The 72,089-nt window shown below is 37.1% G+C and overlaps 1 long non-coding RNA gene across 2 annotated transcripts; it reads left to right on the top strand.

Annotated features, from left to right (window-relative positions):
* The first annotated feature begins 11,043 nt into the window (after positions 1 to 11,043).
* LOC121645506 lies at positions 11,044 to 51,619 on the top strand. 2 transcript variants are annotated; one of them, XR_006011444.1, is made up of 8 exons: positions 11,044 to 11,117; positions 12,228 to 12,356; positions 12,504 to 12,616; positions 12,699 to 13,007; positions 13,118 to 13,194; positions 13,524 to 13,591; positions 13,669 to 13,761; positions 48,808 to 51,619. It is a non-coding gene; the product is annotated as an uncharacterized LOC121645506 (long non-coding RNA). The 2 variants fall into 2 exon arrangements; XR_006011445.1 differs by lacking the exon at positions 48,808 to 51,619 and adding an exon at positions 19,930 to 20,003.
* Positions 51,620 to 72,089: the final 20,470 nt, after the last annotated feature.

Below are 72,089 nucleotides of genomic sequence, written 5' to 3' on the forward strand. Positions count from 1 at the left end.
ACAGGGGGGTGTTAAGCTGGGTTTATACTCCCGTGGCGTCTGCGTAAGGTTGATTACGGCGTCACCACCGTATGCTCCGTATAGGTCTGCGGAGGCCTGACATGCACCTCTTCCAGACTTGACATGCACCCCTGCTTCTCACTGAATATGTGCAGCAACTGCGGAAGAAAAACTGCAACATGATGCCAAAACCCTACAGTCGAGTGCGAGAGCACATTTCAGATGCTGCTCGAGTATAAATCCTGCTTTACATGTCAGGGTTATGTTCATGTGAATGGCAGAACCCAAAGTTTCCCAACAGAATTCAGGGGCAAAGAAAAGGCTTTCTAGGCATGGTAATGGACTCTGTCCACATAAGGCTGGCCATACCTCTGACCAAACAATAACAAAGTCCTACAGAGAGCTTCTCATGGACTCATCCCAGGGCTGCATTGAGCAACCCATATTTTATCAATCAGTCAGAACTTATTTGTATGGAACCTTTGTAGAAACTGCATAAATTACAAAAAGAGAAAAGTATTAGTAAATCCATCAATTTTCTGCTGCTTATCCGAGGTCAGATCATGGAGACAAGAGGGGGAAGACCCCGGCATCCCTCTCCCCAGCGACACTCTCTTGCTCCTCCTCAAGGATTCCAAGTGTTCCCTGGCCAGAAAGGAAATAAAATCCCTTCAGTGGCTCCTGGATCTGCCTCAGGGTCTCCTCCCAGTAGGATATACCCAGAAAACCTCCAAGGAGTGGTAACCAAGAGGAATCCTAATCAGATGAAACCACCTCAGCTGAATCCCTTTAATAAGAATGAACAAGAACTCTGTGTGAGTTTCTTACCCAGTCTCTCCGTCTGAGCCTGGGCACCTTTTGAAGGAAGTTAATTTCTGCTACTTGTGTCCGGGGTTTGTGACCATAAGTGAGGCATGAAACATACAGACCAATAAATTGAGAGTGTCACCTTTTTGGCCCAGATCTACCACTTTTCACCGTAGTCAAAGCTGTAAATGTAAATAAAAATGAACAAACAAGCCATATGCCCTACAGTTCTATACTATGTAGGAAAAACAAGCAAAACAAAACAATAATGAAACATCAGTTTCACCATTGCCACCCCCATGAACATTTTCTGGCTCTACTACTAGTAGAACTAGCAGAACACTAGCTAAAGCACCACACTGCCTGCCAGCCTGCTCCCAGGGGTGTAATGTCTTCCCCAGATAAGCAGCATGCCTTTCCTTCCATATGATGTAAAGGAAAAGGTGATTCATCAGTCCAAGCTACTTCCATTGCTCTGTGGTCTGTTTCTACTGCACACGTGTTTGAGTCACAATGGACACCCTGACCAGTCTGCTGTATCGTGGTTTTTCAGCCATTTGAGCTACAGTTGCTCTTACATTGACTCAAACAACATGTCAGCCTTTGTTACCCACGTGCATCAGTGGGCTGCCCATGACTGTCTACAGTTCACCAGGTTTCCCTCTTTGGACCACTTTTGGTTGGTCTTATCCCTTGCAGACCATCAACATCCTGCTAGAGCTGCAGCTATGGAGATGCAGTGACCCAGCCATCTAGCCATCACAATTTACCCCGTCAAATTCACTCACATCATTAAAACTACCCTTTTTATGCTTTTGATGCATCAACTTCAAGGACAGACTGTTCACTTGCACCCTGATATATTCCACTCACTGCCAAATGTCATTGTAATGAGATAATCATTGTTTTTCACTTTAAATGTCAGTAGTCATAATGTAATGGCTGATCAGTGAATGTGATCAGTGTTTTGCCAAAGAGTCGATAGTGATACATTCTCTTTAAGTCTCTTTTCACTAATACTATGTAGCTCTTTTCATTTTGGTCTCTTCTCTTCGCCCACACATCTGCTTTTTTATTCAGCTCATGTAGAGCTTGCTGCTTGCCCTGAATTTTAAAAAAGCAGAAGGGATATTACCTCAGAGAGTTTGCCTTTTAAGTTGGTAAAACTTTGAATTCTTCTACATGTTAGAAATTAGACACCACTGTCTGCATGCAGCTCCAAAAATAATGCGTTATATTATAATTTTGTCATTCAGATTATGATGACTCCAAAACTAGAAAAAAAGACAATCATCCCATTATTGTCACAGTGATCTTGGAGGGTAGACTCTAAATTCAACGCAGTGACTGTACTGTGATGGCTGATGACGCACCTCACTGCTGGTAGAGTCATCTGAGATGATGAGAGGATGATGGATGTGGATTTGGTCTGTCACTCATCTTCATTACATCTGTGATTCGGTGACAGCGTCTGCTTCCTCCTTCTTTTTGTTCTAGTGCTCTTCATCTTCCACAGCTCAGCTGCTCATCCAACCACAATGTATTGCATGTGCATGTGCTTTGTGTGCACTCTGAGCCTATGAGAGAGATTTTCTTTTCAGTTTTCTTGCATTTTTTAGAGTCTAGACATGGGACAATGTTGCTCCCTCTAATGTAAGATTGATCACTTTTGTTTAAAGTGAAGCTGTAGCTTTTGAAACTTAAAAGCAGTTTTGTTCGAAGGAAAACAGAAGAAAATGGTGCTGTGATGTCAAATGTTCATTTCATTTAAAAAATGAAATGATCAAAGATCCAAATCTACTTCGTCTGCCTTCGTTTTCTTATCTAACAGAACTCGTAATTAAAGTTCCCACAGGCTGAGTCTCCTGCTGTTCATTTAAATCTGTGTTTTGTTGTTGGCTGATAACTCGCTGCTGAGAAAGCTGATAAAATCAACATTTTAGTCCATTAGCTGTCTTTGACATTTTTTTTTTTTTACTCAAAAGACTTTGGTGTGGTATCTCATTTATTCTTTTATTGTACAATGTAGAACTTTTTCAAAAAGCCCCCCCATATGTTTGTCTCTTGCAGGTCATTGTAAGTTGATCAGTCTTTGATCAGCCTAGTTGGAGGCTGTAGTCCAGGGCTACTCAGTTCAGTAATCCAATAGGTTTTCCATGTATCCCTGCTCCAACACACCTGTCTCAAATCAATGAGTCATTGGACGTCATAGCCAGTTTGATCTACTCAATTGGATTCAGCAGGAATCATTGAAATACACCAAAATGGCCTCCAAAGTGGCCAGTGTGCTGATATCCAGTCACAGGCATGTAATGCAGGATACCGTAAAGCAACATACAGCTGTCACATGAAGCCCCGGGCTAAAAATAAATCGTGAAGTGTGATTTCTCAGCCTGAGACACTGCAAGGCAACGATGGCTCCAGGCATGTGCACCATGAATATTAATGTGTCATCAAACTGAGTCATAGGATCGAGTCTGAAAGTTTTGTACTGTTACTTTAAGTCTTAAAAGAAAAAAAATAAATAAATAAATAAATATATATATATATATATATATAAATAATAGATGTATATGGGTACAATCCGGTGTATCTGAGCTCTGCAGAGCAGTGTGATTCTTTTTTTTTTCTTTGTCTTACTTTGTATGCTATATCGCAATGATTGAACCATAGAACAGGAATTCAAAGAGAAGCTTTGAAACCACATCAGTCAGGAGTATGATTTTTCAAAAGCAAATGAACTGCCTTTATTTCCAGCTGGAAGGCATCCGTTACATTGATGTTTGCCTGATTTTTATTTTGACGAAACCCTTGGGTCAGCATTCTGTTTCTGTTAAGATGTTACTTGTAAATATGCTTTTGTTCTTGAAGCCATTGCATGAAATTAAATCAGACCACTTGAGAATATATTTTGTGCTACTGCTCAAAAGTGTTCAGCCACCTTTTATTTCTGTGTATTTTGCTTGCAAGGAGCCAGACTTTGTTCTAATCTTTTAAAGTGGTCATGAGCGACACTTCTCTAGGATTGTTGAAGGTCTTTCCAAGTTTGTCTTTCAGTTCATGAAGCCAATTATTGTGACGTTCAAACACAAAAAGGCAGCCAAATCAAGGGATGAGCCAGTGTTGTGTCAACATACCGATTAATTAATTAATTAATTTTCTGTACACAGAATGCTCTTGGGAAACTTGTTTATGGCAGCCTGCCACATAAACAGTATAACTGCATCATTAGATAAATAATATTTGAAAGTAATGTCCTAAATATGAGAGGAGAAAAGATCTGGCTAAGATGTGACAGAGGAACATCAGAAATGTTCTCTTTGCATGGTTGGTTGTCAAAGCCTCATTCTTATGAAGGAAAAGGCTGAAGTAATTTTTTGGAGGAAGAAGGTCATCTGCCAGTCAGAAGGTTGGTTAGCTTCCCCACAACGAACAGTACCAGTCAAAAGTTTGGACTCATTTTCCTGTTTCCTAGATCTAATGGGAAAGTGCGTCCAAACTTTTGACTGGTACTGTATGTTTAAGTGTCCTTGAGTAAGACACTGAATGAGATGTTTCTTTCAACATGTGAATGTCCGTGTGTGAATGGATGAATGTAGCTTGTAGTTTAAAACCACTATGAGAGGTCAGCAAGGCTAAAAGAAAACCCCACTGTGTTAATACGGTCCCTTTATCATTTTTGTTACTTAGACCTGGACTGAAAATGAGTGGTAGCAGGTCTCACTGAGCAATGAATTCTTCCTGGAGCCTTGACTTCAACAGCAGCGTGGGATCATCTTGACAGAGAATGAGTAAAAGGTATCCAACATCCAAAGAAGAGCTTTGGAAAGTCCTTCAAGAGGCCAGGGGAACTAAAAAATTACAAAATAAGAAATTACAAGAAAGCTTGTCTAAGAGGGTTCAGACTGCTGAATAATAGTGGCCATACCAAATACTGATTTTAAAGTGTTGCATATTTCAAAAAATCAATGCACCTTTTTCCTGGGTTCCTGGCAATATATAAATAAATCACAGGCTTCTTCATACTTTTGTAAAGAAGTGGACATCTCAACTAGCAGCAACAACCAATCCTTCTTATTATCTAAACATTATCTAAAGAAAAGCCAAAATATGCTCTTAGTTCCACCTCCTTTCTCTGTCTATCATCCTCACTTCTGATTCATTAGAAAAAGAATGAGGATTTAATATTCCACTCAGGTTCCACTGATTTCTGTAATGTACAGATTTTTAATTGTCATTCCTCTCACTCAGCTGTTGTTGTCATAATTGTCCCCATGATGGTGATAATTGTATTTCATGCTTGGTTAGGGTGAGGTTAAGGGTTTTGCACAATTCTTATTGGGTCAATAATTTCATCTTAGTCTGGGTTCCACAAGGGGAGCCTAAGATTGGCTGAAAGAACATGTACAACAAAACTTCTGTCTTTTTATTAGTTTTGCCTGCATGTATTTTGTGCAATACCATAGATTACAGTGATCTCTTGTGTGCTTGCTCAAGAAGTAAAACATTAATTCACTGATTGCATAGGAACACACAAGTAGATGATTGTTATGTAATGGTACTAGAGACCACTTTTATTGTGATCTCTGAACATCCTTTCTTTGATCATGCAGTAATTAGATTGTCAGCTCATGGCAGAAAGGGAATATGACTTTTGGGACTACACCAACATCATCAAATTATTCACATCTTTCTGAATGTGCCAGGAACATGTGTGTCTGTGTTTGTGTGCAAAGATGTATACAGCTTTAGTGGACAGATGCTGTGTAAACGCAACCACATGGTAAATACAGTGCTGGTTAAGCTCACCCAGGGTTGGTTTATTACAGTAGTTTAACATGATTTTCACTATTTATATACATGCTCTTTTAATTTACAACCTTATATGTTTTTAACTGATTGATTCATTGATAGTCAATGTCAACTTTATTTACAGAGCACTTTATTTAAAAGCAGCAAGGCTGAGAAAAAGTGCTCTAAAGTCTAATAAAAGTAAGAACTATAACTATTACCCTGCACTAGTAAGTGAAAAATGACAGAAAGTGGGGAAAAAGAAAATAATATTTGCAAAACCATTCAGTTTCAGATGTAACTTAAATAATGCTGAGATGAAATTATGAAATACTTTTGCGCTGTCTCAGACAGTGCTTTGAATTCAGAAGTTGTCCAGTGGAAAGCACTATTTGTCCATGTGAACCACAAAATCCAACATGGCTGCACCACACAAAAATCCTGATACTGATAGCAGTAAAGTAGTAGTTATTATCACTTCTTTAACTTTTTGTCCCAGTAAATCAGTTGCATTCATATTACCCTCTATCAGTAATGAAATTGTGTTCCTCTTTAAAATACACAATATCAGCTTACAACACTAATAATAAGTAGCTTCGTCATGAGCAAATCCTACAGGTTTTCCACCTTGTAACTGGAACACAGTTTTCTCAGATGTGACTTTATCCTAAGCATAAACTTTCAGGATAAATGGAAAACTGTAAAAGTCGGTGTCTTAATGTGTGACCTTAACTCGGAAAGTTAGACCTGACCCTTTCTGAGTTTTGGTGGTTAGGCCTTTAAACTTGGTTGTATGGGATGATTTAAAGTGACCAGAGGTAGTTTAAAAGTTACAGAAGATGTTGAAAAGAGACTCTGGCTTATCAGGGCAGAATATTCACCAACTAAAGTAAGAAGAAGAGCTCACTATAGATGAAGAACAACTAGATTTCACTAATTTGTTTGATGTTGAGAGTCAGAGAAATCCATACAGTAATGGCATATTGAGTGGGTTTTAATCACTTCAGAACAACCAGCAGTCCATGTGGATGATGCCTCTTTTAGCCTCTTGCTTAATCACTTGGTGCAACCTCTCATTTAGTATTTCTTTAATCTTTCTGAGGGGGAAGAAAAATAAATAATGCATAAATTTCTGGATTTATTGTCCATATTCTAAGACCATTACACCAGTTAATTTATTTCTTCGATATTATAAAGGTACAGCTCCCTTTAAGATCACACACAGCTGCATCACTCCAGAAATTCGTGTTGTGAGTTGCTTCTTAACTGGCTGTAAGTGATTCTTTCATTTTGTTTTATTTATTTAGTTTTTATTTTTAACCTTTGCACTTGCATTGCATCTTTATTCCACTTCTTATTTCACACTAAAACCAAAAAACACTTTCCTTCCTGCTCTTTTTAGTTTCCTCTGATCTACAGGAGGCAGTAATGCACCAGGATTTACGGCACTCTGCAGAGCCCCTCTACAGATGGGGAGATGGTGTGGCAGTGATAAGGTGAAAAGGTAGTGGAGTAAGATTGCACTGTGGGTGCCAATAGGTTAAAGCTTGTGTTTGTGTGATGAGGCATGTGATGTTTTTCTATGAGGAGGGAAGGGAGACAGAGTTGGTCCCAGTGTTAATCCCCTGTCAGCCTCTGGGTTTTGTATCTCTTTGTAGGACCTGTCTAGTTCAATAAAACTGGATGTTTGGAAACACAGTAGCTTTTAAATTTAGAGTAAGGAGAACCTCAGAGGGCTAGACAGTTATTGGCTGTTTATTCTCTGGCTCTGAACGTTGATAGAGATGCACTTTGACACGGGTCCATCTCAGAAAATTTCACCTTTCTCTCACCTTTCAGTCTCCTGTTGTGCATATTTCTCTTCACAGCCTTACCCCCTCACTAACTGTAAAATAATTGACACCTTATGTAGCCTCTTTTGGACCTCGTCAAGGTTCTACAACGTGTTTGACAATGTGTTTTTTATTTTTACTCGTCTACATCACGTTTTTATCATATGTGATCTCTATATAGGATGGATTTTTCTCTGCAGTCATAAATAGATGACGAGCATGTCTGTGGAAAAGATGCTGCTTAAATTTTCTCTTTTATTTGCTGCTAGTTTGGTGTTTTGGTAACATCAGCAAGGGCAGTCCTGTTGTCAAAATAACACATGATGGAAGGCAAAAAAACAAACAGCATATTTCATTAATCGATTTTGGACACAGTGCTATGAAATCGTATTTTTATTTATTTCTTTATATTTTGCTTTCAATCAGCCAGACTTTCTTGTGCTTTTGTTAAGTGATCTTGGACAATAGTTCTGATGTTTTGAAGGTCTTTTAAGGTGTTTCTTTAGACATTGGCTGCTTTTTCACTTATTTTCAATCCAGTCCTTCTACCTGATCATTTCTTGTGTTGTTGTTGTTGTTGTTTCGTTCATTTGGTGAATTTACTTAGTATCCCTGAAACACGTATCACTCAAGACTGAAAAAAGGCCTGGCTCAAGGGATGAGCAAGTCTTATGTACACACGTAATGGGCAATTTTGAAAATGCCCATTTTAAATTGGATTTTCAGGTCATTGTTACTAGCAGCCTGTCACAAAGATACAGAATTTGTCAACTTTTTTTCAAATAGCAATAAATAAAAAAAAAGAAAAACTCCAAATGTCAGCTTGCTGTCCTTACAATTTTGAGTTAACTGGGCAAATAGATGGCAATAGAAATGATAGCCTCACATAAACAAACAAGTTGCTTGCATTTATTTGATTATTAAATGCACAATCTACACTAGATGGATGCTATTTTGAGGTTAGGGATATAAAAAAAATCCAGCAAAGATCTACACAAGATCTGTGATATGCATATGTCCATTTAATTTGTTGTGTTTACTGTTTGCTGAAGCTTGATTAGAAATAGTCCCTATGAAAAGATGGCTGTCAAGAAACCATTTTTTGAGGAATAGAAACAGAGACAAAAGGCTGCGATATACCAAATTACATAAGAACTAGAGTTAAAATCAGTGGAAACGGGTCTTGTGGAGTGATGAATCCTCCCCAGAGCCCAGACTTCAACATTATTGATGCAGTGTTGACAGAGAATGGAACAAAGGCTGCAAAATCCAAGAAAGAGCTTTGGAATGCCCTTCAAGAAGCACTTGATAATATATTTTAATGTAGAAAGGAGTGTCAAGGCTTTTGTACAGTAGATATTTTGGCCAGCACTGTACTCACTTGTACAACTTTGTCTATGGTAGTTTTTATATGCTCCATGTAGGGCTCAAAGAAAAAGGGCAACATATTTGGGAAAATAAATGTAAAAACAGAGATTCATTATGCACATGAAAGAAAGCTAAATATTCATTTGTAATGTGACTTCCAGATAGAGTTGGTCTGTGATTAAAGACTCCATGCAGAGCTTTTTCACTTGACCGGCAACTCAGATTCACAGATATTCACACTGATTGCATTTGAAATGATCAGCTCCACCCAGTTCTCTCTCAATATTCCTCTCCTTTTAATATTCACTCTGCAGACCAGCCAAAATGTAAGCTAACCAAATCAATATTTAACATAGCACATTCTGTAGATCAAATGCTACGCATGATGCTTCAAAAAATATTCAGAAAGCGAAGAAGATTAAGGAGAATATTAAATCTCTTTTCCCGTAGATCACCTTGAGTCAGTGCTGGAGAGATCTGTCAAAGCTGGCAGGAAGCTCCAAACTGCTTGTCACAGAGATGATGCTCTCCACAGAGCTGAAGAAAGCTTTACTACATATTACACACACACACACACACACACACACACACACACACACACACACACACACACACACACACACACACACACACACAAACATTCTTACGTGTGACATGTCCCCATTTATCTGTTCGGACAGACATGTTACATATTTACCATTTTAGGGGAAAAAATAACAAGTGTAAAAAACAAAAAATAAATAAATAAATAAATAAAATCCATTATTTTTGCATGAAAAAAATTGCTGCTCTATTAAAATGCCATCATCAGATTTTAACAAGCTACTTCCTAACTTTACAACAGCCTTTATTTGATATTGTAACTCATCCATGTGGGAGAATTACCCATTTCTGTCTACAAAGATCCATGTTAGATGTTGTGATTGTTATTTTCATTTCACATTCACCTCACCATTCAAATTTCATATCAGTTTGATACGCTCTAGAAATATATGACACTGTTTGAAAAGTTCGGTGCAGAATGATAAAATTTTTTGCAGACATTTTTGCAGCAGCAATACAAAAAACAATATTATATACTTAATTTTTATTTAAAGTATTGCAATCCAGTAGCTCAACAGAGCAGGGACAGAAACAGTCGTTAACTCACAGGATGGTGAACTTGCAGTAACAAAAAAAGTCCAGCATTCTAAGGACACCTTCAGGACTCTCTTCACAATTTCATACCTTCACACCAGCATCTGAATCAAATAAGGAAAATTGATAAAAACAATTTTAAGTAACATTATGATAAGCTTCCAAATGGTTTTCCAGCATTAGACAGTCCAAAGGTCTTCAAAATCTGTGGACTGTGGAGACATAGAGCAGATGGGATGAACTTAGTGTGCTAGATGCTCCAAAAACAGAAACTAAATATAAGAAGTTGCATTACTTATATATTTAGTTGCATTATGTATATGTAAAATATTTCATTAATTTACTTTATTCTACTATTTTACAGCCTTTGTTCATTATACAGTAAGTAAACTGAAATTATGGAGTCTGTTCCATATAACTACTTGTGAAGCCCACTACAGAGTCAGCACAGGTTTCATGAAGCACTAAAATTAGCTAAGATACAAATTAACATTAGCTTAGCCAACATCATGTACATAAGATACACACCTTTGGTTGTTCCCTCCAATGCTGGCTTCATCAATGGGTTCTTCAGAACTTTTAAACAAGTTTCATCAGAAGCAGGGGCAGGCACGTCAGTCACGATTGCTGCTGCCTTTGTCCGACCACAGGCCATCTTCTTGGCAATGTCAGAGTCTGGGAAAGTTGTCTGCGCTAGCTTACTTGCACAGTCTCCAGCTCTATAAGACGTAGAGTGCATGACGTTGTGGTACACGGTTGCTGCCTCAGCAGCAGTCACTTTATCAGCAAGACAGTCGTTCTTGGAAAAAAGGAATGTTTCAATTGATTTAGACGTTTCTTTTTGAACCACTCGCTTTTTATGAGACTCTGCTTGCCTGTGCCGTTTAATATCAAATTCCCCGCCATGCCCGATGGAAAACGAAGTTTTGCAGATGTCTATATATATATATATATATATATATATATATATATATATATATATATATATATAATCAGTCTCAACAAAATAGATAGATAGATAGATAGATAGATAGATAGATAGATAGATAGATAGATAGATAGATAAAACCGCAACGGAAGTTAAGCAACAGCGGAAGTTACGACATAGCGGAAGTAAGCGGTGTTGTGGGCTGGACGGTTTTGATAGAAAATTGTGGGAGGGGTGTCCCAGAAGTTTGAGAAGTAAGTGCAATACTGCAACACAAAGTAATGTTAGGGATGGTGAAACTGAGGCTTTGTTAATCAAATAATCCCTTTCAGTGACAGAACTTCCATGAAATCGACATCAGCGCTTTGAAGCATTTGATAAAATTAAAAATGTGCCATCTGCTGGCTACGAGTGCGTGATGCATTTGAGGGTGCATGTTTACAGGGCTCCATCACTACGCTGCTGTCATCTTTGACGTAGTGTTTAAAGCATATGCTCTGAACTCAGTGTTAACGTTTTCTTCTGTTGTTAATTTAAATGATAGAGAGACTATTAGGTTACAGTCATTAGGTACATGAGAATATGGAATGACTGAAATCAACTTATTAATAATAACGGATGCTCTGACAGCCAAATAAGTGTTTTTTAACGGAAAAAGAAAGACGAAACGGCGCTTATGATCAGGATAGTGACTTCCTTATTGTATTTAAAATGCTGTAAAATGTTCGAAACCGGTTTTAGAGCATTGGAACAGAGAAGCACAACCACTTCAAACTTTACCAGTAGCTCAAAACCTGCCTAACGAACTACTTTTGGGGTGTTTGTGTGGGTTTGGCGTGCTGAAACGACACATAACAGCAGGCAACACTGCTGCTTCATAAGCTCAAAACAGAGTTAAGCAAAGGAGCTTGAGCATAGCATCACTGGAAACTTCTCATTAATATCTTTATGGGCTGTTATAATTGAGAAATATTGTTCACTGTGCTGTTAATAAGGGGTAATGGACGACGTTCCTTCGTAACGAGTTGTTAAATATCCAAAGTGGCCACGATCTGAAGCAACTATCTGTTTTAATAGCGGTTTTCAATGAGCCTTTTATGTCCAAATAATGTCCGGTAGACTTTCCACATCTCCAATATTGTCGAAAAGTGCCGGTAACTTTGTTCAGACAGGGGAAACGAGTCTAGCAAATCCTCTGCTATGCAGTAACTGCATACTATTATTTTTCCATCTCTATTATGTTTTCCAAATAATGTTTTGCATAGTGCAGCAGTCATGCTAAGCAGCTCATTAAATAAACAGCTCACAGAAATGTCCACCTTTCTGGGCAGTTGCCTAATAATACTTTATTTGTTTTATTGCAGGGAGTAAAAAAAGAATGTTTTGTCCTTTCTGTGGAGTCAGCCTGCCTTTTCTAACTCCATTTTGCAGCTCGTGTGGCAAGGACATCAAATTCTTGAGCCATAATGATAACACAGCAAACACAACTAAAGGTATTGTTTAAAATAACTTTCAATTTTAATAATAAATAAGACTGTACTGTACAGAATGATAATACATTTAATAAATTATGGCTGAACAACAGGATTATCAGTGATCCATGTACTCTCTCAGTGAAATTTGCTTATACTTTGAACCAGGGAGCAGAAAAACAAGTGCAAAGGAGTCATTCTACAAGTTGAGGACTTTAAAAGAGAAGGCGAGACAGTCCCACTCAAAAATGAAAACACTACAGAAAGATAGCAACGTGACGGTAACTTCTATTGATTTTTCCTGTGCAAAATATTGTGTTAGTGTACCTGATTACAGTAGCCTTCATCTCTGTTTCTCTGTAGATTTCTGTAGCCCTTATGGAACTGAATGGTGGAGCATTAAAACCTGTAAGAGGAACAGCCGTCCCCCTTGTACTGAATCCAGACTCAGATGCTGAGCACTTGCGCAAAGCTGCTATTCAAAAATTGAAAGACTTCAATTACGATTTGCAAGGTTGCCCTTCCTTTTTGCTGTACCCTGATGGTACAAGAATAATTAACATACCAGGAACAGAAACACGTTCACCCTGAAGCGTTACAGGTACGCATTGGGAAAGACGTACCAACGCATCACGCTGTACATTTGTGCAGCTACAGATTTCTTTAAATATTGTAAGTAATTCTGAAATGAATAACAAAATAAACAAGCAGAGCTGTCTTCAGTTGATTGTGGGTATAATAACATTTAAGTTGAATGATATGTCTAATGTTATATTTCACAGCTCAACCCTCTGATTCTGATTCAGCAGTGATCATTGCAAACAGAAGCAATACAGAAATCAATTCAGCCAATACAGTGGTGAGTGTAACAGTTGCTGTTCAAATCTGGATTGTAGGTTCTGTCCGAAGACTTAACATAACTTTCAAAATTACAATATAACTATATAATAATATAACTCACTGTATCTTTGAAATAGGAGGTATAACATATTTTAAATGATTGATACAAACAGAAATGTTAATAATCACAATCACAGTTACCATAATAAGAGCAACATCAATATATACTATGCATATGTATTGCACCTTTACTATAGAAGAGTGTATATATTTCTTGATAAGAATCTGATATCTCCAACTTTATGTATTTGCTCACCTTGCATATATTTTTCATGATTTGTGAAACAGTATGTACTTCCGGACTCAGAAAGGGGCCCGGGAACATCAAAGTGTGTATTGGAAGCTGTGTGCTCGAGGTTTTACTTTTTACTCTGCAAGTGTTATGGTTGATTTGGAAACATTGACAAAGTATAATTTTGTGTTCGTTTCTCAGAAAATACTTACAACTTTTTGCACCGGCTGTAGTAGCGGATCACACAGACTCTGGTACTGATGTGGACAGCAGCGACACGCAAAAGGAATCAGAGTAAGAAAATAATTTTCAATCTATAGGACACATCACACATAAAAAAATAAAAGTACTTAAGCAGGTATAAAGATCATTGACAAAGGTTGGGAAAGGCAGCAATTTTCTCTTCCTAAAACTTTTATCATGATAACTTTATGAAGTTATTTATAATTTCATGCTATGTTAGATTAAGAATGCATTCTCACTGGAGAGCCTGCAGGACTTGGTTGGACACAGCAGCACCATGTTGCAGACTGCAGTGTATTTCAAAAGTTGTGAGACTCATTGAACTATTGTGCTCAGCTGCCAGTAGGTCCATTATTATTTCAGAGCTTTGGTCCTCTGTGAGCTACTTCTGGATAAGTTCAACCACCATGGTTGCTGCAGGAGCTGAGGGATGAGTACATGAAAGCACTATTAGACAGAAGGCGCTTAACTACATTTACATACGCTGGTGTCAAGTTTTACACAATGATTAATGAATTTATATATATAAAAAAAATAGGTAACTGACCTTTGTTATTAGGTAAGTTTGATGCTCTTTGTTCTTTTAGTGTTTATTCTATAATGCCTGGAACATGCTGGCACGGCTCCAGGCTAACTTTTTGCATGGGTTGTACTGATGGCGGCAAACTTTTTAATTTGGGTGCACCAGCAAAGAAAATTGAAGTGCACAGTGTTGCGCTCAGCACTAGATTTTCTTACATTACATTTAAAGATTGCTTTTTTATCATTATCCATATTCATACATGGGTAATGATGGTTTCATGCAAATGAAATTTACATTTAATCTTTCTCATATTTACTTAGACCTAAATATGTGAAAGGCAGCTCCTCTTTGGCTCCGTCATATGCCAGATTTATGGCGGTACAACCAGCCATCAACATCTGTTTTGTCAGTAGTTTTGTTGAAATCGATTATTTAATTATTGTTTTTCATGGCTCTCCGTGACAACTGCCTCCAGGAGCAGCTCAAACATGCAAGATGAGCTGCTCTCCTTTTTGTGGTGATGCTCCATTTGTCAGCCAGTATATCTTCATCCCAGTGCTTCACCAGAAACAGATGCAGCTTTTATTTTTTTTTTTTTTGTTTGTTTTAGACAGCTTAATTGTTTCTGACTCTCAGCTACTGGAGAAATGCTGGTGGAGACATGAACCCTGTTCAGTTGACGTCACACAGATGATGGGCAGCAGCAGTCAAAATGGAGGAGGGAGGATAAGAACGCAGAATACGCAGACAGACATTTGGGGAGATAAGGCTGATTTATACTTGCATACGGTTGGTTACAGCGGAGCCGACGCTGGTGAGTGTGCTCTCGCACTTGAGCGTATAATGGTGTTGTGTTGCAGTTTCTCCTCCTAACCTGAAGGTGGCAGCAGGGTAGTATCAGCTGGTAAACTCACCAGGTCTGAGTTCTTTTGATGGTTCACTTCAGTTCGGTAGGTATTTTCTGTTTTAAAACAACAACGGTGTCCAGTAACGTTCAGTGTCTTTATTAGCTTGTGGAAGAAAACAAAGAAATAATTTGATCAGCCTCTCATCAACTTGATCCATTGCGGGGTGTTTTTAAAAATGGCGGTTACTACATTAATTCAGCAAGAAGATCCAGAAACTCGTAACCACAAATTGACCAATCATAAGGAGGACTTCCTGCGTAGCAGGGCTGCACGTCAGGTCTGGAAGAGGTGCGCGTCGGGCTATGCAGACGAGCTACGTAGCGCCTACAGCCATGACACAGAGTGAGATATGTTAAGTGGAGGAATCTTTGGCTGCATTTGCTGCCATTTTCGTCACTCTGTAGAGCTCCTGTTGAGGTTGTGAAACTTGTGAAAATGCCAGCCTAAGTAGTGGGGTTTTACATTTTATTTAAGGGCCACTTTTTGTTTTTCTCAACAGATTTTACTTCATTTATTGCCTTCAACATAGATTAAAAGTTTCAAGCTTCAACATACTTGGGTGGTATTCTCAAAAATTATTAATAGAACATCACAGTAATTCACAGTCATCAAGAAAAAAATCAAAATATGAGTTTCTCTTAAAGACTCTCTTAAAAACTGAAAATTTCTGCCATGTGAGTCACAGTATGACAGGACAGGCTGAAGATTGCAGGGACAAGAAAGGTGCAAAAGTTTAGGTTATTCATTACGACAACTTACTGTGTAAAGTTGGTAAATTAGCATTCATCTGTGTATTCCAGCAAATGGAGGTATATGGTATAGTATAACTTGTGATGTGGCTTATGTGTTGTGACCTTTGCATTTGCTTTGCATCTTTTTTATTAGCATTGTGACTTTTGTATTGTACTGACCCTTTTGGACCACCATATGTTTAACATTCTTGGCAAATCTCCACCCCTCAACCTACAAAGAAGGTCATGTTCTGCATGGAGGCACATTACATTCACTTCTTAAGTTTCTGCAGACAGCCAGCATCAGGTCTGAGAGATGTGGTGTGACTGCTTCTGTGGGGGTTGTGGCTGATAAGAACCAATAAAACATTTTCAGCTGTTCTGTGGCTATAAACCTGTAAAGAGAGAAGAATGAGTCTGATTAGAGAGTCTGGTCACATCTCACAGAGCAGTGGAGGGAAGCGGCAGCAGGGCCGCCATCTACTTATAAGAAAGACCTGAAGCATTTGTCTGTTCTTTTGGGAAATCAGGGACAGATTTTATTCCAGTTAGACTGCTCCATGTGTAGGTATTCATTAATTAGAAGGGTGTGATGATGGTGCAATGGTTTTCTGACTTCAGAATCTTTTGTTAAGAGATTTTAGTGGACTCACTCTTACCAGAAATGCTTAAATTCCTCGTTTAGTTAAAAACATATTACTGTCACAGTCAATGGTCGTAACCTATGAGATGGTAACATATCCCTAAGCTGTAGTTTATTTTAGGCAGGCGTTTATATGTCGTAGTGGTACTTTTAATGCATAAATAGAAAAAAAAAGATGCAAGAATGTTGATATTCTGTTTGTAGCCATGTGTTTTGTAATACATAAATCTGATTGTGTGAATTAATTCCAAAAATAACCATGTCCTTTTACAACAAACGTATTTGCTGTTAAGAGCACACTAGGGAATGAGGGAAAAACTACAAACATTCAAATAAAATAAAATAAAAAAGTGCAGGCTCTTTAGCTGAATCTTTAGACTAGTAATGTCTTGAACAAAGAGACCTTTGGATTACAAAGGTCCATAGCTGGCACCAGTGTTGTCCTAGTTACTGACAAAAGTGACTAGTTACAGTTATTAGTTAATTCATTCAAAAAGTAACTCAGTTACTTTGTTGATTACCTACAGCAAAAACTAATGCGTTTCTGTTAAAAGTAAACTTTTAGTTACTTTTGTAAAAGAACATTCTTAAAAAAATCTGCCATTAATGTCCTTTTAACTGAATTACAGTGTTTTACAAAATTTAAAACAAACTTAAACACAAAATAATTTTCTACACTGATTTATTTAAGTCAGGCCAGCAGATTGTTAAACATTGATAGATTAAATTGATTTAAATTAAACAATTATTAAAAATCTAAAGAAATAAAAAGTAATATAACAGCTCCTCAAAAATTAAATCTATGCTTCATGTTGAGCCCAGTGCACAATGCATCTTTCTACTCTGTATTATATATATTTTATTTACATATTTCCTTACTTAATTGCAGGCATTGTCACTATCTCTCTTTCAAGTGAAGTTGTGCATGTGTGCGTGGGTAGGGGTGTGCCGGACGCCCTTGGATGCCCGCGGTAACCAAGGAAACGGGGCTGTTAACACTAGTTCCTGCATCTAGGGGTTATTGCTTTCTGGACAGCTGTGAGAGAGACAGGAGGGCTTCACAAAGGGAGCAAAGGAGCCCTCAACCCACGAATAATTACAAGCCACTTGACAGGGTGAGCTGTCCAACACTGCAGATGCCATGCTGCATCTCCGCTGTAAACAGGAAGAAGAATTTAGCTAGCAACAGACAAACGCACAATAGGGTTACAGTAACTGAGTTACTTTATTTCAATGGTTCTCACACTTTTTCTACTGTGCCCCCCTTAAACATTCCCAATCCCCCCTTATATACACAGAGTGAGGGGACTATATATATCTTATAACTATATATAACTTATATTAAGTTACATGCTTATATTAAGTATATAACTTATAACTATGTAACTTACTATACTCACAGCATCACAGACATGAAAAAGATGTAATAAGATGTAATAAGAAACACAAGAGGAAGATATCTGCCCTCTTTCATCCCAGTTACCTGTTTCTTCATATCTTTCTCTTAAATTTTCTTCCTTTGATGCGTTCAGAAAACACTGATCTCTGGTCTGCAGCTCTTCTTCTTTATGTTTTTTGGTGGTTGGCAAAAACTAATTGGTGCATTACTGCCACCAAGTGTGGACCAGAGTGTCTCCAAGAGCCCATGTTGTCAAAAACATCCTGTCTGCTACATTTTCCCAATCCCATGCCACCCTTTTGTCATGTTGCCCCGTCCCCCCAGGGGGGGCGCCCACTAGTTTGAGAACCACTGCTTTATTTAAAGATGCATTAGAGTATTAGTTACTGACAAAAGCAACAGTGTTACAGTAATGCGTTACAGTGTAGACCAACAATGGTTGGCCCCTTTCACCATCCCCTTCAACCTTTTATATGACTTTGTGGCCAAATACTAACAGGTGAAGGCAGGTGTAGGATTTGTTCAGGCTTTTGAACCCCGATTGATAAAATGGCAACTTAATTTAGCTAGAAAATGCAGCAGGTACTTTTCACAGCATTTGTTATCAATTAGATACATAGAAAATTATTAAGAAAATAATTCTGTATTTATTTGGGAGCCATCAGAGTAACGCTAAAAATACTTATATGAATATATACCCAAGCAAACACCCAGCAAAGAAACTACAGTTATTTTTGCAGCAGTATAAATTTTTGGTTGACATTCTTTCCAGCAATAAATGCCTCTAAACACTTCCATATTGCTGCATCTTAATTATGGGAACAAATTAATGAATCAAGGTCTGGGGATCTGCCATTTTGCAATGTGCTGCTCCCTACAATACAACTTTTTTTCTTTCCTCCAAGGCTATTTGTGTGTTACAGATTGAATGAGAAGAAACCCATGCTGGCCTCCAGCTTAGGTAATTGGGGGCGGGGGGACAAATTGCCAGTTTAAAGAGAAAACAGCTTTTTTTTGGATTGGAGTGGGGTCGCTGTTTGTTTCTGAATGAATGCTAGGCTGGAGCTAGTTTTGCTACATTATTGTGGAAAAATAACTATTTGACCACATTTCCACATATTAATGAGAAGAAAACTCAGGGGATTAATAATGAAAGGAGAAAAACTGTAGATGAAAGTGGAAAATTATGCTAGTTTACTAATAGATTTCCAGCAGTTCATTTTAAAAAAATCCATCTATACTCCACCAAGAGCTACAGAAAAGAACTGTTGTTGCTTATAATCTGACAAACATACATGCTGTAAGCAAGAAAGAAGCCATTGTAATATTATCCAGTGGTTTGTGCAATACCATTTTCAAGCTTAAAATTTAGGATTTAGTTGCTTCTACTTTGGGTCTTTGCATCAAGAAGTAAGTTGTAAAGACAGATCTGAGGAAGACCCCAAGAATGCTCAGCTGCCACACAAAGCATTCGTGTCCATACTAATATATAACATTACTATACACATTACATTGTTTAATTTAAACAAATTAGTCATATGATAATGAGCCTTTCCCTTGTGTAGATATTTGGAAGGGCCAAAAACAAAAAGCCATTTTTAGGACCAGGCTGTAAACGTGTTAAATTCTGCTGCAGCTGACTTTTAAACCCAGTTTAAAGTGCCAGAATCTCAAGTTTTGGCACTTTATGTTGGCTGAGTTTTTCAGCCTGAATGCTTTTTATGGGCGGTGGGCATGTTTTATAGCTATGGATCAGGACATCTGTGTAGAAGCCAAGTTTGCTGTCAGACAGACGACTTCTATGACCAGACCATTACTGGTACCACTGAGCATAGAAGTAATGGTTATAATGGACCAAAGGGAAAAAGACAATAGAGATCCAAGCTGCTGGCAGCCCGCCAACGTACTTGCTATAACTGGATGGTAAATTTTATGTTTGCCAGGGGGAACAAGGATTGTATCAAGTTTTTCACCTTTCTCTGTCTAATCCATACATTGTGATCCACTTTCTCAAGGTTGTCTCTGAGGCGACACAATTGTGACATCACCTCCCAGACTGTTTGCTTGCATTTACAATGCAGAGCAACGTTTGTGAGAGGACAGAGGCACAAAGACAGATAACGAGAGTCTCTAATGAGAAGGAAAGAAATGGGCTTTAGTGCTGATGTCTAAAGTGAGTCAGGTATATACTCTCTTACCCTTTCTCTCCATGCCAGGGGTTTTAGAAAGAGCCCTGATAAGCAGTGGCAGTTATTTATATGGTAATTCACCAAAGCAACACATCGCACATTAGAATACACACGGTTTAGCAAAGTGGAAATGAGATATTCTGCCTTTGTGTGTTGGATTTGTAGATGTGTGCATCTGTGTATGTACTTGCTCCATATTAAATTTGTGTTAGTATTATGAGTCCAAGACAGCTTTATATGCTATAGATTCATCCCACTTTAGTAGCTCCTTTTTCACTTTGTCTTATAAGAGGCACTGTCTAATAGTTAAGTGTGCAGATCTGTCAGTAATTGTGTTATTTTCCAGCACAGTTTTAATCAATAGGACTAAACACATTATGTTTTATATACCGTCACTGCTGCTGGTAATGTGGAAGGCACACAACATCTTGGAGTCAGGCATGCTTTTGCAAGCTGCATCCTTCTAATCACAAGTTCCTTAAATATATGTTCATTTATTGAAGCAGTGAACGGATAAAATCAGCTGCAAACGCAGAACAAACCAGGAATTAAGCAAAACCTGCTAAAATTGATTATAATAAAAATGAACTAGTTGGAAGATCTCTGGCCCCAATTCCGAGTCACAAAAGCAGAAATAACCTGTTAACAAAAACACTATTTTCTTATTGTTCATTGACTGATTACATTTAAGCCACATCTGTTTGTACTGTGGCTCTTTGCATTGATTTTCAGTATATATTGTTTTCTGCTTCTTAATGTGTAGGTCTGACTTTTAATAATAATAATAATAAAATAGTCCTTTAGTTACTATAGTTTTATAGCAGCTTTTGTGTTAGGATGTTGCTTTTTGTCCCTCAGAGGAACTGTCCTTGGTGCTGAACATTTAGTACTTTTTTTGTTCTTGTGCTGCTTTTACAGTTTAGACCAGACTTTTCCAAACAGGGGTCCTGATCTCCAGGGTTGAAAAGATCTCTGCATTAATGTGTTAATGCAAAGAAAACACTCACGTATGTTATCTTGAGGGTTATGGCTCAAAATGTTTGGGTTACTTGTTCAGACCAATGATCTTAAATGTTCTTTGTATGAGAGCCACTTTGGCAAGACAGAGTCAACAGGAGAGACACTTTTACCATCAAACATAAAAAGCCAGCCCAAACAGCAAGAATCTAATGTGCCTGTCCATTTTTCTGTAAATTTACTGTTTAATTTTTATTGCTCGCACTTTTCCTCTCTGGCATCTTCACATCTGTTTCCAGTTTGCAGGCTGAGTCATCATTTTCTTTGTTTTCTGCAAACTTTCCTTTCATCATCTGATTTTCTTTTTGTCCTTTTTATGAATAGAAATTGAGCATTTTTAGGAGAACCTCATAAATAACTAAGCAAGTGTGGAATGCTGAATCACACGTTTCCTCTCTAGCGATAACAAATGCTTTATAAATGAGCAGTGTGGTGGTCAGCCCATCTTCCATTTGAGTGAAATATTTATACATTTTCATTGAGAGGCATGTGAGCTGAGGACTAAATACTTCTGAGATGTTTTGTATGTTACAAAAGACAAACAAACAAAAAAAATAACTAAACAAAAACAACACTAGTAGTTTAACTTGGTCATGGGTCTCATGTCCAAATTGTGCTACATCAGTCCGATCCCCCAAAAACACACATTTGTCAACAGTTCTGGACATTATCTCTGTTAACATGCCCATTAAGTTGAGCATCCTCACAGAGATAATGTCAGAGGGCTGGCCTTAAGCTCTTATCTTCGCTGTCTGATGTTGATCTAAAACAGCACGCTCCCGAAAGGCCTACTGCTGAAGTATCAGCCTCCAGTTGTTTGATTCAAAGCATCGATTTCCAGTTAAAATAAGTCAAGTACAGTGTCAGCTGATTATATCTCCTGGTTCTTGTGGAGGTCTTGCCAGTGGAAGCCATCTACATTTAGAGGGGAGTAAATGTGAAAAGTAAACACCAATCACAGTCATGTGCAGGCTCTCTTACAGTCATGTATGGTGTAAACTACATCCTACCTGATTATAACTATGTAGCTAAGGAAATATTGGGATTTTGTGTCTCATAGTCTTAAAAACCTTCCTGTTTCACACTATGTCTACATGATGACTTGCCCTTTTATGAGAGAGTATTTCATGCATTTGGCTGTCTTTTATCTTTTGGTTACTGCATCTTTGTTCTGAGTTTTAGAGACAGAGTGACAGGTCTGTAGACACACTTCACACAGGTCTGCTCTCAACAGACTTCATGGCATCAGGGTCTGTTGTTTTTATGTCATATGTCATGCCGCCAGTGTCGGGAGAGGCCTCAGGAGTAGATGTGACTCACAAAGAGGTTAAAAGGAGAGACGTCAGGCAGGAAGCCAGGAGAAAGCAACACAATGTGATCTAGTACAAAGAGTAGACACCTACACAAACACAGACACAAGCACACACCCTGCCAGAGGTTACTTGGCTGGCTGGATGCAAACAGAAAAATCTCACTTCTAAACCAACTGACTGGCATTTTTTAGGTACGGCTAAGGACAAGAAAACAGCCTGACGCAACAGCAGAGACCAGGATGGATGTAGTCGGGGAGCAAAGAGTCATAATATGTCCAGAAGAAACTTTCAAAGGTGGAGGTTTGAAATGACAACATGGCACTTTGGTATGGCATGTTCTATGAAGCACTTAGGAGGAGTTCAACTGGCTGATCCTGTTGATAATAGAATCCCTTTAGCCTTGCTGGTATCTAACTGTATCACATGAAGAAAAGTTTTCAAATTGAACATTTCAGAAGTTCGGAGCAGGTAGCCTAAATAAGGGTTTGGCAATGTCTGAACTTTTAAAAGAAGACTCAAATCTGTTCTTCATCTTTACAATTTAAAAGGCAGCACAGAGTGGTTGTGAAAATCGACCTTCCCTCTGACCAAACTGGAGATGTTTTACAGAAAGCAGGACTCTTGTAAACAGCTGCCTAATGTCTGAGGGCACAACATAACATCATTCATTTTAAATGATGTCAGTGTTTTGGGGTATTTACTGAAAATAAGGAGGAAAAAACAGACAAACCTCCATCATCCTCCTACCTCCTTTAATAAGACTTTTTTCTTTGACTTCATGAAATGTAACGACTACACTGCAGCAAGAACTTGAACATAGTAGCTTTAATGTACAGTTGTTGCATATATAATATTTTAGTCATAAAGGCTGGAAATTCAGTCATGGGAAAAGGAAATCTAAATGTGAAATGTGTTGTCATCTCAGGCTACTCACATTCACCCTCATTTGATTATATTTATTTACCTGAGGCACAGAACAAAACGAAAAACAACAATAATAATAAAAAAGCATCATTTTGAACGTTGCAGCCACAAGGAATGTTTGGAAGGAATTATGTGTTTTCATAAAGGATGGTCCAGTGTTTCCTGTGCTGAAGGAAGCAATGCAGGATGCATTGAAGCTCCTTTCGTTAATCTTCAGAGAATTTGACCAGATTTTATTATAGCTGCTACATAGTTGCTTCCCTCAGAAAGTTCCTAAGGGGGAAGGACAAAGAAAAAACTTGACTGGACTTCCATGTATTTTATGTTGTAATGAGAGAGACAGAAATTATGATTAATTTCTGCATAAGTTGATTCCTCTGAATATGAGATATTTAATGGGAACATTTGCAAACAGACTCATTTTGCAATATAATAATGATAATTATGATAAATAATAATAATGATCAACCAGATCAATTTTGACTCCATGTGATGTTTGGATATTTAGTAAAAGAGAATGTCTACATCATATTCAGTGAAGCTTAAAAACTAGTTTAAAATTGGAGCTATACAGTGGACACAGATTTTTAAAACACACGTTTAGCAGTGATTTGTTTTTTTTGTTTTTTAATTACCAAATGAATAATAAAAAAATCTTGGAGATATTCTAGATATTGAACATGTCTTACAAGCCTTGGGCCTAGTACTCCCCTTTGTTCCAGAGCTCTAGCCACCACACTCCCTTCTCTGATCTATCTTAATGAAGTTGTTTTAACATTCTTAGCAACCTGATTTAAGTATAAATGGACAGATTTATAAAATAATCCAAGTTAGCACATTAATTTCAATGTGTTTTTATGTTAGAACTATGAGCGATGACAGCGAGGCAAACAAAAGAAATATGTTTAAAGCTTCAGCATTTATTTCCTGTTAGGCAGCAGTAATGAAACCTGATACATAGCCTCAGGTGTACCCTCTATTCCCCTTTCAGCCATACTTTTACCATACTCTACCTCAGTAGAGTTTGTCTCAGAAGATTTCCCCTTTATTTCACCCGTCACCTTTATTTAAAGCAAACCGGCTTTGAAAAATCCAGAGATCACATCATAAGCTACTGACATTCGAGCGTTGAGCTGCCCAGAAAATAAGCTGTGATCTGTTGGGAGATGATAAAAACCGTGCCGAACAGACCCGGTTCTCTTGCTGTCGTCCTGGAGTTCGAAGCATCAGCTGTTACTCTTCTCAGAAACTTACTGACAAGTGTTGGATCTACTTTCCTCAAGAACAGAAACAGGAAATGACAAGTCAAGGATGAAACTTAAAAACAAAAAAAGTATGATTTCACAATGGAAATAATAAGATGCATCAAAGAATAAAAGGAGGAACACAGACAGTCTAATATAAACAGTTGTAGGCCTGAGTTTCTTTTGTTTTGTTCCTTTTCACACCCAGAGAAATGCCTCAGACTGAGTTTCCACAGGAGGACATGTCTTTAATGTTACCAGGAAGAGAATGAAAACCATTTTACACATTCTTACATTAGTGCTGACTGGTTTGTACAAATGTTTCAGTAGGTGTAAAAGTGTCAAATTAACATCCATGTTAAAGGTAGGATGCAGATCAATGCATCCTGGCTAAAATAACGCAGAGTCACATTGACATGAACTCATAAAAAAGTGCTGATGAGGAAAGGCTTGATGAAAGTGTTTGCTCAGCCTTTTGGTTTGTTGGACATTGTGAATTAATTTCTTCTTAGTTTTTTTTTCCTCTTTTTTTTTTTTAAGCTCATGCACTTTCCTGAAAGCTTTCCTGCTGCCATTTGTTCCCGTTCTGCAAGCCTTGCACATTTTCTAGACAAATACAGTATGCATAATTACTGTAAAAGAGCAGTTTGGTGTCACGGGGAAAACGCAGATACAAAAAAATATGAATAATTTGAGTCAGTAAAGTTATGGGATGAATCTTGGACGCCATCATCTATAACATTTATGCAGTCCTTAAATTTTCCTGAGGGATTAAACTTGAGTTGTACACAAAACAGGACTACTGTTGTAGGAGGGAAACTATTAAGATCTTAAATTGAAGCTTATTTAAAAAGAAACCAGCTTGATTAATAAAAGGCCCCAAAGACTGAAGTGAATGAGTGAAAATGCTACCAGTTTACAACAATGCTGTCGTGCCATTTCCAAATGAAGGCGTGATTAAGTGATGTAAGAAATGCTTTTGGAGCAGAAGAGAAAGGAGGCCTGGTTGTGTGAAGCCTGGTTCACTGTAGTGTGACCTGCTCCCACGCTTGGCTCCGTCTTTTTGAGCTTTTTGAGATGCAGCAGAGCTCTGAGCCCCACAATGATGACCAGTTTTTATCTTTTATTTTATTTACCATGTGAATTTAACTAAGAAATATGTTATATTTCTTGACTGTCAGTCAGTGAATGCACCATGCATGCATCTTTTTTTCCAGACATTTTATAATCTAAATTATTATTTATTCATATTCTATCTTAATTTACAACTCAATTATTCTTTTTTTTTATATTTCTTTAGTCTTCTATGTATACATGGGATTCTAAGGTTTGTTTTAACGTGGCTTTCTTAAAACTCTTTTTTTATTTATTTTTCTCAAGTTCTTTTTCTCTAATGTGATTTTACAGTCTGCCTGGGCACTGAGCCAGACTTTATAATGATATTGCATATTTTTATTTTATAGAACTGATCTGTGCCATAAACTTCCAAATGCTGAGTCCTGCAGAAAATGACTAATGACTTGTTAGTAAATGTAAATGTGAAACTTTCTATCAGCATAGCAGCTAGTCAGGTTGAAACAAGGTCAATGCTGAAGCAAATCTGCCACTTTTACTTCTTTTCTGTCTTGTTGGATCCGCTGTGCACCACTATTATAAGTATGTGTGGGTGTGCATGACAACCAGCTATGGAACTAATTTGTCGAAATTCAGTTCAATCTAGTTTCATTCTTTATTGTCATCACACAGCAGTACAAACAAAACCTTGTGTCCCCTGTGGCTGAAACTTGACAATGAATATAAAACAGGAGCCTATACCAACTAATAATACCAACTAATATATGCTGAGAGCATTAGGCAGTGAGGTACATAAAAGAACATTAATAATATGACTGTTGCAGCATTCAGTTACATTAATTGCACAAGCCACTAATTTCATATGCATACAGAGTGCACATTATTGCACTGTTGTTGTTAGACTACAGAAATGGGAACTGATGTCTAATTTTAAATGATTTTAACATATTTCATGCCAAGTATCTGGTCAAATATTTATAATTTCAATAGGTGAATCCTGAATGTTCTTCCTGAAAATGGATTATTGTTAAGTGGCAGTAATGGGTGGCATTAATTAAACTAATCAAAAAGTAAGCACTGTAAACGACTTGATATCTCTGTCTGACACATCTCATTGGAGCTTTCAAAAAGCTACATATCTGTTTAGTGCAGAAGTCTGAACTATTTGTAAGGTGCTGTATTTTTTAGTCACGGAGCAGCATTCAGTGTGCAGCATGGACGTCATGCTGGGTCATGTGGCAGATTGATATTTGTGACATGCAGTGTAACATTTAACCAAAGTAAAGACTGTGACAGGCACTAAGAAAAGGCTCAGAAAGGCTGAAATCCCCCATTTCTCTTCTTAAATCAGGTTGTTTACAGTGGAAAACGTCCTTAGTGAGCGCTTTGGCTTCTCGTTGTTCTGCACTGTGGCACACCAATGATCATGCTTTGCTGTGCAAGAGGGAGAGAGCGACTCGTGTGTTTTGCGAGAGCAGCTTCTCTGTCGGGGAAGTGATAAATGGAAATAACATTAGTGCGTTGCCACTGTTCTGCTTCACTCATTGACTCAACAGATGTTTGTCTTTCAGCGAACCTAAGAGAAGGTGTATCTGTACACTCAGACATCAGTACAGTCTGCTCACCATGTTGTAGCAGTGACACAGCTACAGATCGCCTTGTCCCTCTGCCCTCACTGCTGTAAGAAGGAACAGGACATTAGCTTATCTCGCTCTTCTTCTAAATGGCATACAGCACAAGCACCATATGTGTTTGTGCTATTGAAGGCCTGTGATGGCAGCATGAGAAGCCACACACTAAGAAAACGACTGGTAACAATTTTTGTTTCATTTTACAGTTAAAGTAAATACATTTTAAATAAATACACCCTTAACCATTTTTCATATTTCATATTTTTATTTAGTTTTGGTAAAGTGGTTGACCAGCTGGGTGCACACATTTAATTATCTTACTTTGATACCTTGTGAAGTTGTTTTAGGAAAACAGATACAGTTACCAGTATCGGGCCGATGCTATGTGAGTATACTCGTGCTCGGTATTCATAAGTGTTTCAATACTACAGAACCTGATACTAATCCAATTTTGCATTATGTTGGCAAGAGAAACTGATCAAGAGCATAAAGGCGCCTTGTCGCAGCGGTGAACCGAATCCATCAAAAACCACTTTATCCTTCTTATGTATGACGATTCTGATATTTCTCAAGCTTTTCGGTTGTCCAGAAACAAAGTTATTACTGGTGCAATTTTAATAATCGGACTTTGGCCTTATCTTGGAGAGAGAAGCTGATTTTGGGCATATATGTGCTTTGTCACAGTGAAGCGAATCCATTAAAAATAAAAGACCAATAAAAAAATAAAAACCAATTTTTCCTCCTTATGTATGAAGATTCTGTTATTTTTCAAGCCTTATGAGGATGACCACAGGATGGCCCATTTGATGTCTCACACAATAGGTGTGTCCCGGTTCAGGGTCTGCACATGTCGAAGCGCACAGACTACATAGGCTACAAAGTGTCCTCCGTAGTCTACACACTTAAATGTCCGCTTAACGTTCGTGAAATGGGACAGCCTACCTAGCCAACAAGAATTTCCCATAGCAATAACACAGGACGCTGAATCACTTAAACCTCTAAAATTACTCATAGGACACTTCGGTGGACACTGAACACGAACCGGCAACACCGACCGTTAAAAAAAAAAAAAAAAAAAAAAAAAAAAACACAGTCTGAGGCTCTGTTGTTTTCCAGTCGGTACACACTTCATTAACCGCTTAAAAGTCCATGAATATCAAATATTACCAAATTTCAATGTAACCACTTATACTACAGTGTAGTTAAAAAAAGCTTACTTTTTTTTTAAATAAAACTTTATTTAAGCTTAATACGACTCTTCTGAGCTCGGTTGCTGATTCGCCACCGTCTTGTGCGCAATGAATTCTGGGAGAAAAGAGACCGAGAAGAATGCATCACCAGCGGCCTTCGTTTTAAGCTAAATGAAGTGCGGATTTGAAGGGAGGATTCGGAGGGTCCTTCAAATTCTGTGAATTGGGACAGTACTTTGCGCACCGCGATGACGTATGTGGCTGACAAATCTGCACTTCGAAGTGTGCAGACCTTGAATTGGGACACACGTAATGAACCACTCAGTCATCGCATCCAGCATTCTGGTCCACAGTCCTTACCAGTGAACTATTATTGGTACTCATTAGTACTCATATTGGTACTCTGTGTTGGCTAGTACTGTGGTATGGTTCAGTGGGTAGAGTGGTCGTCCTGTAACCCAAGGGTCGGTGGTTTGATCCCGGCCCGGAGAGCTGCTGTCGTGGTGTCCCTGACCAAGATACTGAACCTCAAATTGCTCCTGATGGGTTGTGGTTGAGCACCTTGCATGGCAGCGTCTGTCATCAGTGCGTGAATGTGTGTGTGAATGGGTGAATGTGATGTGTATGTAAAGCGCTTTGTGTAAAAGAGCTACATAAGTACAGACCATTTACAGAAATATAAGTACTTGTATTCAGTTTGGAAAAAAAAAAAAAGAACTGGTATCGGTGCATCGCTGGTTTGTTTGCATTAAGTTAATATGCATTCCTTAGAGTTTCCAGTTCCTTTGAAGCTGCTGTATGGAAGTTTCCTGGTCTGCTGAGGAACTGAATCCCAGCTGAGACCTGATTGGGCTTCACCACATTTTCTGCAGACAGTGAGGGTAGTGTTTTTGGTTTTCTGTTTTCTTTTCTTTCCCCCTTTATTGGGAGAGTTTTGATTAGATCTTTTTTCCTCATGTTACCATTTTGCATTGTACTGATTAGTTTAATCTTTGTTCTAGTTCAAGTAGATATTTTATTTCCCCCTTTTGGTGGAAATGGCCTGATCAACCAGAATATGCATCATTTTCTTAGGTCAGCTAGTGCTTCAGTTTCCTGTGTTGGAATTTAGTTTTGTTGACCTCTTTTATGGGCCCAAAGTTATAACAAAAAAAATAAATCTTTTGCCTTTTGTAAATAAATTTAATTTTTTTTTTTTTTCTAAATTCTCTTTTTTTTTTTCTCATCTTCCTCTTTAATCCTACCCGTTACACTAGATTTGGTGTCTGCAGAGATATTTCTTACACCAATTTTTTTTTTGTTTGACTGAGAAACTTGAGTGTGGAAGATGCTCGTTGATAAGATGTTGATGCTGCACCCACAAACTTATTGAAAGTGATAATGTAAGAGTCTGGCTATCATTTACTGGACTATTTCTACTCTGATTGTTTTGCTCTGAAGTGGTTAGTCTTCCTGCATTTGACACAGCAGTAGATGCCTGTCAGATGAGGCAAAAGCCTGCAGTGTTTGAGCTCAGCGATCCAACAAAAGAAGTTAAACTGTCAGAGGTAGTGTTAGGATGACATGTTCTGATACACACACACACACACACACACACACACACACACACACACACACACACACACACACACACACATTCACCAAGCAGGGTCCTGCTGCTTCTCTAGAAGCCAGTTTGACTGCATCAGTTTAAGAGCTGTCATGTTAGACATTGCCGTGCAGTTGTGCTTGTGTTGGGTGGTTCTTCCCTAAAGCATTTGGTTCCTCAGACACCCTACCATAATCTATCTCCCTCAGGAAAAGTATGTGTGTTTGTATCAATACTTACCCTGTGAAAATTGGAAAATTTCATTATGATTCTCGACACTTCAAGAATCTGAACCTTCCTTTTTTTTCTCATATTGCATTAGTAAACTGCTAACTAGTCCTCAGATTAATATAGTGATTAATAGCCCTTTATTCACATGGAAACATGCTTGGGGCTAGAGGACCTGGGTTCAAGTGCCCTGTATTGTAACAGAGCTGAACCACTGTGGGTCCTTAACCCCCCAGCTGCTCCCTTGGCACTGACAAATGGCAGCCAACTGCTCTCTAGTAAATCCTAGAGGTGGGTAAAATGCAGAGCCAAATTTCCAAATTAGTATCAATAAAGTAAAAATGATTAATAAGTAAAGTAACACCTCTACCAGCGGCAGGAACAAAATACAGCTTGTATAAGCCTTAACATGCGAGAGCAGACATGTTTATGTTTCTTTTAAGAAGCCAGAAAATCCTCATCAGGAGTCGGGGCGGATAGAGCAGCAAGATGCAGAACTTTTAGTCATTCATGTGTTCATCTTGACAGAAGGGTTTTACTTCTGAGATGCAGTCAGTTAACAGCACAGCAACATTTGATGAAAGAGCTTTTGTCACCTCCTGAAAAATCCATCTTCACCATCACGAATGCCATTTGTTGGTTACCTTAGTTCCATGTAAAACCAAAACGTGATTATAAGTGTCACCTTCTGGTTAGGTGCACCACAAAATGTTATTTGGTTGTGATTAGAAATCAAACTATTTTGTTGATGTTATGGCCATTTAATACCTCCATGGAAATATCTGTTTGCATTTTTCAGCCCTTCCAGGTGGCCATTTTTTCCCCCCTCATGTAGAGGGGCAGACATGCCGCCCTCCAAAAACCTATAAGTACTTAGCCCTTAGAAACAAGAAATTGATTGAATACCGATTGGTAGAAATTTTGCTAATGCATAGAGTTTGCTCAAGTTACCAGTGGCCAGCTAGCTTTGACAAAGCAGAGGACAATGAGCAAAAAACAAAAAATGTGAAAAAAGCAGGTCAAAAGCTCCAATATCAACTGCGCTGGACAACGTCTTTACTCCACTAAAAAGCAAATCAATTTCCGCTACAAATTCTGTTTGTTCAGACCCTAAGAAAACCTTCATGTTAAAACTAAAATGTATTATTTTCAAAATGTGTGGATACTATTTTTGCAATTCACTTACAGCTGTTCTCACCAACCAAACAGGTCACATATACAACAACTGTAAGTGTAAATTGTTCCAGCCTGGAAGAACAATACCCCATGGGAACACACCTGAAACTCCACGTCCTTTTCTGGAAATATTTTTTTAGCATTTTATTTTTATCTTTTTTTTTTATTTATATCTACTTCTCTTATCTTTTCTCCTTCCTCGCCCAACAATGACATTTTGCCTTTAAAAAATATAAAAAAAATCACAACTTAGGGGTGTTGGCAAACACAAATTTTGATAATAATAATGATAATAAAAAATAAATATAGATTTCTTTTGATATGAGATACTTGAGTTCTTGTATTTGGGTTCTGAATTATTAAAGTTCCCTAAATCCTATTTTCAGTGTTATTTAAACAAAGGAGTGCTGCTCTGATAAAACATATATATATATATATATATATATATATATATATATTCCCAATGTTTTTATTGATGTTGATATACATTGTAACTGTGACAAGCTCAGTCACAATTTTCTCCAAAAGTCAGCTGTATTCAGATGAAAGTTTACCTACACTTATTTTAATCTAAGAGCCTAGATAGTCTGGTTTTGCAATGACGATGCTATATTTAAAGTTCCAAATCACAAAGCAGCTCTATGCAAATGTACTTTATGCAGGTCAGTATCCTGCAGCCTCAGTTTAAATTAAGGCCACGTCCTCACATGATGTGAACTTTACACCACTGTGAAGACGGAGTTTCCTCTCTTCTGCCAGGGGGAAGATAAATGTCTCTTCAGTGGCAAGTCCTCTGTCTTGTCCTCTCATATCTTTCCATGTTTTTCTAAAGCTGATCTAAAGTTGGACAGCTGTCCTCCCTCTCGGCCCGTCTTCTCTGAGAGCCGGAGGGTTGAATCTGCTCTGATGTTTTTCCACACAATACTACACACTGTCTAACCTCCATTTTCTGCCCTTCAAAGAAGGACAAAACAATTTTTTTGCTTGATCATGTCACTAGCACAACCCAGTAATCACCTTCAGCCTAATACGGGAGTTTTAGATCAGATCCATCACAGCGATGTGGTTTTATACTCCTGCTAATATTTAGAGTTATCATATTTTATATTAACATGTATGACTTGTATGAACTGGTCTTGAAAGGTAATCTTCAGTTGTGCAGTCAAACATTTCATTAACAGATTGATTGCCAGAAAATTGGCTTCATATGTGTACAGAGATAAATTAGAGAAAGTGCTTACACAACAATACCACAGTCATCTGCTTTACTTGTCAAGCTTACGCAACACATGTAAAATCAAAATGAATGATGGCTAACAACATGATCACGATCTGATTACCACATGATTCATGCAGCGTTGCTCATTTATTTCAGGGACTGTTTGCTGTTTGGAAGTATTTTATTCTTCATGCATCACTGTGTGTATATATAATCCAACAAATTTTGTAAAATGGAACATTTCTTCTTCTTCTTCTTGTCCTCCTCCTCCTTCTGTTGGCTGTCATCAACCAACTGCTAATTACCAAGGACAGTTTCCACAATCTCTCTGCCACCTTTATAATCTGCTCATCCTTTAGTCAGACATGTTTTGGTTATAGGGGAGAAACGCTCAGCCCCAAACATAAAGCCTGTTCTGTTGAGAAAACAAGACGAGCAGGGAGCCCTGGGACCACTTGCATGATGCCCATCTAGCCCTAATTTCAGCTGTCATCAGCTGGATAACTCGCTGCCTCTCCCGCTGCTCAAACTGGACACCTTCTTGTGAAAACTGTATTAGGTTTGAACACCAAAGAAAACGCAAACTTCAAGACTGCATAATTGTATTGTTGCTCCATTGTTTACTTGTGGTGAAGTAGCCATTTTTGGCCTCAGCCAATCAGCGGATCTGGTTTTCAGTTTCTTCCTGCTTTCATTTATTTATTTATTATTTATTATAATGTTGTCCAGGTGGTTTGGTGTTGTTTAAAGTGCAGTGTATGGGCAAACCAAACCAAAAATAGGTGCAACTTTTCTTTGCATTCCCGTCCAATCCACCCAAGTCCTCTGCACTATCCTGGTGTAAATACACCCCAAGTGATACCTCAGTATATGCTGTTTGTTTAGCGAATGAACTGTGTCTGATTGATCCTCACTGCAGTGAGGTAAACAAACAACAAAAGCCTCTTTGTTTTATTAATTATTTATTTATTTTTACAAATTTTCTTTATTTTAATCCACTCTTAAGAAGTTTGTCTCTTAATTATTTTGTTGTATTTCCAACCAGTTAAAATAATTAACTAATTAACGGCAGTTCTCATTTAATTGAGAATGAATAGAAGAACACTGGCCTGTAACACAACTGGAAGTTGTGCAGGCATACATGCACATAACAATCTCCATAAATCTCTCACACTGAATTATTTCCGTGGTGCTACGTTGTGAATTATTGATGGTTTGACTGACCCACATGGACAAGATGCTGCCATATGTCAGAAATATTGTTGACATGCTCCAGTGAAAGCACCTGAAGTATCTTCTTCTCTGTTTCTGATGATTGCAAAAAAGAGAAAAACCAATATGTCAGTGGTTTAAAAAAAATAAATAAATAAAGAAATTGACTGTAAAAGTGGCAAAGGACCAGAGAAGAAAGGATGTTTTTAGTTTTCTTTTTCACTCAATTTTTTGTCTGTTAAGGCTTCAGTGGTTGTAACAGATCCAGATTTGTAGTAAACATGTCTGTGGTCGTAAAACACCATGAGCATGACATCACAGAAGGAACATTTTAGTTTTTGTAGTTTAAATACAGCTCTAACATGGAGTTTTTCTCAGAGGTGTCTCAGCAAATGTCAGCGTTAACCAAAGAAAGGTTTCAACATTACTTGTTATGAAAACATATTAAATGAAAAGACATTTTTAGTTTTTAGAGTTTTATTAGGTAGCGCCTATAAGTTAGATGACATGAGATTCTCTACTGCTTAGAATACTTATTGCACATAAATAGCTCAATAAAAGTGAATTGTTGCAGAAAAAATGTTAAAGAGAACCCCTCATCTATTTTACAGCTCTTGATGTCATCATAAAGATTTTGTCTGCATTGCGACGAAACTTGACTACTTACCTGTTTTATGAAGAGAACTTTCTCTTTTTTTTGTTGGCTAGTTTGGATCACATCCATCCAGAAAAGACTATAAACCATTTTATCCTATTAAACCCCGTGATATCTATTAATACAGATTTGCATCAAACTGTGTCTGGTTCTCTTTTACTTTTATTTCTTTTTTTATTCAATTACTATAACTAATTGGTTTAATTCATTTAATATTATTCATTAATTTCTTTCATATTTATGATCCTTTTTTTATCTAATTTCTAACTGTATTTTGCTTGAGTTTTTTTTGTTATATTTTTCTTGTTCGTCGATGTATTTTGTGTTTATCTAATTCTAAGTAAATTCAGGCATTAAGGGGTTAAAGCCCATTTATGCTTTTCATTAAAGACGGAGACTGAGCCTTTCGTTTATCTTTCGCATCCTTTACGTATGTAGTTTGGTGTGCTTTTCAAGGCCCTTGCAGATGGATACCTTGAAGGTGTAAACAGAGTAGTACTACTGGAAACCACAGGGGGTGATGTTGAGCAGTATAGCTGATGTACAACATATTTAAAAAAAAAAAAAAAGGAGCAGTAGCGATGTTTTCAATGTCCTCACAGACCACCGCTGTCTACTATGCTGCCTCTTTTGGTGAGAGGATGCCTGAGTATCCGAAGAGATTTCACACATAAAAAACATGAAGAAAAACCTGGCCCTAGTATATGCATGACTTTTTTTTTCATTCATTTTGTTTTTTCTCCTTAATATTTATTCCATTTTCTTTTAAATACTTATGCTCTTGTGCTTTAAGGCACTTCGACCTTAAATTTCCCCACAACTAATTCATCTTTCATGTAATTCTCATCTTACCAAATCAGCCATGCTGCCTTACATCATCTTTTCTGTCATGCACAGTGAGTGCACATTTTTTTAAATCCTAATAGCACTAATAAATATTAATACTTCTGTAATATTCAACATTTATCAAAGCTAATGGTTTTAACTGTGTATAATGTTATGAATAATATTTACTAAGTAGAAGTTACAACAGCAACAGGTCTGTGATGGAAATCTGTGCTCTGTGCCGCTTACTTAAAAGGTAGAAAAAGTTGACCTTTTCTCCGAACAATGGAACATTTAAATAATACTCCAATTGGGAGTTGATGTGTGGGAGTGAAAACACTTTTCTGGTGAAGTGCTGTATTAATCAATATGATAGAGTGCCATGTGCCTTTCTACAGACCTACTAAATCACATTTAGCAAATGTCAACATAAAAAACAGGATAAAAAGTCCTATAATCAAGTTGTTTTATAGACCAATTTAGCAGTTTGTACAAAAAGAATTGACTTTAATTCTGCCATTCTATAAAAATAAGTAATAACCAAAAACGGAGTAAAACAAAGCAAGTACTTTCATGACTGTTGTATGGATATTGTACACATTTATTGATTTTAACTTTTGTTTTTAAATTTTTTTATATGCAGAAAATATACTGTGTGCTACAAGCATTTAACATGTGGGTTAAGGTATCTTACCAAGACTGATCAACAGGTAAACACAATTCAGTTTCCTCTACCTTTATATTAGCACCCCCCTACTGCATGCTCCACCCTCAAGTTAATTTTATTTAATAGCCCCCATGAGCAGTTAGCGACACTTTATTAGGTGTATGCTAAATGTAGTGAAGGGCACATGTTATTTGCGCCTTGTTACACTTCAGCTCAGTCCATGAGGCTCTATGGCTGCTCTGCTCCTCTCTTTGTGGGCTTATAAAAATGTCCTTTAAATCGTGTGTATTTGTGTCTTTGCACTCTAACTGAAGTGGTGGCTAACAGCAGAGGAGAGAAGGAGCGTTTGGCATATCAACAGATCTCAGAATAGTAAATGAGGCCAAAGTGTAGCGTTACACACAAGCCATTTAAGACACAGTTGAATTACTTTTCAGAAGAAAGATTTGCTATTTTTTTATTCATTCATCCATTTTCTATACCCCTTAGTCCAGTGCAGGGGACTGGAGTCTGTCCCCGCAATTAGCAGGCAAGATATGCTATTCTTAATTAATTTTAAACACTCATCCTCCTATTTTCTGTTTTTGAGGATGATTATATGTCAACACAAGGCTGATTCAATTGAAACATTTTACCTGTAATATTTCCCGGAAGATGAAGATAACAGCACTGTGAAGAGGTGAGGACTAAAGTGCTAGAGACAGGATAATAACAGCTTGAAAAGATAAAATTTAACTTTCCTAAAGGTAAAACACAGCAGAGACTGGAAAGATGTGGAAAACGCACAATGAAAATTTTATTGACTGGTCCAAAGGGAGAGTAGTGGGTCCAAAGTGGGAGTATAGGCTGCTTATATTTAGTAGTAATTCAATAAAAGGAGTAGTTGTCCTAATCCGAAACTACAGCTTTTACCTGTGCTGTGATGGCAGTATATTAGAGGAAAATGGAGAGAACCATAAAGTAGGAAAAACCTTAGCCTTAGTCAGTAGTTCAAGTTCTGCCAAATAGTTAATATGTGCAAGCAGTTAGCTAGTTAGCCAACGGTTAAATGCACTGCCAGGTGGCGTGTACAGTGTCGGGGGTAGACTCTCCTTAAATCATGGGTCCACGATTTTATACAATCCTTAAAAATCATGCACAAAACATAGACGAGAAACTTCAGTGTTCCAACTCCACAGTTTAGCTTAGTATATTGTAGATATAAAACCATTTTAAAATAACTAGTCACCCATTTTTGACATATTTCATGCGTCTCTGAATTTGCTTTGTTTAGACTCTCAGGGCGAAGCATTCTTGTTTACACTGTTGTCATTTATGTGGGCATTTTAGCTTCTGAGTGTGTTTGTTTCTTTGCCTCTTTTTGTCCCTTACTTGCCTGAGGCTGTTCATCACAGTCTGAATGAAAATTAAATTATTAAACTCTTCAAACGGATGTTAACTGAAGTGATGAGTCAGAGATTCTTTCTTTATGAAAAATTTCAATACAAAAACTGTCATTAAAACAGTGAAAATGACGCCAGGCCAGTCAACTAACTACCAAACATTTGTTTCATAGGATAAGAAATGGATTCATTTGAGACTATCTTTGATTCTGTGAATATTTATCCTCACTTTGACATTTTAATCCTTTACTCATCCAGGCAGATGCTATTTCAGGGTATATCTAATTATGTGTTTGACATTTTAGTTTAGATTCAGGTGTTGTTTTTACACTTTGAGGCATGAGGCCTATTGATGGCTCCTTAATTTAGCATAGCCAGATTAGTTTGTGTGTGTGTGTTTTTATGTTAAAGCTAACGTTGAGCCCACAGCTATTTGTGACTCCTATCATCTCTTAACTCATGAAATGCAGTTAAGGATCTTGGGAGCATTAGGAAGAATATTCAGCCACACCGCCTCAGGAAACCATTCTTGAAAAACAGAGAAAGTGGAATTTTCCTTTCATCAGCAGATATTGTTTTAGTCCTCATTTATTTTGCCTTTGTACTGACGCTTAATTATCATCCCACTTTACTGTAATCATTATACCATTCTGCTAGTCTCCCAGCGTGACTGGGAGTGGGTCACAGAGAAACATGCAGGCCTTGCATGCTGTTAGTCATTGTGTTCTGCTCTGCATTTTTATTAAACAGACCACCCACGTTCCTGCAGAAGGACATGCAGGGTGTGGCCAGAAAGGAGGGTAAGCTGTCAATGGCAAATAAGTGATTGAAACATTTCAATTAGGTTAAAAGGTGCCAGTCTATACTGAATTCATTACTTTACTGATTGGGCAGGAAAGACTGAATTAATCAACCTGCTTTAACTTGGAGTTGGTCTGCTCCTCGAGTCTTTGCTGCAGGTTGTGCTCATGAAGGAATTATTTTAGGAACTGCTCAAAGAGCTTAATGATGAAACTGAAAAATAAATGACCAGTCATTTTAGATATGAGGGCATGACTTTTTCTTTAAAGGAAGTCATTTTAAGAACAAGCCCACCTGATGTTCTTTTTTACTTTTTTATGGAGTGAATGACAGTAAAGATAATGTAGCACTTAGCCTGTCCTTACTCCTCTATTGCCCTTTCTTCTAATCTCCTCATTCCTGCTCTGATTCACTATGTTCAGGTCATTGTTCTGGTGCTGAGTGTTCCTTTTTAAATGATATGTCTAAGTAAGGAGGTATTTTGGGGGGTAAGGTCTTGCAGACAATAGGCATTTAAATTTGAATCAAGATGCAGGGAGGTTTTTTGCATGTTAATTAATACAGGACCAATAACAGAGTATTGCCCATGAAATGATTATACTTAAAGCCAAAGAGGTAACCATAAAAAAGAGTAACATAATGATGTCTACATTAAGCAGCAAGAGGTTTTTTTATGATTTAATTAGGTCTATCCCAGTTTTATTTGTTGAATTATAATTACATTAATTGAATGTTATAGTAATTGAAAGACAGTTTTACTGCACTCGCCTAGTTAAAACACAGCAAGTATTCTCCAGACTAAGATTATACCTTCTACAGCTGGTCTTCTACAGGACCACCATAACTCAAGGTGGGCTATTGCTTGTTTTATGGAGATACCATCTTTGATATTTGATAACATAAATTATTAAGTAGCATAGTCATTGCAAAGCCCTACTTAAAATTCATGACACTGAGGGGAAAAAAAGAGAGAAAATTAACTTTTTTCTTTTTCAAAAATCATATAGTCAAAGATAACAAATTGTTTTCAACATCATTGGTGGTCACCATGCAAAGGTTTGGCTACCCCAAGAAAAAAAAAAGAATTTTTCTATTAGCTTTTTCAGGCTGAATTGGCTTGTTTAGTTATTGCTACAAAAGGCCAATTTTCCTGCTTATGAGTACGTAGCTGACTTAGACTTCATATATATGCATGAACAGGAAATACAACATTATCAAAATTTCACCCAGGGTCTAAAGGAAGCACTGGCTAAGGTCAACAAAAGAAAGGAGAAGAAATATCAGGGAAAAAACATAATACTGTAACTGCTGAATCGTACTGCACATTATACTTGGAGGCATTGCATTTTAATTAACTTGGTTTCAATATATGTTCACATTAGGCAAGTTCATCTAGAAAGGCTTTTTTTGGGGGGGGGGGGGGGGGGGGGGGGGGGGGGGGTGGAGGTGCACACATGTACATCACTTGATTCAGCCATGACAACTCCTTTATCCACACTGAAACGCTTTAGTGTTCTGAACCTTAAGTGGACCCAAAAGAGCCAGCAAACACAAAAATGTTAAGCTGTTTGATATTTCTTTTTAATTGGAAGTTACCTGAGAGTCATGTTTATTGAAGGCAGTTTACAACCATTCCTGTTAAATAAAGTTGTTGCATGAAGCAAATCGTATTGCATTCAACCAAGAATGTCAAACTGCTTGAGATTCCTCTTTTGAGAGTGTGTTGGTGTACTATCTGTATGCATGTCCATGTACCTGCCTGGTGACTGGAAACACTGACTGTCTAAGTCAATACAAAAACATCTTTGAATTAAAAAGAAAATACTTTTCCTCCATTTTCTAGGGACCACTTCTTTTGAAGATTTGAGAAGTTGTTTGAGTGTGTTTGCTCGGAGAGAGCTTTTATGAAGCAGACAAAAATTTATGTCCAATCACAAACTCAAGGTTACTTCTCACCAAACCATTATTACCATAGAACTTGAATGACGGATTTGCAGAAATCCCTCTCCAGTAATAGTTCTGAGTAAAATAAAGTAGCCTTTAAAGGAGGTTTCCTTTATAAAATGAAGTGATGTAGTTATCACTTTGTGTTTGGAAATTGGTTGCTCTTTTCTGTTGTACTTCAGCAAGGTTATAAAGGGGAAGGCATGTAGACTCCAACAAAGTGTTCTAAGTCAAGGCAGCAGTTATATTTATTGTCATCTGGTTACCATTTAAAGCAAGCAAAATCTTAAGAGGTCCAGTTAGAAAAAAAATCTTTAGAGCCAACGTCCGGGAGATCATAATAAAAATTTGTATATATATATATATATATATATATATTTAAACATATATCCTGTTTGTGTATGGAAGCGATTCTGTACCTTATTTCAATTTAAAATGGATTAACAGACATGCGTTTTCCTTTTCAGAATATAGCTGCATTTTTTGACGCATAAATGAAATTAATAATAAATAATATAAACTGCATTTTCATTTTCTTATCCAAGACTGCTCATTTGTATCTTAATTAAAATGATAAAGAAAAGGACATTTAAGATTTAATTTTCCTGGGGTAAAAATAAAACATTAATACACTTTACTTGAAGAATTAGTTCAATATCTTGTCAAACTGGCCTAGGGGGGTGGGTTGACTATAACTAGAGCAGAAGGATTATGGGGTGATCTAGGTAACAGACTATAGTTTTTACCTTGTTCTTTGATTCAATGTCCTCCTCTGGGGTGAAGAACAACTTGATAAATGTGTCCAGGTTTTTCAGCTTGTCATGCAAGATCTGAGCACCTGGAACGTCTCTGCCAATGGCTACAATCCGGTCTGCTGACCTTTTCAGGGCCCTGTTTTTTCTTTGAAGCCATACTTGTAGGGTTCGGTTGAGAGGTAGAAGAAATTTTGCTTTTGTCGATATTGCATTGCAGGCCCGTTGCTGAAAAAATTAAGTATCCTGACTTGAAGGTATTGTTATCTCTATACCTTCAGAAGTGGATCAAGGTGGGCCCAGATGCTCACAGGGTCATGTCTTCGGGAGAGTGATATGGAACAAAAGCTGTGGGGGCCTTGTTCACCAGCAGTGTAAATGACTGCAGTGTGCAGACTGGCCTGCTGGTGTGAACCTCCAAAATGCACTGATTGTATTTCTTTGCTTCACTTGCATGAGTAATTTTCACTGAAATCTATATGCAAGAGGGACTTGTACTTCAAGCTCATCTTGAGTTCCCTGTAGGTATCAAACTCCCATTTGATATTGAAAATGTGGCACCTAAAATGCAGAAGCCTCTACTGGAAATCTGTGTTAAGATCATGTTCCGTTTTTGTTATCTCCCTTTTCACTGTAATTGTTGAATCTTCTCATTTTTTATGATATTCTCTGTCATCCACTGAGAAAAATTAAATTGTCTTCCTCAGCATCTACTGGCAAGTTAGGAGGCATCTACTGCATTCACCATAAGCACAGACTTTTTTGGGTCACACGTGGTTGCCTCAGACATTTCCTCAATGTTTCTTGAGAACAGAAAACCCTCGGCTCTGCAAGGCATTGGCCATGAATTGCATATTCTTGTGTTTTTTGCAGAGACACATGTCACGGTCAGAGGATGAGGGAGTTACAACCCAGAAAGGTCTGAGATGGCTAAAGGTAGTGTAAGACACGTGGCCAAGGTGATCAGAGAGAAACCTCGGGTGCAAGTTTTACATTGTATCTGTAAGCAGCCTCTTCTGCATCTTTTTCTTCAACCGTGTGACTGTTTGCGACTAGTTGTCATTCGACTAACATCATCTCGGAGAAAAAATGAAGTAATGCGCCTCCTAATTTCTTTTCGGTTGAGGCACCTCCCATCGTAGGTAATACCCACAGCAGACTTTTCTCTCATCTTAGGGTAGCCAAAGGCAGTCTGAGCATACTTTTGGAGCTTGTACTTTTTCAGAATGATCACACTGATCACTTTTGCAATCAATTGCTTCTCTCGGTTTGTTTTTGCCTTTCTATATTTTCTTCTGATTTCTTTAGTCAGAGATGTATGGAAAAGAAAGGCTCTTTTAATGGGTGACATCACTTTTTGATGTGCCAACAAAGTATTGACTTTTGCATGAGGTGATTTTGAAGCATTTCTTGTCTTTGCTCTGTGTAACCTCTTCCTGTATTTCTCAGTTTTCATTTTCTCTTTTGCGAGCTGTGCCTCCAACAGTTCGATCTGTTTTTTTTTCAATTTTCTCTTTAAACTCCTGCGAATGCTTTCCCCTTGAAGCCGTTGCCTAAAACACAAATATTCTGTGAAAATCTCAATCAAATTAGTTATCAAAAGGGACTAATATGTCTACATTAGGCTATGACACTGTTGTCCATCGTTTATAACTCAGTAATATTGTTAGTTTTCAGACTAAGTCAAATACAGAGTCAGCTGTTCTGATACAAAACTTCCAAGTAGAAACAGACAGGATGTTGGGGTGTGTGTACGGTAAAGGATAAACCATTTTAACACTTGAAACTGGAGATTTATGAAAAATTTATTACTGTTGTCTTCCCATTCTGAAAGGAACTGTGCTTTAATGGTTCAACTACCTCATTAAATCACTGTCAAGTTAGATCTGAGAGCCCATTCTCATTGTCGTGTTTCCTTTTGAAGATCATGTCTTTGAAATGTGTTTCTCAAAGAACCAAAGGTTGACGTGACAAGTATGTATTTTCACACCATGGTCTTCACATCTAGCTTTTACTATAAACAAGTCATTTATTATCACAGTCTGTTGTTTTAGTGCTGGCTGTGTCAGGAAAGGCTCGGGGGGTGGATGTGACCAAGAGAAAAGGTTAAGAGATACACTTCAGGCAGGAGGTCAGATGAGACGAACATAACAGGCCCTGCTGCCAGCATTGCACATCTACACTGCAGAGAGCACGCTGCTGGTTGCCAGAGGTTGGTACACTGGCTGGTAGACAGACTCTGCACTGAAGCAGTTGTCTGACATTAACAGCCTCTAGCTATGGCACAGGACAAGAAGCAGCATGCCACAGCATGCAAGGCTAGGATGGGAGTCATGGAAGAGCAAAGAAACAATGTCTGTCTCAAAGGTGAAATACAAGCATAGCACAAGCCTTTACAGTGAGTTAGTATCAAGCTTTGCAGCTGAAACTCTCTAAGAGAAGAGAAAGGGTGAGGACAAATAGATCTATGTAACAGCTGGGGCATATGTACAGGTGGTGTTTTACATGCTCTGGCAGTTGGTTTTCTTGTCTCAGTTATAAGTTTTTATAGAAAAATGGATGCTGGTCATTTCACAGAAAATTCTACCACAAATCATTTTAAATTATTTTTCCTCTTATTTTTTGCACTGTTTTTTGTTTTTTTTCTTTCTTTTCAGTACCCTAATATACTCCAATATATACTTTTTAATATTTTCCTTTAAAAAAATTCACAAAGATGAATGAAAGTGAAAAGCTGCCTCATAATTCCCAGCCAAGGTAAATGGGGAAACAAAAAATGAGACACTAGATCAGAGCTCTTGCCCCTCAAGCCTGTCATTAAGTTATTTCTTGGAAAAGGTCAGCAACTGACAATTTGAACATGAACAAAAATGAACAGGCAATATTTGGGTATTTGGGCGGCTTTATTAAAGACATCATTTTTTTTTTCTAGCTTTAGCTTTCTGACTGCCCAAAGCAACACATTTGTAGTCCATGCTTCCGTTCCTACATCTTTGCTTGCTTAATGCTGACCAGCGTCTCACAAAGAATGAGCTGCAGAATTGTTTATTGCAATTTTGAGCGAATTAACTGACCGATGGGATCACGGCAGCCTTTTTTGTAAAGGGTCCTGAAAGACAGAGGAAGTGTTCATACTGAACTTGAGATTAATAAGTCAGTCTCACTTATTTGTTATTTGGAAGGGAAACATACAGAAAATAGTCAAACTCTCATGGATGAAAACAGGCATAATTCTGCCATTGTATCCCTCTATGAAAGAAAATAAGAAAAAATATTTGAGAATAATGTGGCTTTGGTGTAGAAACACTAATAGGAGTCATATTTCCCACCTCCCATATTTCCCATATTTACGATTATGAGTGAATGACCTATTTTGTGTTTATGACTAAAGGACCTCTTGAGTTAGGAAAAAAACTTGTTGTGTATTGTTTAACCATGGAGTTTATTTTCACCATAATGCATCCATTTGATTATGTGTGAGCCAAGATAACATAAAAAAAACACCAACAGGCTTGATAATAAGCAACAGACTGCCATCAGTACTGTTAGCAACAGTGTGTCCACAGCAAATCATAGAAAGTATTCCAGTTACCTCCTGTTAAGCACAACTTGTGTTGTGGTTTGCAGGAAAATGAAATCCCAACATTTTATTCAAGCAACTGGTCAGTGTAGCCACACCTCAGCAGCTCTGTCCTGACTCTGATATCCTGACACTGGCCAGAAAACTCAATGGAAAAGGGGAATATTTATGCTATGTAAAAGTTAAATGTAGGAATGGAATTAAAATTCCACTTGGATTCTGAACCAAGACAGAGCAACACAACCAGCTTATACTCAAAAACGCAAAGTTGAGGTATCTTGCTAAAATGACAAAATTATGGAAATAGAAATTTTTCTTAACATTTAATCTGAATGGTCAACCATGTTATGACACCTTTACATTAAAGAGCGCTGTGTTCTGTGAATTTAAAAGCAGGGTTTCCACTACATGTAAATGTCCGCGGCAAACCGCCACAGCAAAACAAAAGCAGCCATGATTTTTTTTTTCAGATGTTACAAATGTAAATGAAACTGTATGAATGGATTCATATGAACATAAACTCTATGTTTGCACACATTTACTGACCATAAAAACAGTGTGAAATTGTACTCAGGAAGTGTGACACTGTAAACTTAACAAACACTGGAGTCTTAACTTCCTGTTATATACACCACAAGAAAGAGAACTTTGTTCTTGTTTTCAAGGGCGCAAGAACAAGAAAATTGTTGTTGGTCTGGTCAATTTATACTCAGCGAGAAGCTTTGTCCACGACGGGGGTGGGAATTACGGTAGATGGTTGGGGTGGATGTATGTGTCTTTCTGTGCAATGAACAATTGATCCAGTAATTTCATATTTAGCGTGACACTTTTCCTTAGACGGGTGGGGTTGTGCATGCGGTGGTGTCCGTGTCTTTAAATGTCACATGTAGTGTATACATTTCCATATTTTTTTCAGCACCCTGATCCGCTGTTCATCAAAGCTACCTGTTCAACCTCGCATCAGTTACATTACACTTCATCTCCTGCAGCCCTGGCTATATATGTTCTGACAACCAGACATAAAGTCACGTTAATTGTTTGATACACTACCAATAGTGTACCAAAATAAGTGTTTCTTTCAGCCTCTGTAATGTAAGTTGTATTCTAAAAAAAAAATAGAAAACATACTGTAAGAGGAGTGAAGAGAAAATGGGGTTAAGAGGAGGTGGTAAGAGGAGTGTTTTTGTCCTCTCAGAGGCAAAAGACATGGAGAAGACGAAGATGAAATGATGTTTTTAGGGACGTTGAGGGAAGCCTGGAGAGGGAAGATGTGAAAGGTGTGTCGTCTCTCATCTCTGCCAGATGATTTGAGTCTGCTCTCCAGCTGTGTGTGGGTGAGAGGTCTCCCACTGGGAGACCACTCAGGTTTCAGGGAGAAGAAATATTGTCTTCGGGCCACGTTAATGGTTTCCCTCATTAATGATTTCTGTCTTTTTTTGGCCCAGTCATTTCTTTTCCACCAGTACGTCTGTCATTGTAAGGGTGTTCTGTTTTAGCTGCTCCAGCCAATTCTAAAGAATCATTACCAGCCGCTGATTATCCTCCTCCACTGACTGACGTGGGAAATGAAACTCGGGAAAGCATTTTGAATGGTAGACTGGACTTGGCAGGAGCTTAACTCAGTAGACCATGTGATGGAAAAATGAACAAAAAATGAAATGTATTGTAGTTCTTTTTTTCCTTTTTTTCTATTATAAATCAGTTTGTCCATTTTTTTCTGTGGAATTTATGAATACAAAATAACTCCATTTGTGATTCTTGAGTTGTCAACACAATTCATAATAGGTCTTTTGTGCATGTTCTAGCCCTGGATAGCAAATCAAAGCCAGAGAGCGGAGTTCTCTATATCTGCATGTGTTGAGATATCATGGAAAGGTGCAGAGGAAAATGAGTTTAGTCTATTTTCCTCATCTACAATATCACCGTGGATGTTGGCCTTAAAATAGTTTAATGTATTCAGTTGTCAGTATATCACCTCTTGCCCCAGTAACATTTATTTAGTGCTATGAACACTAAATTACAGTTTAAAAAAAAAAAAAAGAAAAGAATATAAGATACTTAATGAAATGCATTTATTTATTTATTTCCTTTATAAAATATCTAGCAGTACAGCTATGTTATTTTATTTAGAGAGAATAGGTTTTATTAAAAGAAATGTTTGGAACATGATTTCGTTCTCTACATTATTTTGAGCTAAGAAAAGTAAACATTACAGCAATTACTATACATGTACCTGTGCTGTCACCTACAGTCATATTATTAGCTTTCTTGTTGTTATCTTTCTCATCCTAACACTAGCTATATATGATCTGCCATTAAACTGATGGGGAACAGAAGATTTGCATTACATAACATAGGGCTGGGCGATACGACCTCAAATCAATATCATGATTAATTAATACCTTAATTAATGCAATTATTCGCAAATATTTTGGTATCGTTTATTTTTATCCCTCAAAGCTAACTGAAAGTTTTTGTTGCAAATATTTTCATAAGAGCGGATATTGATGTTATAATAAGTGAAAGGAAGCACACACGGTTTAATCACATGTGATGATTTAATGAAGATTTTTAAATATATTTAATGAGCAAGATTACTTGGTTATTGGTTCTAAATGTCGGTTCAATTTTTGATTAATTGCCCAGCCTTCACATAACACCTTCTGTCTGGCCATTTAATTGCAAAACATATCAAGATTTTTCGGGATGAAAGGGTGGTTTGCTAAAAAACCTTTTACTGCAGTTCGGCGTTGTGGGGACAGCCCCTTAGGCGGCTTTCGTATCCAGTTTCAATGTGCTGGTGAAGCAGTGTTGGTTTTTGGACCTAACCAATCGGTTTCATAGTTAATATCAAACCAGGAAGTAATGTTTCTGAAATCCTGAAAACCTTAAGGAATGATTAAGAATGAGCAAGTGAAAATAATCACTATCTACAGGAGGTTCCACATTCCACTTTAACGTTTAACGTTTGTTCAGAAGTAAACTCTCCAGTTCCATTTACACTATCAGTTTCAAAGTCCAATGAATTTGAAAACAAAAACCAAGTTCTTCAAATATTCTAAAATGTCAGCTTAGCAAAGATAACCTGAACTAATAGGTCACCTTGACATGAACTGGATCAGGATGAAAGTAGACTGGTCCTTGTGGGGTCAGTGTGTGATTTATGAATTTAAATTGGTTTCTGACTTTCAAAGTTTCTTTACATTTGATAAAATGTTTGAACATTGAAGAAAAAGTGACAGTCTAATATTAATGCAACAGAAGCATCAGGATCTAACACTAAAGGTGCATGTGACAGAGATACCAGAGCTCTGGCAGAATAATGGTTTTTGATATCCTGGGAATGAGGATGAGTTTGAAAATCATGTCAAGTCTGGACTTTGAGTTATCATTCCTTGACAAGGTCAGCTTTTATTGGATCCAGTTTTCAGGTTGAAACTGGTCATATTTTATGTGTGTATAAATGTTTCTTTAATTTGCGCATAAAGACCATATGAATTATTGGAAAAACCACCTGCATTAACAGCTTCTGCCATAAGTTACAATTTCTTTATGTACTGATTGGTTTGTAGTGGACCATTTCTTTATTGTTATTAAGATTGTGCACTGCTATATTCCTGTTTTGTCTATTGTGGGCATTCATTTTAAATAGCTTAGTCTGATATGAGTGGATGTAAGAAACTAATAAACACATTAAAAACATTTTATTTAAAACTGTGATGCTTATTGATGACAATGCCTCTATCAGACTATGGCTCTGTTTGCATGTAGTGACTCTGTCCTTGGCCCCAGAGAGGACAAATATATATATATATATTTGGAGTCTGAACTGTGAAATGAAAACATTTTCTACCATTTTCTCTGTGCAGTGGTCTAAAAAATTGTCTGTAATAACCCAACTACCAGCCCGAGTTCAAATCACTGATTATCAACAAATTTCTCCCTCTAACAGTTATTTTCTAATAATGTCAACATCACTGAAGCAAAATAAATGTCCTAAACCATTACTTATTAGGTCTTCTAGACTCTGAGATCAAACTGACAAGCCATTTTTCTTTTCAGAAAGGCTTTTTTTATATGTCATTTTAAAACCGAGTGTCATTATAATGCCTTTAAGTCACTGAGTGAAACGGGGCTATGCACTGTTTGGAACAGTTTTCTAAAAAAGATCTTAAACTGGTCATTATTTCTGTCAAGACTTTGCTTTGAATATTCAGTGTTGTATGTTTTTTTAAACCTTCTCTCTCTCTCTCTCTCTCTCTCTCTCTTTCTCTTATTACAGGTTAGTGGTGCCAGTTGCTCTCTTCAGAAGCATAAGGGAGAAAATGTAAGGAGATGATCCCCTGCACTATCTCCCGCACCATTCGTATCTCAGTGGCTCTGGTATTCTTTGCTTCTTTTCAAGAAGAGAGAACCATATCCGTGGGGCTATTAAGTACTTTCAGATGATAATGTATAGGATGCAGGGTTTCTTCACAGATAAGTTTCCTCTGTTATTCCATTCAGACACCCAAGGAGAATTTTAATAAGAGGAAAAATAACTGTGCTTGGTTATAATGTCAGTGGTTCTTTGTGGGAGATAGAGATTACAACCACATAAGGGAAGAAAAAACAGTAAGAAGACTAAACATGCAACACACAATTATCTTTGCAGAGCGAGCGTGATGAGCCTGTGGTTCATTTGTTCTTAGAGTAGCATGTTATCAGCTGAACGAAAAAGCCTCACAAATTCTTGCAGTCCAGTCTTCTCCTCCATGACTTATAGACATGATAAAACATTGCACACTCCCTTGTTCAGAGGCTAGTTTTGCACCAGATTTGGGAGGAAAGTGTTACTATTTTTTCAAATGATTTGATTTGCTATTCTTGCATTTTTAATTCATTCATTTCTTGGTCAAGTAAGCAGTCTATTGTTGGATAACTATTCAGGCTGTTTTGTTGCTACAAAAGAAAAGAAAATAAAGTAGGAAAGAGAGAGAAAAAAGAAAATCCCTTAAACATTCTGTTTTTTCTGCTCATCAGGCATTCCTACACACATTGGTGGCCTTTTGCAGCTCATTCAGCTAGCAGGACTGTTGAGAGGCAGCGTTTACAACATGGAATTTCTTTAGTGTTATTGAGTATGTGGGTATGAAGGATTAGAGCAGTTATGGTGAAAGGCAGATTCTGCCTATGTGATGATAAATGTCTGTAAGCCAAACCCGTGGCTAGTTTTCCACTTGGACAAAGCTGCTTCTTTGAGGGAAATTAATAAACATGCTTCTGGTAATGTGGTGAAAGAGATACTTTCAACAACTGCACAGCTGCCATCTCTCCATAAGATTGTTCATTAATTCCTTAAACTTTCTTAAAATGAACTTAGCTTGATATTTCCACCCATTTAATTCTTAATCGTGGGTACCTCTAGATTGGCTTTGCACACATTAAAACTCCAAATATGTTGTTATTCTTTCAAAATAAGGGAGCTTTCTCCTGGTGGCAGCATATAGTTTATGATGCCTTTCTGTTTTCCTTACTGAATGTATATTTTCCTGGATACCCCAACATTGAAGCCATAAACATCTGGGACTGGGAACATCATATCCTGACATTATACATCATGAAAAAGTCCATGTAATTATGTGTATTGTCTGACTTTATAGCTAAAATGCACAAGGAATTAAAAAGGGGTGTTTATATTTGAAAATGCAACAGTACTTTGATTTCTCACAAACATTACTAATTACTTTTTAATACTAATAATCTTGTAATTAGTTAAATTAAAAAGTAATGTTACTGAACAACAGCTAAGTTTACATGGACAAATATGTCTTTTATCTGACTGAAATTAATCTGATCATATTCCCGCTAACATGTTTATATGAACTGTAGATAAAGTGATCTGAGCCGCTGTGTGTTTGCATGATGGAAAGATTTAATACAATCATAATGCAATGTGTACTAAGTCGTAAGAAAAAGAATATGAAGAAGAGGATTTTATCAAATTTTAACAAATACATTCAACTTGTTTCAAGCCGTTCGATTGTCTAGATCAGGGATCCTCAATCCTGGTCCTCGATGGTCGGTGTCCTGCAGGTTTTAGAAGTTTCCCTGCTGCACCACACCTGATTCATAGTGATAACATATGATCACTTTAATCCAGTCAAATGGAAACTTAGGCTGTTCGGTATTGGTGAAAGTTGACAATTGATTTTATGTTAATTGCAGAGATCAGTGTGTGAGTTAATTCTGCCAATGTGGTGTGTTTTGGCTGGTGTTAACAGGTGTCTGTAATGCTCACCAGTCAACTCTGAATGCAGTTATCATGTTCCCATCTGTGTTTTAGCAAAGCTCAATACTACATGTGAAATTGCAGCATTTTACAAAGGCTCTTATTTGTTCTATCCTCCCTGAGATTACCTTAAAAATTAAGTGTTACCATGGTAATACAGGCAGTGTTTGTTTGTCTTCTGCTTGCTTTTCAAATGAAGTTCTCAGACTTTTTTCCCTTCAGACGTGTTTTTGTTTCTTTCAAGCCAATAAGAAAGGGAAGACATCTGAAGTAATTCCCACAGTAGACAGCGACTGACTCTTGAGACCATATCACTCCCAAAGTAACGTAAAATGCATTGTTTACTCACTAGCACCATGATTAAAAATACATACATACATAAATAAAATGACATTTAAGGTATTCAAAGAGAAAAGGAAGAGCAGTGTTGTTTATTCCACTTTCAAGCTTCACAGAATATAAAGTTTTGCATTCTCTTGAATTTTCTGGATTTCCTGTAACTGATCAGATGTTGTCTAAGCAAATGTCGTATTCTTTTGTCATTTCTAAACTATGTGACACTGAAGATGTTCTCTATACTTTTGGTCACCGGAGGAAAATCGAAAAAAAAGAAAGAAAATCACCATTTAATTTCATTCTGTTTTTTCTCAGGTCATCATCCAGTGTTTCTCTCTGATTTCTCACCCACTAATTGTGGAAACCAAAGCACTGGAACCATTACTTGCATAATCAGAATTAATTAAATTTTCTGTTGTCATGGAAATCTCTGTTACTTTGCTGCACAAACAATAATAATAAAATATAACACCTATTTTTTAACCAATCAGTGTACAACTTCTTTAAGTATCACTTCATGTGCTTATTAGAACGACCTGATTAAGATAATTAGGAAAACTACACATAAATACAGATACTTGAAATGAAGTGGAATTGCAAATCCAGCAGTCCAGGGACATTTTTCTTCTTTTGGCTAACATTTGGTTTTAATGTGAGAGTAGTTTGACAACATTGTCAACAGGGGTGTTGCTAAACATTGGGCTGTACTAAGCCCCCCCCCCCCCCCCCCACAATAATGTAAGAACATGTCTATGAAATCTGTAATGTTATGGTACATCAGTTTCTCTTTAAGTCTACCATCAACTGATGAAGGTTTTTAAATTATTTCCACAGTGTGAACATAAATTAACCTTTTTAGGCACAAAAAAAAAAAAAAAAATCTTACAATTATTGCACTTTTCCTCTTTTTTTCCTTCTACTCCATCCTCATCTCTTTCCTTCACTTTCCATCTCTTTATATGTTGTCTACCAAACCACTGAATTTATAATCCTTTCAACTTATAAACCGATGGATTTCAGCTATTGTAATTCTGAACTTTAAAAAACAGCATCATATAAGTCAAATAACCAAACTTCATCCATCTTTATTGTCATTTCGAGAAAAAGACCATTAGCTATAGAAGGAAATAGGTTTGAACAGTGTTATTAAAAAGAAAAAATGGCGTTGGACTTTATCCTCCAGTAAATCTTACTCAAATGCACCAGTAGTAGGTCATATAATAATTATACTCTGCTTCATTAATAATCTATAGTGGCCTTAAAGTTGGAATATTCTTCTCTTTCATTTGACCAATTTTAACTCGTAAAATGATAGATAAAATCCATTGTTACTAAATATGTAATGATCCATCTCTGTTAAAGGGTTAAAATATTGATACAAAGATTAACTTTTGACTACAAGGTCTGTGACACCTCTACGTTAAATGAATAGTGAGATTAACTTTAATGCTGATGAATTTCTTATAGAAATTAATCGTGTGTTGTCCTGGAATGAAGCCCAATCTGCTCCTTCACTCTGAGACATGTCATTTTCCTGCTTTCTGTTCCTCTGGCTGTTCGATCATTTTATATATGCTCATACAAGCATACATACAAGCATTTGGACTTTTAAAATAAAAACTATTGGAATGCAGTAGAGAACAGGTGGGTCTTTAACCTGGGTTTAAATGAACTGAGTGTTTCAGGTGATCTGAGGCTTTCTGGGAGTTTATTCCAGACATGTGGCGCATAGAAGCTGAATGCAGCTTCTCCATGTCTGAATCTGACTTTGGAAACTGATAAGAGACTGGATCCAGATGATGTGAGGGGTCTGGTAGGTTTATACTTGGTCAAAAGGTTACTGATATATTTTGGTCCTGAACCATTTAGAGCTTTATAGACCAGCAGCAGAACTTTAAAGCCTATCCTCTGATGCAGTGGTTCACAACTTATTTTTCTTGGGGACCCCCTTCATGCAAATACTGAGGAACCATGGACGTCCTGCCCCACCCCATGCTGAAACCATGCTTGGTTTTAGAAGATTCTCACCATAAATACTATATTCTGGCTGAGTCTTGTCCTTCCATAAAGTCAAAGTTAAATTAACAACATATAGCTTTACTTAATAAAAAAAAAAAATTACACTATCTCTGAATGTTCGAAGCCTTGGGAACCCCCTGTTCTCTTTGGGGTATCCCCTTGGGGGGTCCCAGACCCCAGGTTGCGAGCCATTGCTTTGACGGACCAGCAGCCAGTGTAAAGACCTCAGAGCTGGACTGATGTGGTCCAATTTCTTGGTCTTAGTGACGAGTCGAGCAGCAGTGTTCTGAATAAGCTGCAGGTCTTACTGATTTTTTTAGACCTGTAAAAACACTGGTACAATAATCAAGCCAAATAAATATCCTTAGCTTACATCTTATTTTCTCACTCAGTCCAAATAGTCCAGACTTTCTTTTGTTCAACCCTCTTTGCTGTTGCTCCCCGCTTACTTCAGTCTGGGGTTTCTCCTTTTTTTTTTTTTTTTTTTTTTTTTTTTGGTCATCCAGCTGATTTTCATAAGTAAACTCTAAATCTTTAACCTTTAACTATGCCACTCAACAGTAGCTGAGAGGACAACATAACTGCACAACAAAACAGGTGAATGGAAACATTAATAAGCCTGGTGTTTATATTCCTGGTGTCAGTTTTAATGAAGAAGCTAATGAGTTTCACGTAACTGAGGAGGAATGTTTTTCCCCTCCATTACATCAGCTCGCCACAGCCTGACAGGATTTTTCTTTAAACATGGTTGTTTTGACTTTTACTAACAATCTCAGCTTCTGAGGGTAAAAGATACTTTTTTTATCATTTTATTTATGTACCTATGAGATCTAGTTTGTGTACATTTTGTATAATCTGTCGCCTTAGTTACAGTAACCACCATGTTGTCCATCAGAGGCACAGACCTGAAGCTGCATGTGGTACCATAAGATTGTTTACCTCACAGAACACATCATTTTAGTTGTATAAGATAGAATTATATTTTGGTTATTTTTGCCAATTGGAAAAAAATTTTGCTGTCTATATTTTCTTTGTTTGTTTTTTTCTTATTTCTAACTTGAAATTAAATAAAAGTTTACACTTTTTTTATTTCTTCAAGGAGAAATCTGGTATTCTTGGAGACTACTACTACTTTTATCTGTTCTTCCAGCGTACTGAACATTCAGGCATATAGACAAAAAAAAAAAAAGGAAAAATGTTCTCCCCTTACTGGCTATTGATTTTCCTTTTTCTTCCTCCTTGCTGTCATCTGTGAATAAAGATTGCAGCTCCTAGTTCTCTATTTACAGCAAGTAAATACAATGCTCCCTTAGTAAGTCTGCAATCGTTAATTCATCTCAGTTATGCAACTGAAACACATAGTTCCACTGAGTTCATCACATCTAGTTTTCATACAAATGATAAACTTTGCATTTCCATGTGCAGCATTATTTAGTTGGTGTCCTTTGGATTGAAATTAACTGTTAAAATTTGGCATGCTTTTCTATATTTATAGCTTTTCTGCTGTAGGGTTATTTTAAAGTAGTACTATGTAACTTTCTAACCTTAAAAATAAGTTTCTGTCTCATTTTGATGGCACAGTAACATTTATTATGTACGTTTCTGGAGTCGTTGTTGCTGTGCAACTTTACAGCAGCATTTCGCTTTACGTCTCCGTGTCACACAACAGCAACTTGAATACGCACCGTGGCTTATTCATCAGCTAAATGAAAGAGGACATTATTGGAGGAAACAAGATAAAAGAAAGAGAATGAGACAGAGCAAGACATAAGACAAGAGTCAATATCAGACTGACTTTTACTGGCTGGAGGGAGCTCAAAGAAGAGACATGATGTAAGATTGATGCCAAATTAGCTGTTAGCTGTTAGCCTCAGTAAGGAAATCTGGCAGTTCAATAGTGTGGCTTTAATCATCACCCAAAACTTAAAAAAAAAGGAAGAAACTTGTTTTATCCAGTAGTTGTGAACTCTGTTGGAAGGCTATTTTTTCAGCTACAAGCTATGGTGACCTCTAGACCAGATGAGTATATACACAAGTCTTAATCACTCCTTTGCCTGACCTTCCAGCCAGCCACCAGGAATTCAACCTATCAAACGGCACTTTCCCCAAATCCTCTTATTCTCAGAAGGACACTCCTTCCCCATGAAAGCTCTTCCTTGTTCAGAAATAGCAAGTTATATATAATTAGATGGATGGAAATAATTGTCAGGTTCTCTTTGGGTTAGTTTGTGTGAAAACCATCTTTGGCCCCTGTGCACACTCTTGGCCACAGAATTCTTTATCATGCACACATTCGCATGCTAACAGACATCAGAGGCTAGGTTGGGTTTAGTGTCCTATCTATTGCTCTTGATATAAGAGTAATTTCAAACAGGGAAATGCAAGTAAATTATGGTAAATATTAGATGTTATATTTTGGTGAATGAACAACTGACATGCAGAGCAAATTGAGTGAAGCACCCGCTTGAGCTGCATTTACACAAACTCCATCAAATTCACATCTTCCTGTAAATTACATTGTGTGAAAACACAAATCATTTCCAGCATCCTGCTTCACCATGCTGTCATTTTGGCATGCAAATGACTGGTTACAGACAAATATTAAGCAGCAGACTCAGTTATTCAACTCTGTTTGAGAAATCCATCCAAGAAAATGAGAGAACAATTTAAAGGCTTTTCTCTGTGAGCTTTATTTCTCTTGAGGATTCATCAGCAGCCCCTCTTTTCCTCATCTAACTGAAATCCAGACAGCCTGTGTGTGTTTGTCTGTGTACTTGTATTTCCCATGTTGTGGGGACAAAAATCTGTCTACACACTCACAATCTGGGGGCCAGCTTTCTGTTATGAACACAAAAAAGGCATTTTTTAAAAATTATTTATGTTAAATTTTGGATAAAGAATTGGATTAAGAAATAGTGTAACAGATAAATAAATGTTAGTGTAAAACATTTTCTTATTTCACATTTTTAATCTAATATTGTCAACAGGGCTCTGCTTTAACTCAGCATGACATGGAAATTAACTTTTGTTTCATTTTCTTTGAAGATGTGAAGCAGGGAAATTGACCTGCACTGGGACTAACGGTGTCTACAGAGCAATTCAACAACAGTCTACTTAGCTGATGCCTGTACATGTCCAGCACTTTAAGTTATGCACAACAAGTCTTAGCCTTCACCTGCTGAGCTGGTATGATGAACCTCTGGTAAAGCTAGCATAAGCATTGCAAACAAGACAGTAGATAAGAAAAAGACGTGGATTTTGGGGATGTTTATTGTTTGATTTGTTTCCAGAGATCTTTATTTGTAACTAAGAGAGAAACTTTATTTAGTACACTGGTTGCTTGTCAGCACAAATGGCTAATCAACCAATCGCATGGTTCAATGTATTTAGTCATGTAGACATGGTCAAGATAACTTGCTGAAGTTTAAACTCAGCGTCAGAGGAAGAAAGGGGATTTATGGCATGGCTTTTGGTGCCAGACAGGCTGGTCTGAGTATTTCTGAAACTGCTGATCTACTGGGATTTTCAGAAAGCCATCTCTAGGGTTTACAGATGGTCTGAGAAAAAAAAAAATCCAGTAAGCAGCAGTTGTCTGGATAAAAATGCCTAGTTGATGTCAGAGGAGAATGGGCAGACTGGTTTGAGATGATAAAAAGGCAACAGTAACTCATATATCCACTGGTTATAACCGTGGCAGGCAGAATATAATCTCTGGACATGCAACTGATCAAACCTTCAAGCTGATGGGCTACATCACTAGAAGACCTGAAGGTGCAAGTTGCCAGAAAACCCAGTGTTGTCAGGCCTTGCAGAGGGACTGGCACGGTGTGGTTCCTCCTGGTGTGTCTCTGTAACGCCAGGCCCAAACAATCACAGAGCTCTGTGAGCATCACAGAGATCCAAGAGCACAGCACACGGTGGACGGAACCGTTTAATGAGCCGTACAGTAAGTCTCGCTGGTCTATTGTTCAGCAGTGACAGATAAGCCATTGTACGTTTTTACCCATTTGGATGCGTGCCGTTTTATATCCTACCATCCATTTTCAGTAAATGCCCTGATTGTAACCTAACTGACGAGCGCCTTTGCATGACGACTAATTCATTTTAATAGTAATTAATATTAATTTGTCTGGCACATGTTGGCAGCAGACTGTCTGCCTTATTAAGCTTGAATGGATTTTATAACATAAACATAACATTTCCCTTTCTCTTGTAAATCTTGATTTTTTTTTGTGTGTGTGTGCACTCTTAGGAGTATTAATATCAAATGTGCATCTTTATTCATTTTGCAAATATATTTAATATATAACGTTATGTGAAAAGTAATATTTGATTTTGCACAAATGTCTTGCATTTTACATAATTTATTTTATTTTATTCTGTGCTGCTGGTGTCACAGTTCCACGTTTCTCCAGATTTTGTGCCTACGCCAGGGTCAGAGTTGCTGTGGAGGTAGGGAAATTCTTGGTCAATCAAGTTTTGTTTTTGTACATCCCAAAAGTTGACTATAATTGGTGCATGCCAGTTTTTTGTATGTATGCCAGCTTTATAAATGAGACCCCAGATCTCAATCACATCTGACAGAATGGGAGATTGTCATCATGGACGTGCAGCCATTAAACCTGCACATATACATAGAAAACGCAGTCAAGTATTTTTCATTCAGGCATTTGTATGTTCCCAACCATCCTTTCCCGACTGTGGCTGAGTGAGTCTGACATCTGTTGAGGATTTAACCTCAGTCAGTGTTACAGCAACAGGAAAATATTTTACAAGAGAACATTTTGCAGCTTTCCGTAGCAGAATGAGTGTCAACCCTGTAAATGTCATCCTGCTGGACTAATGATTGTGTGTTTGGTTTACAGGATTTAACTTCCTGAGATTCGACCAGACAAGGCGGTTCAGGGGAGAATTTCTAGAAACTGTATTTAATCTTTGTGGATTACACATTGTTATGAAAAAGTAATGAATTTATTTGACTACAGCATTAGAGAAAAATGAGATTCTCATTTCTTGTGAAGATGTTGCTGAGCCTTCAGCCATTTTCAAGAATGAGATAATCAGGGAGTGCGCTTGGTCTTTGATGAATGCTATCATGTGTCTGCTCCAAATGCTTCGGGGTTTGTGTGGAGCAGCTTTTATTATATGCTGTGTTTATGGATGTTGACTGTGGAGCTGAATACTTTGAGCTGGCTCCATGAATAAGACACATAATCAGCTTGATGTGTGAGCTCCTGTTCACCCCAAGATTCATTTTTCAAAGATATCCTCAAAATGACACACAAGGTCCTCTAAGGAATTGCAGTTTGTCATGCCTGAGCACCACCGGGTCATAAAGGATTAACGGTAATTCAGTTTTAGTGTTGTGTTGAGTCGTTTTATATATTCACAAGATCAACAAGAGAGAATAAAGTTTATTATACCAGTCTTTTGTGTGAAATATAGTTCTATTTCTTGGAAGACCTTGACTTGCCTGCATCTGTTTAAAAGGCCCATATTCCCAAGCCTGTGTGAATTCTTTAAGGTGTTTACTGAACTGAAAAGTCCATCTTGTTGGAATTAAAGCTCAGAGAAATGTACTTACTGCAGCAGCTGCAGAATTTAGTTACACCATCATCATTAACATGCAATATATTGTGCCTTTAATGAGGCAGATAGTATCGTATTTGAGTACATTGTACTCCTGTTCACATATCTTTAATGTTTTACATTTTGAACAACGATTTAAAACCCAAATATTTGTCAACATGATGTTTTTCAGCTCTTTCTGTCCAAGTCAAAAGTTTAAGCTCAAATGATAAAATGATCTTCAACAGGTTAGAAATTAGATTTTAGCCAACATGTTGTTAAATAGCTGAGAGGGACCAGGAGGCCATCGTGGGCATAGATATCGACAATAGATGTCTCAACTGCACTGTTTGTCAATGGGGTCAAACGTCCGCACTGGCGACCATCATCCACAGTTTGCTTGCTTGCTCATAACATTGTTGTAATGGTGCATGCACTTTATAAATAACCATAACTTGCTCAATTTTAAAGCAATTTTTGGGGGGTTTGGTTTGTTATAAACACCAGAGATGAAGCCAAAGATTCAGAGCAGAGCTTTAACCATGGACTTTCATATGAAAATAAACGGATAAGTGCAATGAATATACACACGCTCTAGGTATTTATGAAAAATAAATATTTAGGCTACTAAAACACAGTGTACAGAATGACAACATGTACTGAATGAAGAAATGCAGCTTGTTGAAATCCCCACCCTACACAGAGAACTAGACTATTGTGGAGATTTACACATGGAGGACAGAGATAAAAACAGAGATGTGTGAATAAACAGTGGAATTGAATTTAACACTGAAAAGGCCTCCGAGTTAAACTGATATGCAATTAAATTACCAAACTTAAGATTACACTAGACAGATACACAGGACATAGTAGAGTAATAAAGAACTTCAAACCAACAGAAACTACGCCTGAGTAATCAAAGTACAAGCTCTTGTAAAACAAAATTGAAATGAAAATAAAAAAATAAATAATAATAAAAAAACTGCTCAAATAACATAGCTTAGCTAAAGTCCTTTGAACAGGACTGTTTTGCTGAGCTTCAGGTGGATGTTGTTTCTCTGTAAGCTAAGTGTAGTCATCTTGGCAATGTGGTGCAACCTTAGCTTAAAAACAGGGACACAACTAATGTCAGCAGCATATGGTGGTGACTGTCTGCCATACTGTGACCCGATCCTCTTCTGTACCATGTACAGGAACTCCAGCAGTCTGATGGGCTGTGATTGTCGGGAACTTGCTGATGCCTGGCGAATGAGCCGCTCTGCTGCTCGGATGAGCCTTACTGTGCTTTCTGATGGAGAAGACAACTACGCTGCACGTTTAAGTCATTTTTCAAAGACAAAAGCTGCAATTTCAATATAATATATAAGTATCCAGAATTATAACCATGTTTACAACTTTTATAAGAAACCAAACCGTATGTAAATCCGTTAAGATTTCAGTGAAATAAGAGTATTTATGTTTGTGCAGATCACTCACCTTCTTTTAGGTACCACAGATCCCACAAGAGAGCAAGCCTGTGGCAAGATGGCCGCAGGCGAGGACGTTCGAAAAAAAAAAAAATAATATTGTAGATATCTATGATTGACAGGAAATGACATCACTGTGCTACAGGAAGTTGGCTTCGTTTAGTGCAGTGCTGAAATGCTGCTGATTAAACTTTACATCTGTGCTTCCTGTAATCTTGGGTTATTTAGAATGTGTTTTACAGCGAAACCTGCAACTGTTAACCTTCACTGTAATGATGTATTTATCGCCTTGCAGATGGCCTTGCCGTAGATTTGTCTGCGCTGTTTAAATTTAAACAAAATGTACCGCCAAAGCTGGTTATTTACTAAAGTTATTCATTTGAGATTCTTGCTTGAGAGATCTTTCAGAATCTTTGAGAGAGTAAAATTGAAATTTCTTAGTCTCAGCTCACTAACTTTGACCTTTATGCAGTAAATAAAATGACTCCAGAAGGATGGGAAAAGTATATGTGTAAACGTAACATTTTGTCAATTCTGGGGGCTATACTGGTACAATTTTATTGTTAATGAGTGTATATTAAGATGTATTGTAAGACTGCCTGGTCATGTAATTTTTATGAAAGGGGGGGAAAAAGTATATAAAAAAAGCAAATTTCTGCTTTTTAACATTTGCTAGTTAGATAAAACAAATCTACTTTTTACTTTTTAGTATTCACTCTAACATTTTTCAGATCAGCAAGACCATGAACTATACAATAACTGGACTCATAGTTGGTTTATATATATATATATATATATATATATATATATATATATATATATATATATATATATATATATATAAAGTTATAAAAGTTATACTTTTATACTATTTTGGATAAATTTGTTCATATTTAAGCATGTGTATCATAATAATCAGATGAGACAAAAACCTGAAATTAGATAAGAGCAGAAAAATAAAAATATCTGAACAGTCATGCTCTCGTGATGTCAGTATATGCCCTTGTAAATAATTTCTCCTCATGAGGATGATGGATCTGCAGCTTACCTGTGGTTCATGGCTGATTGTGGTTGTGTCCCAGGGGTTTTCCCCTCTTTAACCAGATTAGGAAGCCCTTTCATTAAGTCACAGAGAAGAAAATTCCAGTTTAAACTTTTTTCCTGCTGATTTCCTTCAGGCATTTAGCCTGAAGGTTAAATGATTAAACGATCAGTAAAAGTAAACTTAATCAGTCATTGTGTAAAACAAAAATATACAACTCAACTTCCTGCTTGCTATACTTAAAGCTACTTTTAGTAACTGGATTTTGTCAGGTAGAAAAGGTCAAGTTTATTCTTGGTATCTTTAGTGACTTGGTAAGAGTTGCTCCATTATCTTATGCTTAAGTTAAATCTTCATTGTGATGTCACTACAGTGTCAGTGGTAGTTAAAGCAGTGATTTACTTACATAATTTATCACAGCTAATTGCAGCTTGTTGTTTTGGAGTAATGGATTGCTCCATAATGAATGCAGCAGCTTAACAAAAGCAGATGGAGGACAAACCATTGCACTTGCATTGTGGTGGTCTTGGTATAAGCTATCAGTCCAAAAAACTAACACGTTTTTTGTCACCTGCTTCCACGCTCCATCCTCTTCTACCTGTCTCGCTCAGGATTCAAGTGGATGAAGTGCAGTCAGCATGAGTGACAGGCCAGAAATACACAGTAATGGTCTGCTTTCATGCAGAGTTGTCAAATGCCAAAATAGTTAGAAGTAAATCTTTTTTTCTGTTTGTGAATTCTATACACAAACTGCTTTTTTGTGCAGTGGTAAGCAGTAGTAAATGCTTAACCTTGGCTGCCAAGTGCTGCTTTTAGAAAGAGGTTGACATCTCTGCTGTAGAGTTAGATCAGTGCAATCTTTATTGAGCATTTACTGGATAACAAGTATGGCGGAATATAGCAGGAGCAGCTGCTAATCAGACCTTTACAGAGGCTGGTGGTGTCAATCATAATCATCATTTCAGTTTGCACAGTCTTGTAAATGGCCTCAAAGGCCTCTGTTAGGGATCGCCCACACACACACTCTGAGAAAACATGACCTTAAACATTTGGTGTTCATACATTCATGCACTCTGTTAATAGAGTCTGCTTTGGTTGATGTGTGTGCGTGTGTGTGTGTTATTTGTTGTAGCTCTGTGTCTAATTTGAGGCTGAGTTACAACAGTGAGCTGCAACCTGTTTGGTTTGAATGTAGCTGTTTGTCAGTCCCTTATTTTTAATTATTATTATTATTTTTTTTAGTTTTATGTTAATGAAAATTATTGCCAGGAAGCTAACTAACACAGTTCAGGCATGCATATCTTAATTTACTGTTAAAGAGTCCAATTGTGACAATTACTACTTAAATAAGATCTTAACACATTTTTAAGCTTATTTTAAGTGGTTATCTTGAGAAAAGGTTTTATTATTATTTTTTTTTTTATTTAATTTTTTCAACAACCGTGCAAATGGAGCAATGCCTGCTCTGTTTGCAGTGTTGTTGCCAAGGGGATTGACCTTTTGGGCTGTTTGGGGCCGTGCACTGCAGCCCTATGGCTGATTATAAAGATAATTAGTGATATGTAAAACAAACTTCCCAAAAAAGTTGGCATAGCTCTGCAATGTGTCCTTAAAATAATCTGATGGAGATGGGAAAGTGGAGGACAAAAAAAGTGTTAGACCTAAAGAAAGAAAATATCAACAAATGAGCACTTTGTAGAAGTGATGTATTTAAGAAAGAAGAAGAAGAAGAAAAAAAAAATAAACATCAGAAGAGACTTCAAGCTCAAGATTAACTTTATTGTCCCACTAGGGGAAATTCGTCTTTGGCTTTTGGCTTAGCCACAGAGCGATAATAAATGACAATAAAATCCACACATACAACTAAAACTCAACCACACAAGTAACAACAGATAAAATAGTTGAAAGAAGTTAAATAGCTTATAATATACAAGAAATAGCACAGTAAAATTATAAAACCAATGATTAAAAAAAAACTGTAAAATCAATAAAGAAAACATAAAATCAATTTAAAAAGTGATAGATCGATCAATCAATCAATCGATCAATCAATCAATCAATCAATCAATCAACAGCTTTCACCAGAAGCGGGTCGTTGATATGTCCCTAGCACAGGACCTGAGACATGTTCTGCTCTTGCTGTTGGTGAAGCTTCATCAGAAATGTTCTCTGTGTATGTATCCAAATCTACCTATAGGTTAGACGTGGCATGCCGGTGGGAACAGGTGATATAGAGGTTTGAGTGCTGGGTGGAGAGTGGGGCGGTCTGGTTTGCTATTGGCAGTGTGGCAGACACCTAAGGTAATTCTGTCAGCTTGCTTATCTAGCCCCTGCTGGGTGAAGCCTAGGTTATTATTATCATTATTATTATAATTATTATTGTTGATTTTATTGTTGCTTTCTTGCTATGGTTTTGGTTCTGGATATCATTTTAAAGACTGTTATCGCTAGCATTTGTGTTGTTTCTGTTACTGTTGTTTTGCCTTCTGGCTTCTTTGTCCTTCAATAAAATAGTTACACTCATCTAATGTATTAAATTGTTGTCTTATATGTTTGTTCAAACTCTCATGTCACACCCTTTGTAAGTGTTTGTAAGGAGAGGAGAGGGAGGGGGTTAAATAAAAACATTCAATGTAAAAGAATGGTACATAATAAAAGAAAGTAATATCAATAGCCTACTTAAGTTTCACGGAGCGTTTCATTCTCCCCAGAACCCAGACCTTAAACCTACTAAAACAGGGTGGGATCATATTGACAGAAAACAGAAAAAAGGCAGCCAATATCCACAATGGAGCTTTGAAAATTCCTTTAAGATGTCTGGAAAACTGTTCAGGCTGTATAGTATAAATATAGTAAGAGCAAATATATGCTTTTGACCTTATTGGAAGTAAGAGTAAAACAATGCAACAATCTGTCAGTGAGAAAACACAATGCAACAGATACTTTGAAAGTAAAATTAGGGTCAGTTCTTTCTGTCCTTAATCCAAATCTCAAGAGGAAGCTGCAAGGAGCAAAGCAATGAACCTTAGCACACAGACCTCTCTGCTAAAGAAAGTTTAAATAGGAATAAAGTCAGTGTTTTGGAATTTGGCCAAATTAACATCTTGAACATAATCCAATAAAAAGGTTTTAGGAAGACCTGAACTAAGCAGTTTATAAGAGAAGTTAAGCTGATGCTTTTTTTGCATGGAATAATGTAATAGTGGGCCATTTATCTACATAGCATAAAATACACTGCCTAAGCTTCTACGAAACAATATTTATTTTCATCCATTGTTGCATTAATTTTTTCCAAGATCTCATATTAATGATGTGAGAGTCCATGAGAGTCTTTTTCAGCACATCTGAAATATTCTTATTGGGGTTCAAGTCTAGAAAATAATGTCTCATGCTTCCTGAACCACTCTTTCACAATTTGAGCCTGATGAAGTCTGGCATTGTCATCTTGGAATATGTCCATGCCATCAGGGAAGATGGAATAACCTGTTCATTCAGTATATTCAGATAGTCAGCTGACCTCATTCTTTGCTCTTGCTGAACCTAGACCTGAACAACTGCAGCAACCCCAGATCATTATTCTACCTCCACAAGCTTGTACAATAGACACTATATATATATATATATATATATATATATATATATATATATATATATATATATATATATATATATTGCATATATTGCATAGTTTCTATGCAGAAATCAGGTAAAAGTTATAAAATAAATCTACTGTGTTCACAAAACTGGAAAACAACCATCTTATCTCAACTCTACCTTCTCTAAGACAGTTGTTAATATTGTGATGCACACATGCGACTTCATTTGATTTTCATCTGTTTTTCTTAGAATTTTGATTAACAAAAGATGCTTTTTATCTTTCTAACCGAATGAGACTTTGGATTGAGTGACACAAGAGATCCAGTCTTTTAACACACATGTATGAATAAATGCACATAATCGTAGGAGACATTAAACAGCTTATGTAAACTTGAACAAATGTGAAGTGTTAGAGTGAAACATTGGATTTCAGCTCACATGCTGACAACAGTAGCTAATAGTAAGTGGTAAAAGAGCTGTTGGTGTATTTTGTCTCAGTAAGTCATGATTCAGCACTATAAAACTGGCCCACCCAACCACTGGCAAAACTGCTGTATAGTTAACAGATTGTACTACATATGATGAATGGCTTCAGTTTCATCACTGAAACATTCTTGCTTGCTTTGACTTTTGTTCCTATAGTAAAAGGAATGCAGTTTTTACTATTATCTGTGAGCTAGTGATGCTATATAGAGGAAGGCCAGTGAGGCCTGACTGTAACTGTAACTGTAACTATGATCCACTTGACTGGAAGGAAAATCTCTGATGGTCAGACAGTTATTGACTACTTTCCTTCGTATGGGAAACTCTATGTACAAGAGAAATCTTGTAACCGGTGTTGTCATCTGCAAGAATGGCTTTGTCACATTATCCTTGCAATGTTTCCCTTTCATTCTTTTACTTTACTCTGGGCACTTTTCCATGGCATCTTGTCTTCATATCAGTTTTATTTGATTTGACATCCATCTCTTCTTATCCCTTTATTTGCCTCTTTGTTGCTCTGCGTTCTACTGTCTGACTCCCAGTTTTCAGAAACTTGGCAGAGGATATGCATATTCCAGTATGATGATTCACAGCTCATTTGTTTAAAGTGAGGCCTGGCAAAGAATACTGGATTCCCTCTATTCCTCCACATCACAGAGGAAAATGACCATTTATGATCATGGACCATTTCAAATAAAATAAAATTTAACGTTAAACAGCACTTTTCATGCAAAAAATCAACACAAAGCGCCTCACATAATGAAAACACTTTACACACCCAATTATATATATTATAACTATTTAAAAACAGATCATACTCTCTCCCACACACACTCATACAAACACACTTGTATAGACAAATACAAACAATAAAAACAGAGAAAGCTGTCCAAATAGATAACATTTTAAATAAATGATAAGTGCTGATATAAGATATGTTTGAAACAGGTCCATAGTAGTATATTTCTCTCCTGTTTTTTTTTTTTTTTTTTCCAGTTTGGTGGCAGTGATCTTTAGTGGCTTTGGATAAACGCCAGAGGCCAGTCAATTTGTAGGAGATCACTTTGTACTGGGTTAAAACTTCTTTTTAAAAAGTCAGATATGCCCAGAGTGCATGTTGTTTATTTGAAATGGCAAATAATTTATTTTAGGCCATTTAAATCAGTCATCAGTAATGTTTGATCTGATTGTTCAATTTTTTTTTTCCCTAAGTTAGAAAATTTATTGCATTTTTCAGTGGAAAGGAGTTCTGGGCTTATCTTTTTTTTAAAGTATTTGCAAATTTTTCAATTTTCGCACACAGGGTGTGAGTACTGTTGATCTTCTTTTAAATTATTTCAGATAAATGCAGCTGTCTGGCCTGTTCTGATTACACAGGCTTTATTTATTCAACTCAGTGAATTTGAAGTTTTGGTTCTCTTCCTCTTTAACTCAGCTTTTCTGCTTTCTCTTTTCTGGTTTGTTACCATAGTGGTTTTTCTGTTTGGCCAAGCGTTCTTGATACTGATCAGTGCAACAGCCAAAATAACCTCAAAGATTTTTAAGTTAAAATGATCCAGGAGTCCGTCAACTGACTCTGCACCCATTGTTGGTAACGTAGCTATGGCCTCGATAAACTGAGGACTTGTTTTCTCATTATGTACTTTTTAACAGAGAAGCAGGTTGTTTAAACATTCTATACAGGTTATCTCTTGCTTTGTGTGTAAATAATGATCAGTTCATGATAATTATTTCATGAATATTTGCATTACTTGATATTTTGTCCACTGAGGTTAGTTTATCCATTGACATTTCGATGGTCCTCTATGTGGCAAATAAAATTGTATGTATTGTACCAAATTAAAATTGCTAACAAATGGCTATGATGTCAAATTTGACAATATTTCGTCATTTAAATCTTTCGAAAAACAAACACACAACAAAGACGGTATTAAAGAGAGTGGGGGCTTAGTGGATGATCCAGGTTCATGTCCCTGGACTGCAAACAAAGGTGAACCACTGTGGGTCCATGAGCAAGGCTCCTAACCATCAGGGCTACCCAGGAGCCTGAATCTGCTTCCAGTATGATTAGGATGGGTTAAATGCGGTTAAAAACATTTCTAATCCCAGAGGGAAAGTGCAAGGTTGGGGTCCTCCAGGTTAGACATGACGCTGTTACAGAGTGATAGAATCATTTTTCAGGTTTTGTCCTTTTTGCATTTAACTATTTAGCTATCCACCAAATGTCGAGTAAATGTTTATACCAAATAATTAATGTTTTTCAGTCTTCCTTTTGGTGGATTTCTTCATGTTCCTCTGTTGTCTGCATGTATGAATGACGTGCACATACACAAACATACACTGACGCAAGCACTCGGACATGACACGACACGCGCACGCACTATTTCAGTTCTGTTTACCGTTTAGCTCAGGCTAATTAAGTAGGGTAAATATGTGGAGATTTTTAGCAGGAGCCGGCCAGCTTTCCAATATCATATATATATATTATTGATAGGCTATTTATTTTCAGTGTTACTGATTTATCATGAATCAGATCAATAAACTTTAAATTTATTTATTTTAATTTTTTGTTAAGTTTATTTTTTAAACAATAAAATAAAAAGCAAAAATCAGGGAGTATGATCCCACCAAGGCTGTAATGCTGTGGCACAGGGACTGTTAGGAGCAGGAGGCCAGACTTTACGGACTGTGTGAAAGCACCAAGAGTAGAGAGGGAGGAGTCTGATCAGGTTTGGGTTAATAGATTCAGACATTAACACTTAAAACAAAAGCAACAAGAAAAAATGTTTTATTTGATAATGTGGCAGTGACTTCCACTTTCAGTTTGGATACAACACAACACAGTATCATAGAAATAACATGTGTCTAGAGGTATGTGTGTGTAAAATCATTTAATATATTGGCCAGTAAAAAATATGTTTGGCCGGTGGATTTTTTCATCTACCGGCCAACTTGGCCGGTGAGTCAAAAAGTTAATTTTGGACACTGCTTGTGGGCATAAGGCCTTCAGATTTCTATGTTCAGTCTTATTAGACTTGTTCGGTGACTGCGTCTTACCATGGCCCAATGAAGAGCTCCAGGAAATCTGTTTGAATGGGAGCCAGACAAATTCTGCCAGAGTTAATGGCAAATCAGTTGCCCATATGTCATAATAGAAAAGAAATGACATGTTGAAAATATTACAAGCGTAAAAGTGACATTAGTATATTTCCATAAAGATAAGTAATTAATTAATTCCATAAATGAAGCAATTAACTTTACAGTACCCTGACTGTAACACCCACACATACATGATATTTGCTAACATTGATGCTGTATAACTAAAAAATAAATGTGAAGAAATAGCAGATCAAACTGTCATGCAGCATCCATGACAAGTTCAAATAAACAGTGTGAATTATTTGACAATTAATACAAAATCTCCTGAATAAAAGCTTTTTTTTTCTTTTATCAAATACGCTTTTATATTATTGAGTAAGCATGAACACAGCAAAAACAAAACACATAAATATTAGCAGAATAATCAAATATAAATCAAGTAAATATTATAGAAAAGCAGCCGACTTCCAAGCTTTATGGCCTGCATCATTCTTCTTTATTTCTTGAGTCACAGTCGTGCTTAAAGTGACTGGTGTCATAGAGTAACCGGCACGTGCCATCATTACACCACTCTACCCAGTCCAAAATACCTTTCTAATGGTCAAACTTTCGTTTCTTTTCTTTCTCACCAATTTACTGCCAGAAGTTTTAATCATCCCTTCAACAAACAAAATCCACTTTTTTGGGTATCCTGTTCATTTTATACCATTTTTTTCCTTTAGAGAAGTCTAGCCTTGATTTGCTGACTGTACTTCTGACCACAGACACAGTAAAAAAAGAGAGAGTTCCATGGTGTAGTAATTCAGTTCAAGTGGCCCTACAACAAACACCATTCTTATACACATGAAATCTAGAGGACATCCTGAATGCTATTGGTGGCAGTGTCTCAGGTGGTAGAGCAGCTTGTCCAATGAATGGAAGGTTGGCAGTCCCCTAATCTGTTTTTGAGTCTGTGCCTTCAGTATCGGCATCTCTAGTGTATGAATGTTTTGGTGGTGGTCGGAGTGGCCGTACGTTGGCTGCCATGCTTCCATCAGTCTCATCTAGCTTACCATCATCAATTGTGAATGAGGACTGGATGAGTAATGGATCCAATAGAAGCACTTTGAATGCAGAGCAATAAAGCTCAATATAAATCTCACAGAGATATTCCACGTTTGTTGCAATGTTTTATAATAATAAAATTATATTAAAAATTATATGCACTGCCTCTAGCAGTACATGACAGCACCTGGGTCCAACTGGACTCAAAGCAGTCTGACTATCACTTAATTAGGATGTCCCATCTTGTTTGAATTCATGCTTGTGTTGTTCTTATTCTCAAATGTAAGTAGCTTTGGATAAAAGCGTCTGCTAAATGACTGTAGAATAGAATACAATAGAATAGAATAATAAATAAGAAAAAACAAACACCCAACAAAATTTTCTGGAATTTGTTCAGTATTTATTAGCAAAAATAAAAAGTGTTTTATTTAATTTTTTTCTAAAGCTTTAATGATCCTTGGGCTGCTCTGTACTCACTAAACATTTTTTGGTCTGCTTAAAGACTATTTGTGATATTGAACTTGAGGTTCAAAAGTTGTTTTTTTTTTTTTTACTTTTATGAAATCATGCTCGAATTTTCTCCCATAAAACATCTTGTAATTGCTTCCAAAAAGTTCTGTTCTTATTTATGTCTGCAGGACTTGTTTCCAGATGCATCGGGTAAGGTTTCCTCTTTGTAAGTATTGTTGCTTGTTGAATACACCCAAATATGCAACTGTTAAATTTCTCTTTCTTTGTGGTCAAACTAAGGATTGGTTTCTCTTCTTTTCCCCCATATACCACCAGATTTCTGTGCATTTTCTTACAGACTTCAGCTTGACCTTTACTTGTTAGCTGATAAATTAAATTCATTAAGCAACTTAGGAAACAGTGAGCTAATGACTGCTCTCTTCTTATAGCGCTCATGTCTTTAATTAGTATCTGTTCTATTTATTTTCTAGAGTCAGAGTCAGAGATATGAAGCTTTAAAATCAGCATCACCTCACTTCCTCATGATGACTCTGAGCATTAATCTGAATAAGCTGTTCTTACTGAGTCCTTTACTGGGTTTTATTTTGTCTGTAGAGTGCAGATATTGCTGCTTCTGTATATGGGAGTTTCTGAATGAGGCTTAGAAACTGGCTGAGATTGTACTGAGATTGTAACTGGTAAAACACAAAGCTCCCTGCCACCAAATATGACTGTATAAAGGAAGATGGTAGACAGTTTTGATGATTCTCTTCTCTCAGTGTTGAAGTAGAGCATTGTCAGACTGGCTGTGTTCCTTTTTGTTAAAGACTATTGTTCTGGATAAAAATTACTAATGTTCTTGGTGTTAGTTGTAATTTGCCGTCTGGTCTGCTTAGAATACTGCATTATAATATCCAAGGAATTTAAAATCTGTACTCAGCCTTTATACCAGCATTTAGCATCAGCACTGACATTTAGCTTAAACCGAAAAATGCTCTATCCTGCTCCTCTGGACTATTTGCTTGGTTTACTGAATTCAGAAAACCTGTAGAGGAACATGGAAATTTATTCAGATCATTATACCTGGGTTTTTAATGTGTACAAAACCCCATCTGGACCCACAGAGAAATTTAAAACACTAATACTGCACTTCATAGCATTTTTTCCTGAATGTATAAAGGAGGGCCAATATGCTATATTTCAGTGCAGGATCACCACAGGTTTTACACGTCACATGATCAACATGACAGCTTGTTGTCATGTTCTGCACAAGCCTCTTAATGACAAATTAATTATTTGTGTATTTCAGGAGGTAAACTTGTAAAATCTGCAGGACAGTGGCTCAGTAGGTCCAGTCAGTGATCCCTGCATAAGTGCACCAGGAAAATCTTAATAATTATTATTTTTTAAAAGGGCTGATCCCAGTTTTCTCCCAGTTTGACATCACCAGTTTATAGAATCCATTCAAAAAATGTCTGGTTCTTATTCTGGACACATTCAGTGGAGCCAACCTGATGTAGTTAACATTATGTTAGTACAAAAGTAGTAACAAGCTAACGTTCACATCACTGTGGCTCTAAGCTTGTTGCTAACATAGATGCTAACATTAGCTTTTATAATACAGTGACTAACCTCTCCACGTGTGTTTTAAGGTAGACATTGTGGATCCAGCATCCTGGATTTTTATACCACAGACACTGTAGTTTGCTGCTATTATGTTTGTCACTTTTCATTAATTTTTTAATAGCCTAAATTTACTGCTGCAGCAACAGCAAGCAGTGCAGCCATTGTTTTGATTGATTGCATGTGCGGACGCATCTGTTTGTTTGCAGGGAGATCATGGCTGAAAAAATAAAAGATTGCTCACAAGTCTCAAATCGTTAGAGTCAAGTCTACACTGTGTGCAGAATTATTAGGCAAATGAGTATTTTGACCACATCATCCTCTTTATGCATGTTGTTCTACTCCAACCGTTACAGGCTTGAAAGCCTACTACCAATTAAGCATATCAGGTGATGTGCATCCCTGTAATGAGAAGGGGTGTGGTCTAATGACATCGACACCCTATATCAGGTGTGCATAATTATTAGGCAATTTCCATTCCTTTGGCAAAATGGGTCAGAAGAGAGATTTGACGGACTCTGAAAAGTCAAAAATAGTGAGATCTTGCAGAGGGATGCAGCACTCTT

The sequence above is a fragment of the Melanotaenia boesemani genome, chromosome 9, assembly GCF_017639745.1.
Source record: "Melanotaenia boesemani isolate fMelBoe1 chromosome 9, fMelBoe1.pri, whole genome shotgun sequence".
NCBI classification, from domain to species: Eukaryota; Metazoa; Chordata; class Actinopteri; order Atheriniformes; family Melanotaeniidae; genus Melanotaenia; species Melanotaenia boesemani.